This window comes from Pseudopipra pipra, chromosome W (assembly GCF_036250125.1).
Source record: "Pseudopipra pipra isolate bDixPip1 chromosome W, bDixPip1.hap1, whole genome shotgun sequence".
Taxonomy (NCBI): domain Eukaryota; kingdom Metazoa; phylum Chordata; class Aves; order Passeriformes; family Pipridae; genus Pseudopipra; species Pseudopipra pipra.
In genome coordinates this window covers 58,140,051-58,212,139 of record NC_087580.1, presented here as the reverse complement: position 1 = coordinate 58,212,139, position 72,089 = coordinate 58,140,051, and the positions used below count along the sequence as shown (strand labels likewise).

Here is a 72,089-nt window from a genome sequence, read left to right as displayed (position 1 = left end):
AATTACTTCCCTTCCCCCTTTTCCACTCAAACTCTGTCTTTCCTACAGTGGGGGGCAGGGGAAAGAAAAAATTCTCCTGAATTTCTAACCTATAACAGGCATCCACAACTTCTCTGGGCAACCTGTTCCAGTGCCTCCCCACCCTCACAGTGGAGAATTTCTTCCTAATATCCAATCTAAATCTACCCTCCTTCAGTTTAAAACCATTGCCCCCTGTCCTATCACTACATGCTCTTGTAAAAAGTCCCTCTCCAGCTCTCTTGTAGGTTCCCTTTAGGTACTGGAAGACTGCTATAAGGTCTTCCTGGAGCCTTCTTTTCTTCAGGTTGAACAACCCTGACTCAGCTTGTTTTCATAGGAGAGGTGCTCCAGCCCTCTGATCATCTTTTTGGCTCTCCTCTGGACTCACTCCAACAGGTCCATGTCATTCTTATGTTGAGGGCACCAGAGATGAATATAGTACTCCAGGTGGGGTAATAACTAATATAGTGGTAGCAGTTCTCTGAGTTTTTCTTGATGTCGCTTCCAAGTGTCAATCCCAGCTGAGCTTTGACTTTCCTGACAATGTTTCTAATTTCCTCCTCTGTAGCCTGTTCCTGCTTCCAGCTCCTGCATGCTGCCTTTGTTTATTGGAGCTCTGTCATGAATTCCCTGTTTAGGCAAGCTGGTCTCCTGATACATCTACTTCTTTTCCTGAGTATTGAGATGGACCATTCTTGTTCTTGGAGGATGTTGTCCTTAAAGATCTCTTAGCTCTCTGGAGCTCTGCCCTTCAGAATTGTCTTTCATGGGATCCCACCTACCAGTCCTCTAAATAACAAAAATCAGCTGTCCCAAAGCATAGGGTCTGCTACTCTGCTGCTACTCTCCAAACTACATGACAGTCACTCACTCCCTTCCCCCCCTCGCCTTCGGAAGGCTGGAGAGGAGAATTGGAGATGCAAAAGGTAAAGATCACAGGCTAAGATAAGAACAATTTACTGGAAACAGCAGTGAGATAAGAAAAAGAACAGTAACAGCAACAACAGTAATGACAGAGAGTACAAGAAAGAGGTGAATGATTTGACAATAGACAATACCCAGCCACTCCCTCCACCAGGCTAGAACCTCTTCTGCCCAGAAGACACTCCCCCCCCTCCATCCCCACCCCATGCAATGATGTGAGGTGGTATAGAATAGCCTCTGGGTCCTAGCCATGCCTGCTCCTGGCTACTGCAAAAATTAACCCTGTCCTGGCCAGAACCAGGACAAGTGGTCAGACAGGAAGAGAAGTGACAGGATCCTCAAACAAGCATCCTCCCTGCGGTATTCTCTACAGAGCAGCAGGTGACTATGATGATGAAGGTCATGAAGATGATGATGACAAGTTTTTGCCATGCTTTTCTCCTACTACAATATACTTTTCATCAGGACCTGCTCAAACTCCCAATTGGTTTTTCCCATTTATGTCGCTATTAGCACTGATTGGAACTTGCTTAATTAGGCACAAGTGTTGCATACTCATTGGTTGATAAGCTTTGTGCATGCATAGTAATAAACAGTACTTATATTTAAATGACTGCTATCTACACTTGATTATTCCCTGTCTTTTCCCCTAATGTAAACTAAAAGCTACAAAACAAAAGCTTCTGTAACAAAAATGATATCTATCCATTGTAACTGTGGGGCTGAGGCTGAAACCCACAGAGGCCACTAACGGTGGAGGGGGACAGACAGCAACAAATTATCTCCATTGTGTGAACCTTATTTCTCCTCCTGAATACTATATTTTGGCAGAAGGTCTTTACAGGGGTAAGATGTAACTAAAAACAAGGCAATTCACTAAAGCTTTTATATAAAGATTCATTCTCTGGGAAACTCTTAAAATTTCTTGCATGCTAGCTTTTAGTAAAACACAATCTTTTAGTTTTAAGTTATCTACAAGTGAGTAGAAGGACTAAAGAGAGAGATTCTGCTTTCTGTTCTCAATTACTGACGTGCCTGGTTTCTGTGGGGCAACTCCCCCGCAAGCCAGTCACCACCGAGCTGCTGTTCCCTGCAGAAGTCTGGCTGGCTCTGCAGAAGTAGCTCTCGGCATTGCCGCCTGTCCCGCCGCAGCCTGTCACTGAGGTCCCTCTGCCGCCTTTTGCCGTGCCTGCCAGCGCCACCTTCCCCACGGCCGAGCTTGGCGCAACGGCAGCCCCAGCGCGCGACCCCAGCGCCGGCATGCCGGACTCTGGCAGCTGTTTGAGTAATCCTAAAGGGAATTTTTATGCTATTATGTTCACCTGAGACACTCTAATACTTTCTTTCATATGTACCATACCTGGAAACGTTTTTGTTTTTTTTTTGAAAACAGCGTCTGTTGCCATGGCAGCGATTCTCATTGGCTCTCTTCCGGGTTTCATGGTGGCTTCAGGCGCCAGCGATGCAGCGCCATCTAGCGACGCGGAGGCTCCTAGCAGCGTTGTTCCAGGCGACACATGCGCAGTAGGAACCGCTGACTCAGAGCCCAGAGCAGGCCCAGTGAGGAGTGACACCGCTGACTGCGCAGCCTCAGTAGAGGGCGGTGCCATTGGCACGGCTCCAGCTTTAATCTCCGCTGCTACTGATTTTCCTGCAGCCTCTACACTGTCTGCTGCGACATGCACGGTGCTAAAAGGAGGTGATCCCACTGTTTTTAAGGTTTCTAGCGTTCACAACTTTGCAGCCGCAGGCACGGGGATCTCCCCTACAGCTGACCGATCGGGGCGGGGACTTGCCGTAGTCCCGCCATCTCCCGACAGAGCTGTTTGAACATTTATGAGTTCCCGTCGCTCAGAACTTAACTCTTGTAGCGACTCAACTGCCAGACACCAAATTATAGTACACTTTCTAGAGTCTTCTGATCCCGTAGAGATCCCATCCCAAAACAATTCCTTTACAGCGTCCCTTGTGGACACCTGAAAGGCAGTTTGAGCAGTGGGAAGTAGATTATTCGCTCTCACCCATTCTATTAACCCTTTAGGGGCTTCTTCATCATAAATAGGCTCTCTTAGAGAGATCATAAATTGGAGGAGCGTTTCCACCGCTTCGTCCTCTGTGGATAGCGTGGGTCCCATGCTCTCTCCCCCAGTCGACTCACCTAGTCAAGGTGAGGGTCCTCTGTACCATGCACATGGTTTTGTTCTGTGACGCCGGGGACAGCGTCACCTCTCACGACCGCTTCCCTCAGCTCCTTCTGTTTGCCTTACATCCCTGCAGAACTCGACAAAGTAGGGGTCCCTGTTCAATGGGCGCCAGATAACGATGGAGGGGGACAGACAGAAATGCTCACAGATCAATATGATCGGCAAAAATGTCCGCTTTATTAGAGGAAAGACAGCTTATATGCTGCCTGTGACACACAGACATGTGATTCTTCCCCAGGTTACATTGGATACATAAGGGAAACATACTGTGGTGTACAGTACTAACTGGATAACAGCAGGTATCCATAAAACTTGTTTACCTGCCAAAAGAACAACTCCTTCACCTTGGCACAAGGCCTGCAGCCATATTAGTGGCATAGTATTTTTTACTGTCTGCACCCAGCCATGCCAAGGCAAAGGTCTCAGAAATGCAATAGAAATTGTTCACACAATTTCTGTCCTCCGACAGGCCACAGCCTCCTTGGCGACACCCAAACACCTACACCCAAGCATGCACCCAAATAGATATCCTGAAGACCAAAAGAGCTACCCAGACCCTCAGCATGAGGGAACTTCAGAATCTGGAAGTCCCCCTGGGGATTGAAGGCAGAGGTGGGTGTCATGGGCACAAGTGTGCTCAGCTTGATAAGCTTTTTCAGCAGGTTGCTGTGTTGCAGGAAGAGCTCACCAGGTTCTGTCCAGGAATCTGAGCTGGAGATTGATGCACTGACACAGGCACAGTGACAGTCCTGCCTTAAGTCCTTTGAAGAGGAAGGTAAGTTAGCATCCAACCCTGAGCTGATGGGCTTGGCTGATTTGCAAGATAAGGGAGACTGGAGTCTTGACTCTGCTTGGAGCAGAAGGAAGAGTCTCCTCCTTGCTACCAAAGTGCCCCTACACAACAGATATGACACTGGGGCTGAAAGGAGAAGACTCCATGATAAGTAGTCAAGACCAAGAAAAGGACAACAGTTCAAAGTTGGTTCAATCAACCATCCATATTAGAAGCAGTGCCACCAAAAAAGCAGGAATGGTGTTAGTTATTGGAGACTCATGAGAGGCACAGAAGCAGCCATTTGTCGTCCGGACAATCTCCCTAGAGAGGTTTGCTGCCTACCAGAGGCCCACATTCCTGATGTCACAAAGAGGCTACCAAGTCTGGTATAATCACAGAACTATCATCCACTCCTTTTCATGTAGAGTCCAACGAGGTTGCAATGAGGAGATTGCAAAATATCAAAAGAGACTTCACATCCCTTGGAAAGATGTTGAAGGGATCAGGAGCACAGGCAGTGTTCTCCTCTGTCCTCCCCCAGTTGGAGACTGGGACCCAGGAAGAAGGAGATGAAAGGATCAGGTGAATAACTGGCTGCATGGCTGGTGCCATGCTCAGAGTTTTGGGTTCTATGATCTCAGACATGCCTTCGAGAGACTGGACATGTTGACACTGGATGGGGCACACACAACCAAGTGGGGTAAGAGTGTTCTGGAAAGCAAGCTGCCTGGACATATTAGCAGAGCTTTAACCTAGATTTAGCAGGGGGAGGGGATGTACTTCTGAGTGCCAGGGAGGAACCAGGAAACACCAACTCTTTAGGAAGCATCAGGTTAATACCTGTAAATCATCCCAAAGGCATTAGGGAGGGCTTGTCCCAAAAAGTGAAGAGTCCGATAACCCAGCTGAAGTGCCTCTACACCAATGTCCTAGTTAGAACAGCTGGGACCAGTTCATCACTGTGTGGGTGTAACTCAAACTGTGTATTCTACATCCTCCATGCCATTTCCCAGAAACTGTTAGCAATAGACCATTTACAGCAGCTGCCCAGAGCACACTTGACCCCTCAGGCTATAAGCTGGGTGTTAAGAGGCCTGTGAGATAGGAGGATGCTCCTGTCCTCACACCCACGACTTACAATCACCCATTGTGGAACTCCCTGCCCTGACGGAGGTACTGGGCATTCCTGCCTGAACCTGAGGGTATATAATCTTGGGGTCTTGGGACTTCTGATACCATTCATTGGATTCAGAGGAGGACCAGAACCTCGACCGGACTGCAACCACCACTCTCGACTGGACTGCGACCAGCACTCTCACCAACAGGTTTTCCCTCTCCTTTTACTCTGGACTCAGGGGGACCATGTGGGGCTTAGCACAGGGCCCAAGGAACACCACTCTTTTCGTGCCCCATCTGGGTTTTGTGGGTTAAACCAATTGTCTATATAATTGCATTTATGGTATTATTTTTATTAAATTGTAACTCTGACTTATAATCTCTTTTGAGTTGGGTTCACTTCTCCTGCCGGTTTAGCTTTAAACCAGTACATTTCTTGGTGCCCAACGTGGTAGAATCACAATTTCATTTTAAGTGTTTGTGTATTTGGATACAGAAACTCCCTGATCACCATGTTGCCTGATGTATTCACATGGATGTTGTATCTGAGACTGTTCATATTTCCACATATGGGGAACTATTTGCCTATTTTGATGCTCTCTTTAAGACCAGGGAGAGCGATCAAAACTGCTTTATTAATATACTATGTTTATGTCATCATAACATCAGAAGCAGTGAGGTTCATTGTGAATGTGTATTCAGTCTTGTTTGCCTGTCCTGGTTTGGGTTGCTACCTCTCGGACCTCATTGAAAATCACACCCAACCTTTTGGGGGAACAGGAGGGAATGGTTGTTTCCAGTCTTTCACCTCCTTCTTCCCCTTCAGACCTGCTACAACAGTCTTTGAAAATATTGAGTTTCCTTTTGATGTTAAAGACAGCGTAATGTTGTTGTTAGTGTTGCTTTGTCTGCTCTGTACTGTCTACACCATGCTTAGGGTCAGAACAGGGCCTTCTAGGGAGGTTGTCTGGAGGCCTGCCCTGGGAGTGGATAATGTTGAGTGGCACGGGAAGTGGTAGGACATCAGCCAGTATTTGGAGAAGTTTTCTCCTCCAATGATCTGGAAATTCACCCCTGAACAACTGCAGGATCCTGTTAGTGGGATAAGATTCGTGAAGGAAAAATACTCTGGCAGCTCCAGAGATGGCCAGCTCACAGCAACCTGCTGGGCCCTGGCCACTGCCTACCAGACACTACTTGACATGGTACAGCACCATCAGGGGGAGGAGAGAAGGAGCAAATCCGCAGGCACCACGTCCACCCAAATCACAGCTGAGTCAGAGGGAAAAAGAAATAAATCAACTGGTACCATGTCCACACAAACCGTCGAGGAGCCAGAAGGACAATCGAAACCAATAGCAGTCGCCCCAGTCCAGAAAAGGAAATCAAAGACTAAATCAGTTCGTATAGTGAATGATGATGAACAGGCAGGACCTTCACATCCACCGGAGGAGACAGAGCCAGAAATAATCACTCGGTCCCTATCCCTGGGTGAGCTACATGAGCTCCGGAGAAAGTTCACGCGACAGGCGAATGAGTCCATTCTGACCTGGCTGCTCTGAATCTGAGACGTCGCAGCTAACAATACAATTCTAGATGGGAGTGAAGCAAGACAACTGGGATCCCTGTCTTGAGATGTAGTCATTGATCAGGGGCTTGGAAAGAGGCAGGAAACTCTCAGCCTCTGGCGACGACTGCTGTCCAGAGTGAGGGAGAGATATCTTCGTAAGGAGGACCTCCACGTACAGCAAGGACAGTGGAATGCAATGGAACAAGGTATCTGGTGCTTAAGGGAATCAGCCATACTGGAGATAATCTTTTCAGAGGACAAAAGATTCCCTAAAAGTCCAGATGGTGTACAGTGCACCTCCCAAATGTGGTTAAAGTTTGCACGACTCAGGTCAGAAATGTATTCCCGCTACTTAGCAATGTTGCAATGGAGGGAGGGAGAGGACAAGGTGGGTGCGTTGGTTAGTAAACTCAGGATTTATGAAGACACTGTCACTGCCCCATTACGAGCCCACGTCTCATCTGTGGAAACCAAACTGGCTGAACATTTCTGAAACCTGGAAGAGAAGACTGAAGAGGGCCACCAGAAACTAAGAGAGGAAATTAAGGAAGGGATCTTCCATATCTCGCCAGGACAAACAAGAGTCTCTGCTATTGGGAGCAGGTGTTCCCCAGCTAAGGAGAGAGGGTACACTCCACGTGGCAATCTGTGGTTTTACCTCCATGAACACGGAGAAGGTATGAGGAAGTGGGATGGAAAACCCACCTCTTCCTTAGCAGCCCGGGTACGTGAATTGAAAAGAGGAACAAGTACCACAAGGAACTCTTCAAGGATAAATGCTGCTCCGGTCTCTCATGGGCAAGACTCCAGATGGTACAGGAATGATGATATGTCTGATCCTCTTGAAGGGACCTCCAGGTCATATTTACAAGAAGAGCACAGTGAGTACCATGACCAGGACTAGGGGTGCTCTGCCTCTAGCCAGGTAGAGGAGAGGGACAATCGGGTCTATTGGATGGTGTGGATTTGGTGGCCTGGAAAATCAGAGCCACAAAGATATAAGGCCTTAGTTGACACTGGCGCACAATATACTTTGATGCCATCAAGATACGTAGGGGCAGAATCCATCTCTATTTCTGGGGTGACAGAGGGATCCCAACAACTGACTGTACTGGAAGCTGAAGTGAGCTTGACTGGGAAGGAATGGCACAGACACCCCATCGTGACTGGCCCAGAGGCCCCATGTATCCTTGGCATAGATTACCTGAGGAGTGGGTATTTCAAAGACCCAAAAGGACTTTGCTGGGCTTTTGGCATAGCTACTGTGGAGACAGAGGAAATTAGACAGTTGAACACTGTAATAGGGAGAGTTCGAAAGGATGCTGAGATTGAAACCATACACTGTTGAAAGCTCAAAGAAACCCCCAATATTTATTACAAAGAAGTGGCCAAGTAAACAGGAACCTGAGAGAAAGAGAAACCATGAGGGAATACAACACCCTACTCACTCAGGTGTCACTTACGAGGTTATCTTACCAACTCCGAATGCTAAAAATTCTCTGTAACAGCTGCATTCTCGGAGCAGGCTCACATGTAACGGGCATCCCCACAAAAGGCAACGTGGTCCTTCGTGTGAAGCGAGCCTCCCCAAAATGAGCTATCTGCTTTTTATACAATTAATTGGTGACGTCTACCTGGGCAGGTGTGGCCAGCACTGCCCAGCTAGAGGCCTTCAGTCCCACCCCTCGTTATGCAAGTGGTATCGCTTCTGCGCATGCGTGGGTACCTTGGAATTTCCCTCACACTTGCGCGTTATACCTTAGGGGTCTTTTCTAATTGAGTCTGGGGGTTTACTTCATCCTCCTCCTCTTCAATTTTTCAAATGCCCTTGAAAGGCGATAAGCCAATCATAAGACAGCAATTAATTTCAGTTTATACAAGATGAAGTTCTCGTTTATCAGTGCTTGTTTTCTCATAACTTGTCAGTAAAAGAACAAACTTTCACAAGTGACTGGGCCAAATACAGACCAAAGTATCAACATCTAATTAAGCCCTGATGCAAACATCTTGCCTGGACTCTCAGAGGACCCTTCTGCTGTAGGACTGCTGAAGGTTGAAGAACAATTGGTACCGATGGCCACAGCAACAGTACACCATCGGCAATATCGCACCAACCGAGACTCCGTGACTCCTATACATAAGATGATCCGTGAACTGGAGACCCAGGGGGTGGTCTGCAAGACTCGCTCACCCTTTAATAGCCCTTTATGGCCAGTGCTTAAGTCCAGCAGAGAGTGGAGTCTGACGGTGGATTACCGTGGACTCAATGAAGTCACACCACCCCTGAGTGCTGCTGTGCCGGACATGCTGGAGCTTCAGTATGAGCTGGAGTCCAAGGCAGCCAAGTGGCATGCCACCATTGACATTACCAACTCCTTTTTCTCTATTCCTTTGGCAGCAGAGTGCAGGCCACAATTTGCTTTCACTTGGAAGGGTGTGCAGTACACCTGGAATCGACTGCCTCAGGGGTGGAAACACAGTCCCACCATTTGCCATGCACTGATCCAGACTGCACTAGAAAAGGGTGAGGCTCCAGAACATCTACAGTACATTGATGACATCATTGTATGGGGGAATACAGCAGGGGAAGTTTTCGAGAAAGGAGAGAAAATAATCCAGATTCTCCTAAGAGCTGGTTTTGCCATTAAACGAAGTAAGGTCAAGGGACCTGCTCAGGAAATTCAGTTCTTAGGAGTGAAGTGGCAAGATGGATGTCGCCAGATTCCAATGGAGGCTTTCCTAGGTGCCATGGGCTTTTGGAGGATGCATATCCCTGAGTATAGTCAGATTGTAAGTCCTCTCTACCTTGTGACACTGAAGAAAAATGATTTCCAGTGGGGCCCCGAACAACAACAAGCCTTTGAACAAATTAAACAGGAGATTGCCCATGCGGTAGCCCTTGGGCCAGTCAGGACAGGACAGGACATGAAGAACGTGCTCTACACTGCAGCCAGGGAAAGTGGCCCTTCCTGGAGCCTCTGGCAGAAAGTGCCTGGGGAGACCCGAGGACAACTGCTGGGATTCTGGAATCAGGGATACAAAGGATCTTAAGCCAACTATACTCCAACTGAGAAAGAGATCCTGGCTGCTTATGAAGGAGTTCGAACTGTCTCAGAAGTGATCGACATTGAAGCACAGCTCCTCCTGGCACCCCGACTACCAGTGCTGGGCTGGATGTTCAAGGGAAAAGCTCCTTCTACACATCACGCCACTGATGCCACATGGAGTAAGTGGATTGCTCTGATCACACAGCGAACCCAGATAAGGAATCCTAATTGCCCTGGGATTCTGGAAATTATCACCAACTGGCCCAAAGGTGAGAATTTCGGACTATCCTCTGAAGAAGAGGAGCAGGTGACATGGGCTGAGGAGGCGTCACCATATAACCAGCTACCAGAAGATGAAAAGCGATATGCTCTCTTCACGTATGGCTCCTGTCGCATTGTAGGGACAAATCAAAAATGGAAAGCAGCCATATGGAGTCCCATACGGCAAGTTGCAGAAACGACCAAAGGACAAGGTGGGTCAAGTCAGGTTGCAGAGCTTAAAACCATTCAACTGGCTTTGGATATAGCTGAACGAGGGAAGTGTCCAAGACTCTATCTCTACACTGACTCATGGATGGTGGCCAATGCTCTGTGGGGATGGCTAGAGCAGTGGAGAAAGGCCAACTGGCAGCGCCAAGGGAAACCCATCTGGGCGGCTGAGATGTGGCAGGACATCGCTGGCCAGGTCAAGAAGCTGAGTGTGAAGGTCCGTCACGTAGATGCTCATGTACCCAAGAGTCAGGCTAATGAAGAGCATCGTAACAACGAGCAGGTGGACTGAGCTGCCAGGATTAAAGGTAGATCTGGATTGGCAGCACAAGGGAGAATTATTTCTGGCTCGATGGGCCCATGATGCCTCGGGTCATCAGGGGATAGATGCAACATACAGATGGGCTCGTGACCGATGGGTGGATCTAACCATGGGCAGTGTCTCACAGGTTATCCATGACTGTGAGACATGTGCTGCCATCAAGCAGACCAAGCGGGTGAAGCCTCTATGGTATGGTGGACGGTGGTCGAAATACAGGTATGGGGAAGCCTGGCAGGTTGACTACATCACGCTTCCCCAAACCCGCCAAGGCAAGCACTACGTGCTGACCATGGTAGAAGCAACCACTGGATGGCTGGAGACATACCCTGTGCCTCACGCCACTGCCCGGAATACCATCCTGGGCCTTGAAAAACAAGTCCTGTGGCGACACAGCACTCCGGAGATAATTGAGTCTGACAATGGGATCCATTTCAAGAACGGCCTCATAGACACCTGGGCCAGAGAGCACGGCATTGAGTGGGTGTATCATATCCCCTACCATGCACCAACTGCCGTAAGAGTTGAGCTGTGCAACGGACTGCTGAAAAACACCTTGAAGGCACTGGGTGGGGGGACTTTCAAACATTGGGAGCTGCATTTAACAAAGGCCACCTGGTTGGTCAACACCCAAGGCTCCATCAATCGAACTGTCCCTGCCCAATCAGAACTCATGAGCGGTATGTTAGGAAAGACTGTTTGGATTAGTCCCACCTCAAGCAAAGACAAACCCATCTGAGGGATTGTTTTTGCTCAAGGACCTGGTTTGACTTGGTGGGTAATGCAAAAAGATGGGGTGACGTGTTGTGTACCACAAGGGGACCTAATTTTGAGTGAGAATGGTCTGTAATGTTTCATTGTATATATATATATATGTATATAGTTTTAAAAGACGTTAATTTAGGCATGACATAGATGGTATAGAATAAGGGGTGGATAATGTCCTAGTTAGAGCAGCCGCGAGCAGTTCACCACTGTGTGGGTGTAACCCAAACTGTGTATTCTATACCCTCTATGTAATTTCCCAGGAACTGTTACCAATAGACCATTTGCAGCAGCTGCCCAGAGCACACCTGACCCCTCAGGCTATAGCTATGGGTGATGTTAACTCCCCTCTATGGAGTCATTAGCACCTCCACACCCAGCCTGAGGTGTCATGTCTGCTAACGGGCCACTAAAGATTCCAAAAATATCTCACAACTCACAACCACCCATTGTGGAACTCACTGCCCTTGGGGAGGTACTGGGCATTCCCATTCGAACCTGAGTGTATATAATCTTAGGGTCTTGGGACTTCTGGTACCACTCGTTGGATCCAGAGGAGGACCAGAACCTCGACTGGACTGCAATCACCACTCTCGACCAGACTACAATCACCACTCTTGACCAGACTGTGATCACCACCCTCGACCAGACTGCGGTCAGCACTCTCACAAACAGGTTTTCCCCCCCTTTTACTTTGGACTCAGGGGGACCATGTGGGGCTCAGCACGGGGTCCAACGAACACCATTCTTTTCGTACCCCAGGGTGCTGGGTTATACGTCTGGGTTTTGTGGGTTAAAACCAATTGATTGTCCATATAATTGTATTATTGTTTTATTTTTTATTAAATTGTAACTGATTTGTAGTCTCTTTTGAGTTGGGTTCATTTCTCCTACTGGTTTACCTTTAAACCAGCACACTGGTGTGTAAGAAATCAGGCAAGGTAGGCCAGAAACCAGCATGGCTGATCAAGGACCTGCTCCTCAAACTGAGGAGTAAGAAGGAAATGCATAGAGAGTGGAAACAGGGACATTTGTCCTGGGAAGAGCACAGGGAAACAGTAGGGATGTGTAGGGATGGGATCAGGAAAGCTAAGGCGCAGATGGAACAGGACGTGGCAAGGGATGTGAACAATAACAAGGGATTCTATAAGTACATAGGTCAGAAAAGAAAGGTCAGGGAGAGCGTACCCTCCTCCCTCCCTCCAATAAACAAGAAGGGAGAAGAGGTGACAACAGATATGGAGAAGGCTGAGGTACTCAATGAGTTCTTTGCTTCAGTCTTCACTGACAGTCAGGCTTCCACATTTTTCATATCCCTAAAGCTCTAGGTGGGGGGTGGGGGGAAAGAAAACCCTCCCACTGTAAGCGAAGAACAGGTTTGATACCACCTGATGAAGCTGAATATGCACAAGTCTATGGGACCCAATGAGATGCATCCCAGGGTCCTGAGGGAACTTGCTGATGTTGTTGCCAAGCCACTCTCCATCATATTTGAAAAGTCATAGCACTAAGGCAAAGTCATAGAATATCCTGAGTTGGAAGGAACCCACAAGGGCCATCAAAATCCAACTCTTGGCCCTGCAAAGAACAGCCCTAAGAATCTCACCATGTGCCTGAGAGTGTTGTCCAAATAGTTCTTCAACTCTGGCAGGTTTGGTGCTGTTGAGCACTTCCCTGGGGAGCCTGTTCCAGTGCCCAACCACTCTCTGGGTGAAACACCTTTTCCTAGCATATAACCTAAACCTCCCCTGACTCAGCTTCATGCCTTTTCCTTGGGTCCTGTCAATGGTCACCAGAGAGAAGAGGTCAGCACCTGCCCCCCACTTCCTCTCATGAGGAAGTTGTAGACTGCTATAAGATCTCTTCCCAGTGTCCTCTTCTCCAGGCTGAACAAATCAGGTGACCTCAGCTGCTCCTCATATGGCTTCCCCTCCAGGCCCTTCACCATCTTCACTGCCCTCCTTTGGATGCTCTCTAATAGCTTAATATCTTTCTTATATTGTGATGACCAAAACTGCCAAAATATTCAAGGTGAGGCCGCACAAACGCAGAGCAGAGACGGACAATCACCTTCTACATCAGGCTAGTGATGCTGTGCTTGATGCACCCCAGGACACAGTTGGCACTCCTGGCTACCAGGGCACACTGCTGACTCATATTGAACTTTCCATTGATACCTTTGAACTTCTTGGATTTTTAGCTTTTTGTAGATTTTAGAAATAGTTGTGCAGTAAATGTATATTTTAATGTAGCTGTATAATACGCCACCCTTTAGCACAGTAGTTTGCACATACTCAACCCTATTACCCCATTTCATATCAAACTTTCTAAATTCCTTTAGCCTGTTTAGACTTCTTTTCAAGGTAGAATTGTAGAAAACACCTCTGTTTAAGCACATTGTACCCTAGACCTGAACAACAAGATACCTCTGATAGACAAAGCAACTTCAAACCCAGAACTTTGGAGGAGCAACAAGGACTATACATGCTGTGAAGAAGATGAAGATGAGAAGGATGGGGGGTCTTCAACCCCTGACTCAATTCCCGAAGAGGCGTGCCGAGGGCAGAACTGAGGGCGGATAGTTCTGGAATTGGATGGACCATACTATAAAATTGTAGAACCACTGTCTGGGTACACACGCTTGTCTGTGTATTCCCCTAGGCCTGAGGGCCTAATTAATCTTATCTTGTATACTAAATTGGCCTGGAGTTTTTTCTCTGCGATCTTTTAAGGCGTCACATTGACCAGGACCCCCAGGTCCCTTTCTGCAGTGCTGCTCTCCAGCATCTCATTCCCCAGTCTGTATTTATATCTGGAGTTGCCTCATCCCAGGTGCGGAATCTGGCACTTTCCCTTGTTGAACTTCATATGGTTGATGATTGCCCATCTCTCTAGTTTGTTGAGGTCTCTCTGCAGGGCCTCCCAGTCGACCCTGAACTTGTGCAGGATCTGCTGCTCCAGCTGAATCCCTACAAATCTATAGGGCCTGATGAGATTCATCCCAGAATCCGCAAAGAACTGGCTGATGTCATCGCAAAACCTCTCTCAATGATTTTTGAGCAGTCTTGAGAATCTGGAGATGACTCAGCTGAGTGGAAGCTGACGAATGTTGTCCTGATTTTCAAGAAGGGCAAGAAGGAGGACCCTGGAAGCTGCAGGCCTGTCAGTCTCATTTCAGTGACTGGTAAATTTATGGAGATTATTCTGGGAAGTATTGAAAAACATCTGAAAGACAATGCAGTTATTGGTCACAGCCAGCACAGCTTCATGAAAGTCCTGCTTATCAAACCTCTTTTCCTTTTATGACAAGGTAACGCACCTAGTTGATCAAGGGAAGCCAGTTGATGTCATCTTTGGATTTCAGTAAAGCTTTTGATACTGTCTCTCACAGGATCATTCTGGACAAAATGTCCAGCACACAGCTGGACATATCATGCAGTGGGTGAGCACCTGGCTCAGGGGTTATGTGCAAAGGGTTATAGTAAATGTGGTTACATCAGGCTAGTGACCAGTCACTAGTGGGGTTCTGCAGGGGTCCATCATAGGGCCAGTTCTTTTCAACATCTTCATAAATGACTTGGATGCAGGACTAGAAGGGATACTAAGCAAGTCTGCAGATGACACAAAACTCAGAGGAGCCGTTGACTGCCTCAGAGGTAGGGAGGCTCTGCAGAGAGACCCGGACAAATTAGAGGACTGGGCAAGCACCAGCCATATGAAGTTCAACAAGGGAAAGTGCCGGATCCTGCACCTGGGATGGGGCAACCCAGGATGTATGTACAGACCGGGGAATGAGATGCTGGAAAGCAGTGCTGCGAAAAGGGACCTTGAGGTCCTGGTCGATGGCAAGTTGAATATGATTCAGCAGTGTGCCCTGGGAGCCCGGAGGGACAACTGTGTCCTGAGGTGCATCATGCACAGCATCGCCAGCCGGTCAAGGGAGGTGATTGTCCCGCTCTACTCTGCACTGGTGCTGCCTCAACTTGACTGTTGTGTGCAGTTTTGGTCATTGCAGTATAAGAGAGATATTAAGCTATTAGAGGCTGTCCAAAGGAGGGCAACAAAGATGGTGAAGGGCCTTGAGGGGAAGCCATATGAGGAGTGGCTGAGGTCACTCGGTCTGTTCAGCCTGGAGGAGACTGAGGGGAGACCTCATTGCAGTCTACAACTTCCTCGTGAGAGGAAGATGAGGGACAGGCACTGATCACTTCTCTGTGGTGACCAGTGACAGAACCCAAGGAAATGGCCTAAAGTTGTCTCAGGGGAGGTTTAAGTTTGATATTAGAAAGAGGTTCTTCACCCAGAGGGTGGCTGGGTGCTGGAACAGGCTCCCCAGGAAATTGGTCATAGCACCAAGTCTGGCAGAGTTCAAGAAGTGTTTGGACAATACTCTCAGGCACATGGTGTGACTCTTGAGGATGGTCCTGGGCAGGGCCAGGAGTTGGACTCAATGATCCTTGTGGTTCTCTTCCAACTCAGTATATTCTGTGATTCTTTGACTTTCCCCTCATGAAACCATGCAGGCTGTGACCAATGGTTGCACTGTCCTTCAGGTGTTGTGGTGGGGGAAAAAAAAAGTTTTCCCCCTAGAGTTAAAAAAGTGGTAACCCCTGAGGGGGTGGTGACCCTTGGAATTGACCCAATCAGCGCTCCTGCAAAATATAAACATATCACAAGCAGACCGGAAAAGAAGGTGATGTGGTTGTAGTTGTTGGAGAGGTGGCCATGTTCTGAGGCCACGAGGAGAAGGGGCCCGGAATCATACTGGGGACTGCCCCCCTCCCCCAGCCCCAGGCTGGGAGTCTACAGGGACTTGGAACAGTGTTAGACTGGGCTAAGTATCTGTAGCTGAGAAGCTGGGAGTTTTTCTCCCTCCACCGTGAGCAGCAGCAAGAGATACTGAAAAGCAGCAGCAGAAACAGCAGTGAACGGAGGCTATGGCTGAAAGTCAAGAGATAAAAACTGAAGAAGCAGCAAAGTCGGTATGCAGCCAAGGAGGAGAGACACAGAAAGATGTCTGATGGAGACAGAGCAGGACTAAACTCTACAGAAACAGAGGTTTGGGGTAAGAACTGAAACAAACTCCCCAAACTCCTTGGAGACCTCTCCTAGAGACGAGGGGTGGTGGACTCCCACTTGAGAGGAGTCCTAAAATGCAGCACCAGAGAGACAGAGAAGAGCTAAGAAGCTCAGGTGTCTGGAAAAGCTGGACCGGGACGGCCAAAAGGAATGCCAGCTACAGCTGCTGCATGGAGGAAGAGAGACTACTGCCCTAGAGAGACTGCTGCTCTGAGAGCGGAAAGGATCTTTCCTTTTCCCTTCTGGACTTTTATTGAAGGGAGAAGAGATTGATCCATTGTAAATACTGATTTATTATAGGAGAGATAGTTAAGATTGCATATGATGTATTATAATATTTATTTGTACAGTGTTTGTAATATAATTCCCTTTCCCCGCATATTGAGTCTCGTGTTTGTGTCTGGAAAACACATCTCACACTGGGCTGAGATGTGGGAGGGGGGCTTGGACTCGAGAATTGGATTTTGGGGCTCTCAAAACTAGGACAGGTGTTTTTCAGTTACTCCCAGAATAATCTTGTGCATAAGTTTAGCAGGCACTGAAGTGAGACAGACAGGCCTGCAGCTTCCAGGATCATCCTTCTTGACCTTCTCGAAAATCGGGACAATGTTTGCCAGTTTCCAGTCAGCTGAGATATCTCCAGATTCCCAAGATCGTTCGAAAAACACCAAGAGGGGTTTTGTGATGACATCAGCCAGCTCTTTGAGGTTTTTGTGATGATTCCCATCAGACCCTATAGATTTGTAGGGATGCAGCTGGAACAGCAGATCCTGCACAAGTTCAGACTCAATTGGGATTTTATCATTCTTACAGTCATGGTCCTCCAGCTCAGGGCTCTGAGACCCCCTTAGCCCATTATTGGTGTTGCAGAGGGAAAGAAAGCATTAAACACGTCTGTCTTGCCTCTGTCCCTGTTCGTCAGGTGACCATCCTCATCCTGTAATGGGCCAATGATATTTCTATACTGCCTATTGACATTATTATATTTAAAAAAACTCTTTTTATTGTCCCCCACATTTCTGGCCAGCTTCAACTCCAGCTGAGCTTTGGCTGCACAAATGTTCTCCCTACAGTGACAAGCAGCATCTCTGAATTCTTCCCATGTCACTTTACCTTGCTTCCAGTGGGCATACACATTCCTTTTTTGCCTTATTTCCAAGAAAAGATCCCTGTCCAGCCAAGCTGGCCTTCTGCCTTGCCTGCTTGACTTGCAACATTTGGGAATTGCCCATACCTACTTCCTGTCCCCCCAACAGAAGACATGTTATTTAACTGATAGGCAATTTTGGCCACACATTTGGCACAGACATTTCACCGTCATGTCATAAAGCACTCCTTTGGGCCATGCCAACATCTCAACTCAGTAAGATAGGAATAAAGATTTATTTTAAAATCATGTATGTCATTCTTGTTCCAGTCACACTGTGTTTGCTTAAGAACATAAAGGACTAGTTCACATGATATAGTACCAGGGCGGGGGCAGGAAGAAGGGGGAATGGAATGGAACAACTATCATCAGTTTGGCAAGATTTAACTAGCTTTTTTACTTTTATTAACAAGCATATAATATTTGGCAAAACACTGGATACAAGCATCACCATCGTAAAATCAAAACATAAGGCAATAATCCCAAAAGGCTTCTCCAGACCAAAACTAGCCACCAATAGTACAAAAATCACACAGGAAACAGTATAAAATGTAATGTCTCAAGTGAAACCAAAAAAAAAATGGTCTTATACTCTGATAGTTTCAGTATCTTTATTATGCCATGTATTGAGGATAAAGGTTTAGTGATTGTACTGGTTTATTGCCCTTTAACCTTAATTTAATGTTGTTGCAGAAAATGAACAAACTCTTTTTATCCAAAAAATTACTTGGATAAAAGAATTTTATTAAACCGATGTTTTTTAATTTAAAATATACAGAAACATCAGTCTGTTCTTCAAAACTTGGGACTCCATTTTGCAGACACACATTTGTACAATTTTGTCCCCATGAATCAGTCCACTGCTTTTTACTAACCCCGGGGTGTGGTGTTCCTGATGTGCCAGGGCCAATCAGAAGCTACATTTCACTACTGTAAAAAAAATCAACATATGGCACAGGCCAGAAGAGAAGGAAGTTCAAAAAGTTGCAGCCATGTTGTGAAGCCACAAGGAGGGAGGGCCAGCAGGCCCTCCCCTCCAGCCCCTGGCTGGGGGGCCTGGAGCAGCGCAGTAGCTGAGTGGAGCCCCCCTGAAGCTGGTGATCTAAGGGGACTCCGAAAGAATCGGAGAGACCCCTGGATTGCATCTTCTTCCCCTCCTCTGTGTGGAGGGGGAAGGAGACGGCTGCTTGCAGAGCTGAACAGAGACAGTGGTGGCTGAAAGCCAGAAAGATAGACAGCAGCAGCAAGATGGCATGGAGCCAGGCTCGAAGACGCAGAGAGATGTTCCTGCAAGGAGAGAGAGCTGGCAACAGAATAAAGAAACTCAATGAAGACGGTTTTTGGGGGTAAGACTGAATTAAATCTCCCCAAAACCCCTTTTAGAGACCCTCTTTTGGAAAGAGAGGTGGGCTCCCATTTAAAGGGAGTTCCGAAATGCAGAAGCACCGGAGAAAAAAAGCGGAAGTCTCCAAGGAAATCCCCTGAAGGCTCGGGCTTGAGGGATTTTCACAAAGTAAGAACAGAAAAATTCTGACTACAATACTCAAATCTGCTGCCTTGAAATGAAGCACACCAACTAATACCACAGAAACTAATTTGAAGGAATTGTGACCTGAGGAGTGACAGAAGGACTTTTCTCTTTTTCTTCTTGGACTCTTGTTGAAGAAAAAAGAGAAATTTAATCTAATGTAAATATATTATTTCATCGTAGAAGTGATAGCTAAGTTGTTACCTATATATATATGTATGTAAATAAACCTTGTATTTTCCCCTTCCCCCAATGCTGAGTAGTTGTGTTTTGTCTGAAAACTCTCTCACACTGGGGCAAATTGTGGGAGGGGGGCTTGAACTTGGAAATTGGATTTCTGAGGGTCTCAAACCACCACAGTTAGTAATAAAGTTACCACTGTAAGAGTTTGCAGAATTGGCTTTTTAGCCCCTACCTTGCAATCTGATCTCAGCAGATCATGTGGCTTCAAAAGGTTTCCAAGAAGCCTTGAGGATCCACTCAAGTAGCTCAAGCAACAAGAAAAGAGTTTTAAATTTGTGAATAAGTGTGGTGGTTTGGAAAAACCTTTCCCCCCTGGGGCTGGTGATAGTCTGCTCCAGGGGGTAGTGTTTTTGGTACTGGACCAATTAAAATTTGGTGCGCCCTGAGGAAATTACATATTCATAAAACCAGAAGCGAAGAGGTTAATTTTAATTGCGTAGCTAGAAGAAGAAGCATCCATGCCCTGAAAACACCACGTGTTAGTGGGACCAGAAGCAGCACAGCCACTGAGTGAAGCCCCCCTGAAGCTGGTGACTGAGGGGGACCCTGAAAGATCGGGAAGACCCCCTGGGTTGCATCTTCTTCCCCCCCCCCTCGCAGTGGGGGGGGGGGGGAGAAAAGCAGCGGCAAAAGCAGTACAACAGAGAGCTGTGGCCGTGAGCCAGAGATGGGCTCCTGGCCAAAAGATTGTGCAAAGGAATTCCAGGAGCAAGAGAAAATAGCATAGGAGTAGTAAATATGGCATGGACCAGACAGAGAGACGCAAGGACGTCCAACGGAAAGAGAGTTGGTTGAAATCAGGTCTAGGGTAAGGACTAAACTAAAAGTCCTTAGAACTCTTTGACCCCAGGGAGGAGGGGTAGAAATCCCCAAAGAAGTCTCCAGAGAACTCGTCCCCAGGGGCCAGAACCTTCATGGAGCAAGAGCAGGGGATAAAGACTTTAACCCCTTGCACTTCATGCTGCAGACATAGTGACATGGGTGTTCCCCCGTAACCCACGGTAATACCCTCGGACGAGGTGGCCGAGGAGCGAGAAGTGGGGGCAGATTCCCCACACCCCTTAGAAGAAAGAAGAATTCTAGCTACGACAAATCACAACTGCTGCTTTAAAGATAAGAGACACTTCCAAGTGCCGCAGAAATTAATTTGGAAGAGCTGTGGCCTGAAAGTGAAAAGAAGACTTCTTCTTCTTTCTTTCTGGACTTTTTCTTTGAAGGAAAGGAGAGACAGTCTATGTATATATTGTTTCACCATAGAAGAGATAGTTAAAATTGTTATATATATGTATATATATGTATTATAGTATTTATTGTGTAAGTAATAAATTGTAATATAATTCCCTTCCCCCATACTGAGTTGTGCCTGTCTGTTGACGGAGGGGGTCCGAGACAGATTGCAAACGACCAATTTGATCCACAAAATGTCTGCTTTATTTACATAAGATGCCCTTTAAGTACTTTTTCTACACTCCGATGCGTGATCACTTTTACATTATTGGTTACATGATAGTGTCCACAGTCTAAACATGCCCTACTAACACACTTCTAATTGGATTATTTCAGGTGTCCACGCGATGTGAAGACATTGTTTACCTCTTGGGACTTCTTAATTTTGGCACAGATTTCTCTTTGTTTCAACCTCAGAACCTGAAGCCATGATGACTGTGCACTGTTACACTGTCTGTGCCCGGCCATGTCAAGGCAAGGCCTACAGAAATGCAGGATAAGTTGCTCACACAATCCTGCTCTCTCCACACCTGTCTGAAAACTTCTCTACACACATTCAAACAAATTGTAGAAAACTTCCGAAGTTAACTTTTTGGGAATTTTTTCCAAACCACCACAATAAGCATATCAAACTCCATTGTAAAAATATGACTGTTGGCTTCCCACAAAAGGCAGGTACCTAGAGAGTGTCTGTATATAATTACAAATTTTGATGAAAGCAGACATTAAAGTATTTTTCCATGCTGATGTTAGGCCCCTTAATGCTTTCTCAGAACCTTTAAGAGACAGAAGTCAATAACTCTTAATTACAGTTAAGTGAATCTTATGCAAAGAATCTAGTACGTATGACATTTTTTCTTGTTATTAACTTCAGGAAGAAAAACTGAATCAATTACCTGAGGAAATACAGAAACTAGATTTTTCTGCAAAATCCAGCCTTATGTGCTAAATACATTTGTTAAGTAATGCTGAGAAAATGCATTTATTAAGATTAATGTGTTATTGTACAGACTAGTTGTCTTTTTCCAATTCTACTTAACTCAATGGTAAGATTTATATAATGGAAAAATAGGTTAGCTGTATAGTTCCATTCACCATCCAGGGGGAAAAAAGTGAATGTCCTAAGACTTATTATGCCATTATAACAACAATGGAGCCAGACAAGCTTTTAAAGACTCATAGTCTATTAAAAAAAAATACTACCATCATAAACGGAGTCTCATTTTTGCAGTCCCACGTTCCCAGAGGTGACAGTGTTGTGTATATTATTGCACAACCAATAAAAATAAATATTCTCAGCTTAGATGACACACAAAGATACCAAACATAACAATGGCACAAACCAATTTTGGATAGGCTACATCTTTTGCATATTATTTCCACAATTCATATTGATGTTGCTTGCATGATCATCCATTTTAAAATATTGCTGATGGGTAGTTCTTGCACTTAAAGATTTTACAAGCTCATAAAATTCCAAACTTCATTCTTTAAAAAACCCCAACAAACCACAAATGAAAACCCCAAGCAAAACCCCACTGAATGTATATATGAAAATCCCCATCTACATTGCTTTTAAATTTATAAGTAGATGCTACATTTACAGTTAAAACATATGCCTTACAAACACATGTTTCTGACCCACTGCATAAAAGAATAAGCAAAACTCTTTAGCCACACATAGCAAAGACATACAAATGAAAGCTATTCAAATCTAACAGGAAGAAACCATAATTTTTTTTTTTACTATTTTATATGCCTGCACATAAAGCTGGACCTTTGAAACAAAAAATACTCTAATGATGAAACAGAATGCTTAATGTAATAAATAACTTTTATAAAGTTATTTTTTCCAAGCTCCCAAATCTTATTTAATTTCATTATATATTTTCTGTGAATTACCAATTTTTAATGAAAACTATATCTAGTGAGAGACTGAGCCTGGGATAATTGTCTCATTGCTGCCAAGGATAATGCTACAGGATACCTTTTTATTCCAATTAATTACCAATGTAAGTGGCTGTAAAAATTACTTCATGGTAATGCTATTTCTTTAAGATCAAAAGAAATTAATCATGAACTCATCAAGATTCAAGATCTATATCTATACTGAGCTGAACTTTCATATTTAAAAGTGTCATGGTTTGAGAGCCCCAAAATCCAATTCCCTAGTCCAAACCCCCTCCCACATCTTAACCCAGTGTGAGATGGGTTTTCCAGACACCACACGAGACTCGAAATGGGGAAGGGAATATATTACAATGACTGTACAAATAAATACTACAATACATTATATACAATCTTAGCTATCTCTACCATGACATAAAAGTATTTACAATGGATCAAATCTCTCCTCCCCTCCAAATAAAAGTCCAGGAGGGAAGAAGGAAAAGATCCTTTCCGCTCTCAGAGCAGCAGTGTCTCTAAGGCAGCAGGCATCTCTTCTTCTCATGCAGCAGCTGTAGCTGGATCTCTGCCAGTACACATGAGGGGGGTATCCAAGCCCTCGTGGCCCTTCGTCTCCAAGTGAGGGTCTTCTCTTCCATGGGCTACGTTCACCACAGTCATATCAACGAAGTGCAGAAGCCTTCGTGATGGTCCGTATCTTCAGGGGATTCAAGTCCCCTTTGCAGAGCTCTGTGCTCTGTTCCAAGGCAGCAGGGGGGGGCCAAGGTCACCCCCTCCGCATTCTTTCTCTGAGCTTTTCAGCTCCTTTCTGCAGTACTGTAGCACTCCGAGATTAAAAGTTCATCATCCTCCTCCTAGGAGGGGTCTCCAAGGAGTTTGGGGTCTTTGGTTCAGTTCTTACCCAAAACTGTCTCTGTAGAGCTTAGTTCTGCTCTCTCTGCTGCTGGCTCTCTTTTTCTCTTGAACAACTCTGTGTCTTCCTTGGCTGCATGCTGTTTGCTGCTCCTTATCTCTTCTGGCTCTCTGGACACTGCTCCTGCTCCTTCTTACAGTGGAGAAAACTTTAGCTTTCTAGCTACAGGTACTTAGCCCAGTTTAACACTGTTCCAAGTCCCTGCAGTCCCCAACCGGGGCTGGACGGTCAGAGCCCCCCAGGGGGGCTCCTGCCCTTTCTCCTCGTGGCTCTACAACATGGCTACTTCTTCTACAACCACTACAACTACTTTCTCTTCCGGTCTGCTTGCGATATGTTTATATTTTGCAGAAGCGTTCATTGGGTAAAACCTCAAGGGCCACCACCCCCTGGGGTTTTACCATTTTATAAGTTCAGGGGGAAAACTGTTTCCCCCCACCACAAAAAGTTAAAAAAAAAGAGAGAGAGGTCAGTATTGTTTCAGTCAATATAAAAATCAGCTGCTTGTTAAGCTTCAAAGAAGTAAAACAGAACTTTGGCCCCAAGGCTTGCCTCTGACTTGAATTCATTTGTAGTCTGGTCTTTCTATAAAGCTAGAAAGCAAACAAATGACACAGACACCATCCCATCCCTCCCCATGGAAAACAGTTTTTGTAATGAAGATATCTATTGTGACATGATGTGAACAGTAGGGTTGTGGTTGGGTTTTTTGTTTGCTTTGTTTTTAAAAGCACTGTTGAAGTTTTATCAGGTTAAACACGTTACACAAGCAGTTACAATTATGAGCAATCACCAGCTATATGTGTTAACACTGGCTACAGGTGCCATACCTATCTATATAGCACTGTAACAAATTCAGGTGATTCCAAAGGTAGTTACAAACTTGCAGGCATAAATTCTATACTATAGACTGTTAGAGCAAAATTTAGAACTGAATGGCAGAGAGCTTTCTGAATTCACGTTTGTAACTGATAACTTTCAGTTGTAGAGCTACACAGGGAAACACTAAAATCCCAATAAACTTCAACAGCATTCCATCAACATCTGATCTTGCCATAAGGTTCCACAGTGTACATATACTGAGGTAGACCAATCAAAAACATATTTATGAAACCCTTAGACTGTAGATGAACAATGAATTAGGCATTTACATGGTTTATGGGTTTGAGTCAGGTACATTAGGGGTGCATGGAGGATGGGTGTTTATAACCATATTTGCACTATCTGGAGGCCTTGCCCACCCCTGATTTACACTGGGAAGTATACGATAGCCACATGAAGAGCTCCAGAAAGGCTTATTATGTTAACTTACATATACATCCATATCACCTGCATTTGCTATTCATATAAAACTACAAAAAATAGACTAATTAGATCTTACCTGTCCTCTTCTGTCACTTCTATTAATGCTAAAACCAGATAAAAGCTAAATTGTAGGTGAGTCCAGAAACAGTACAGCAAAACCAGAGTAAACTTTTAATTCCATCACATGCACGTTTCTCTAAGCCTAGAAATAAAGAAGTCCTGTCTAACTCAGATATTCAAATGTAGTAGTTTCACAGAATCATTTGCAGAGATGGCAGTACTCCACTGGTCTTACTGTGGCTGTCTTGACTGCCCCCCATAGTTCAGTAGACTTTTTCTTTCTCTTTGCATTTCTTTCAATTTCTTCACCATTCACCATCTATGGCCATAAATGAAGACAAGGGCCCCATTTCCCAAGACAAACAAGTGAACTTAGAGATTGCCTCTGGCAAGAGCAGAACCAGGAAAAGAAGAACTGAAAAGTTCAGTTAAGAAGTGTCAGAGACAACAACAAGTCTGTCAGAAGGAAGTAAGAAGATGGAAGACAGGAAGTACAAAAATGGACTTCCTGGACTTTCTGCAAATCATCATGACTCGACAAAAGCTGTATCAGCATGAGTTTACTATTTTGCAGCCAATCCTGATGTATTTATACATGAAGACACCAATAGTAGATTGACATGAATATGGCCTGATGTGTGTGTACATGAAAATACCAATAGTGAGTTGACATGTGTATGGCCTGATATAGGTGTACCAATAGTGAGTTGACATGTGTATGGCCTGATGTATGTTTACATAAAAGTACCAATAGTAAGTTGACATGTGTGTTGTATGAAAAGTATAAATGTCTGCAGCCTGTTGCAATAAAGATCTCTTCCAGCCTTCTGCTATCCTGTCCCTACTTTGAAAGAAGATTCTATGTCGCTTGGGCCGTCTCAACTTAATAGCGACATTTGGTGACCGCTGATGTGATTGCTGCAGCCGAAGAAGATTTATCTCTGAGAGAGAGTTCGAAGAAGATTTATCTCCGAGAGAGTTCAAAGATTTTTCTCCAAGAGAGAAAGAATTTTTGCAGTGACTTCTCTCCTAGAGAGAGAAAGAGCAAGTGATTCCTCTCCTACAGAGAGGGGGACTTGTGGGCTGACGCACGAGGGCGACGGCAGCCTGGTGAAGCTTGAGAGCAGTGGGATTCTGCTAAAAAAATCCGGATCTGAGAACTTTATTGACCCCTCGTTAGGTAAGCTACTGGGGGGTGCTGCCGGGAACAAAAACTTTTAACAATGGGACAACATTGAACTAAAGATGAAAATGTAGTTTTATCTACATGGAAAACCCTCCTTAATTGTAAAAGTGTCAAGATTAATGATTTTGAATTATGACCTGTGCCATTATGGTGCTGGAAAAATAATACTTTGAAACTACTACGTTAAGTTGCATTTAATGTGTCTGCCTGGTGCTTGTGAGACTTTGAAGGATTTAGAAGCATGCAGAGGGCAGCAATCTATGCAATAATTCACATAAGAACCAAACTCTGAAATGCAACTACCCAGAAAGATAAGCAGGCTGCCAGTGTACTGAAAACATAAATCTCCAAGCTAGAAAAACATAGAAAAGACCTAATAATTCACTCCTGAAGGCAGAAAAAACAGTTTTTCCTCCGGATGACTCCGCTGAAAAAATAACTAAGGAAAGGAATTCAAATCAAGATGTATAGGTGAATGGAGAGGGACAGAAAACTAGAGAACCATCAGCATCCTTCTTCTCTTGAATTACCTGTTCTTTGTTCATGTGCTAATTGACTGTTTCAGTCTATCAATGTGTGTAGGGCAAAACACATAAGATATGCAACAGATTTTTTAATGTAATAAAAGCCCAAAAAAACCAATCCCTGCCACATACAGCACACGAGCGGCGAGGGGAAGAGAAGGGGTAGCAGACTAAAAAAGAAAAGCTGCCTTCTCACATTTCTGTTAATTCTCATGTTAACTCTAGTGTTTGTCAAATGTGTTTTTGTGAGCTCACAATGTTTACCAATGTCACTGCGTGTGTGTGTGCGTGAAAAAACGAACAAAGTTTCTGCTGAGAAAAAAAGGAAAAAGAATAGTTGGAAGCTCTCCCTTGCAAAATTCAGTTTTACCAGGGAGAGAGAGAGAAAATGTATTACCCAATAGAGACAGTCTGTTACTTAGCAACTAAACAGGAGCCCAAATATCCCCCCCAGCCGAATCCACAAAAAAGTTTACAATAACAATTTCTCAGGGAGCTAGGGAAGAAATAAAACTCTCCTGCTTTATAGAAACTATAATTTTGCAACCTTCTGATTGGAGAGAGAAATTATCTTACAAATTCATAACATAGTCTTTCTAACTGTTTTTTGAAGTTGTTCATTTAAATAACCAAGATTGTTTTAAGATACATGCATAAATGAAATAGAAAAGTAAAGTTTTTAAAGTTCTTCCTCAGTGACTACTGATAAGACATTCCACAGTGTGTAGGAAGAGCAACTTTCCACCAGAGCAAAACAGAAATAATGCTAAATATAGCTGTGCTGCCTTCCCCCTGCGCAGACAGCTGTGTAAACACTCTTTCATTACTTCTGCATTTTATAGACAGGTTTTTGGAAATTACTGAAGAAGTTTTAAAGTAGACTTATTTAGTAGAATGCCTAATTCCAAAATATCTTATTTGACAAAAGCAGTTTTTGCCAGAGAAAAAAGAAAAAAAAAAAAAACCATTTCTAGCTTGAAGTTTCCGCCTTTGTGAGGAGAGAGACAAGATCTAAAGAGATAACACAGAGAACTGCCTAACAAAAACACGGCTTTTTAAATCTAAACTGTTGCTTAGTAAGTGAATAGAGAAAATCAAAACCTTTTTTACCTTTTATAGCAATAAGCAAGAAACGAAACTATGTAAGCTTCTTTGATAATCTTAATTTTTCTATTCTCTTCTCGATAAAGCATATGTCAGAAAGACTGAGAGGTAGAAATTGTTTTATAGTCAAATTATTTTAATGCAAATTGTTGCTAAAAACCAATTCAGATGCTTTCAGAACTGTGAAGCTTTCTAAGAAAGAGAAACAAAGAGTATAAATACTCTTTCACCCAAAAGTATTTTGCTAAAAAAGGTAACAGTACCAATAACAAACTCAAAAATAGAACACAACTAATTATTAATTATAGCCCTGCATTAATTTGTTTTGGTTTATTATATTTAAAAATTCAAAAAACAAATTTTACCTTGCTCAGATTCTATAAATTTCAAATATGCATAATTTTAAAAGTATCTAAAATTGTCTTGAATTGCATCTGTTCTGGTCTCTGTGCTAAGCAATGGAAGTGAGTAGCAACCTTAGACCAAAGCTGCTGCTACTTTCCCAAGAAGCATCCCTAATCCCCTAACATACTCTTATAAGCAAGTTCCTGGTTTAAAGCAACCTAAATGCTTAATAACACTGCTTATATCTGAAGGAACGTGATTGTTCTCCAGTTTCATTCTTTTACATCCAGAGAGACAGAATTTTGCCCTATAAATTACTGTGAATCCTTACACTAAAATTGACAAATACATTGCCTGTGTTTGACGATTTAATTAACCTTCATGGCAACCAAAGCGTGCCTCCTCCAGAACTAAACATCAGCAACTCATTTCCAACTAATCTTCCTAATGTAAAAAGGTAACTCACAGACTCAGAAGCAAGAGCGTTAGTTAAAAAGAGACAAAAGAAAGACAACCACAACTTCAATGAACAAAGAAGATTTAATATTAATAATCATTTAAAAGAACTGCACACTTTGATACCCAATGACCCAAATATACGCTGTGATAAGACAATGATCCTAAAAGCCTCAATGGATTACATTCGTAAACTGCAAAGAGACCTGCAGTGCACAAAAGAGCTAGAAAACAACCTGAAGAAACTAGAACATGCCAATGACCACTTGCTGCTCAGAATACAAAAACTTGAGATGCTAGCTCAAGCATATAGACTATCCCTTACTCCATCTACAAACCTTTACTCCCCTGATATGATCAACACAGCCATCAAACAAGAGCCTGTGCTGGACAACTACACCCAAAACATGATGCCACATCACGCAAACCTGTCCTGCACCATCACCACCCTCGACCTCACTGACAGCACTGTCACCTTCAGTGACAACCTTGGGAATATAACTGAACCAACTGGCACTTACAGTGTTCCTGTGAAAATGAGATCCAGACTGGAAGATATCCTAATGAATGATCAATATTAGAAATACTGTTCAAATCCCAAGCTGTGTGTGACTTGATAATAGAAAAATAAAAGAGATAAAAAAATATATTTTATCCAATCATACAAATGGACTCTTATCCATGGAGCTGACACAAAATGAAAATAACCCTAACCAAAGAGAAAAAGAAGACTCCTTAAACATTTTTAGTTCAATATTACTAGATCACCCTTACTGTAAAAATCCTCTCGAAAAGCCTTCACCAGAAAGCACAGGACTGAAATCAGGAACTCACAAAAGAGGCAAAAAAGACAGTCAAAAAACTTCTCAGGTAACTGATGAGCAATTGACAACGTGACTTTGTGAATTTCTAGATGAATTTATAAAGAAATATGGCAGTTTAATACCACTTTGTGAAAAAGATGTCCTGAAGAGATTAAAAGAAGTCTTTAATGAAGATTTCTCCCATAGAAAATCTTTTATCACCAGAGAAATCATGAAATATCAAGGAAAACATCCAAACCGCTCCACTTGCTATTTCCAGATCTCCTATAATAAACACATGCTAGATATGGATGATTTAACTACACTGGAAGGCCAAAACTGATGGACTAAAAAGGTAGACTTATTAAAAAAAGACTGTCTTATTAATTCCTATTCACCTAGAAGTCCATTAGTCCCTCATTGTTGTGAACATCCCCAGTCGAATTATTTCATTTTATGATTCCCAAGGCATTAATTTCCAGTTTTGTGTGGAAAACATTCAACAGTATTTGCTGACTGAAGCAAAGGAGAAGTCACCCTGAGTTTCTTCAAGGTTGGCAGACTGCTGTGACACAGTGCATTCCACAACAGAAAAATGACTGATTGTGGAGTTTTTGTGCTCCAGTACTGCAAGTGCCTTGCCTTAGTCTAGCCTTTTCAGTTCTCCCAAGAAGATATACCACGAGTGAGAAAAAGAATTTACAGAGAGCTGTGTGAACACCAGCTAATAGACTAATAAAATGCAGCCAACCTAATTTATCTAGTATTTCTGTTAAGTTGCAGCTAGTGTTTGTATACTTGAATTTCTGAAAACTTCCAAGAATTTTGAGTAATTCTCAACTGAGTGGTATGACCACTGTTGTTACCTCAATTTTTTGATAAGTTCTTTAATTGGCAGAACACTGCAGAGCTGCCATAGAATATTCCTAAACGTGCCTGTAAACAAAGCATACAATTGAAGCCATAAAACTAAATTTAGTGCACCTTTGAGATATAGCTAGAAATGACAAATACGAGTGAATTTATCTGAAAATATAAAGATGCATGGTGTGTTTTCTGATGCAATAATACTTTGATTGGTAACTGATAATAGTCATAGCAGTAGAATTTAAATTATAAAACAACCTAAGTACATTTCAATTAAAAATTAGAAGTGTAACGGACATTACTTTTTTATGTTCTTTTAACTCAAATATGTAGAAGTTTCTACCTCATTCATAGAACAAGTTATTATCAGAAAAACATTTTACACTTTTAAATACAAAATAAGGGGGAAAGAGACTATATATGCGCATAAACAAAGGTTAACTCAGAATAGATCTCATTTAAGTTTGTTAAACCTTATATTCCTTCAGAATAGATCTCATTTAAGTTTGTTAGGCCTTATATTTCTTATATTCCTTCCTCTCCAAACCAGGTACAGTTGATAAATGTGACTGCCAAAAAAATGACAAACTGGAAAGCACATAGCCAATAACTACCTGAAATGTAGTGTGGAAGTGTAATGACAATTCCGATTGTGTGTGAGTGAAGAATGACTGAGGTGGCCACCAATGAATGATTGAAGAAAGATTGTATGAGAGAGAGAGACTGTATAGATATATATATGTGTCCAAACTTAAAAATGTTTTATATTAGAGTGTTAAGATTTTAAGGGAATGTGTCACAAAATATATGTGTGCAAACTTAAAAATACTTTTATATTAGAGTATTAAGACTTTAAGGGAATGTATTACATAAATCTGTCGGACTATAGTGAATCCTTATTCTAAATGATAGATGAACTCTCTAAATTTTTTCTTGGTGAAGTGTTGTTATCCATCCTTATTATAAGATACTGTATTTCTTCTTAGCTTTGAATCAGGATTGTCAATACTGATACCTTGCTTGATCAGTCTGTTGCAAAAAGCCCTGCAACAGACTGTCAAAACAAAAAAAAAGGGGAAATTGTCGGAGACAACAAGTCTGTCAGAAGGAAGTAAGAAGATGGAAGACAGGAAGTACAAAAATGGACTTCCTGGACTTTCTGCAAATCATCATGACTCGACAAAAGCTGTGTCAGCATGAGTTTACTATTTTGCAGCCAATCCTGATGTATTTATACATGAAGACACCAATAGTAGATTGACATGAATATGGCCTGATGTGTGTGTACATGAAAATACCAATAGTGAGTTGACATGTGTATGGCCTGATATAGGTGTACCAATAGTGAGTTGACACACGTATGGCCTGATGTATGTTTACATAAAAGTACCAATAGTAAGTTGACATGTGTGTTGTATGAAAAGTATAAATGTCTGCAGCCTGTTGCAATAAAGATCTCTTCTAGCCTTCTGCTATCCTGTCCCTACTTTGAAAGAAGATTCTGTCACTTGGGCCATCTCGACAGCGACAAAGAAGAGCATGGGAGATGCGCAGAGCAATGTGGTGCATGGAAAACTCAAGAAGAGTCAGTAGGATATTTGAATAAACCTCTTATGAGATCAACCCCCTATTATCAAGTAACATTAAGCAATGCTTTCTTGCAAAATAGGGGAGCACAGCTGGAAGAAGCAGGATAGTGCTAACAGGCATACTGATTTTCCTAGTCATTGACATTTTATGAAAGAATAAAGTGTTTGGTATAACTGCCATTTTCAGCTGTCAGGAAAACCCAAAGTTAAAAATTATTGGCAGCTGGAGGCTGCCAATAATACTGCTTATCTTCTTTTCAGTTACCTAAGACCCCATATCAGACACACTCCCGTCCATGCTATATATAATCATCATGGCTAGGCTTCGCGAACGAAGATTTAGGAAGGCTCTATCCACGTTTGACCCTGCTATATATAATGCTATGCAGTATACAGCTTGCAGAAGTCACTTTCAACTACTACAACATTTTAATGAAGCTGATTGTTTAAAGAAGCCTTTAAATCAGTGTAGTCAACACTGCTAAGCACTACTGAAGGTCAATTCTTTAAGGTGCTTGCGTGTCTGTACACAGGCACACATACACATATGATAGTTTGCATCTCTCAGGGTTTGACACAAGCAAAATTATCAGTTAAGGCCAGACGGTGCTCCTGTAATCTAATCTGACCTCAATGATAAATAGTAATTGAGCTTTAAACAGCTACAGTTTCATACAGAATTGGTTTGCTGTTAACTGAAGAATTTTTAGCTAGTGAATGGAAACTTGTGCAATATCAATAAAAGGTGCTCAACAGCCATAGTTTTAAAAGCTAATGAAATAGCAAATATTTCCTGAAGTAAAATTTAAATTTTGTAAGCCACAATTCTATGACATATTTGCTTTAAAACAATTTCACAAGTTCACCACTTATGAGTATTTGTTATGATCGGATGTAATTTATGCCATGGCAAAATATTAAGGCATATTTAAAAAAATCAAATGAACTCATTTCAAATCAACATGCAAAGTGGGGATATTAAAACATAATAAAGAACAAGCATTATGCAAAACTAATGAAGTGATTGGATCTCTAGGCTTTTATGAAGTTTTTAATGCAGCATAATAAATATCACCAGTCACTGTATCATTAGATATATTCAATGCTCTATAGAATTACTTGATTAAAGCTGACATAATCAGGCATACTACAGAAAACAAGAACACCTCAGAAAATCATACTGAAACAAGTTGTAAAGTTTAAAGACAAAAAAATGTAGTAATTTGGTGTTAAAAGCAAACATTTTAAATCTCCCACATCATTTTAAGTTATTTTTTTGTAACTACAAATAGATGACTCAGGCTGAGCTCCACAGAAGTGTTTTCACTATCTCTAAACTCAGTGCTTGTAGAATCCTGTTGAACTGTGATTTATTTCATTTGTACAAAAAACAAAAAGAAAAAAATTATTTTTTTTTCCAAAAAATCCATGCAGCACATCCCTAGAAATATTCAGGACAGTCTGCTATAGAAGCACTACAATGTTCCAAAATGATTCTGCTGGTTTGTGTCACATGAGAGTTAAGTGCTTCGCTAAGGTGCTAGATGATAGTCTCTGCAAAAAAAACCCCAAACTGTCTAGAAGGACAATAAAGTTCTCGTACAGCAAGTCCATTTTGGGTCTGTAATCTAGCAGTAGAGGTGTTTTCTGCAAGACAGAATCATCAGACAGGTTAAGGGGCAAAACCAAAATGAATTAATATACTTTATAAATAAAACTTATCTGTTTCCAAAATTAAAGCTTAGAGAAACTATCAAAGTAGCTGTATTTCAAAATTTCACCAAAATACCCTACCTACAGAGCTCCCCCAAAAAGAATCAATCTACTTTTGTCTCAATAATTAATCATCCTAAGACTAGCTACCAAACACTAGGTCTGGCCATCTAGAATAGAACTTGTTCCCAGCAGGAGCCAATTGCAGACCCTTGGGGAAGGGCATAAGAACAGGGCAAGTAAATAGGAATAGTCTCCAGAATGTTCCCCAATCTCAAACAATTCAGGAATTTCCTAAGCCAGATGTAGAGCTTTGTATTAATAGCCCTGACCCAGTAATTCTTCTGTGAATTTACCCATTGCTTTTTTAAAGCTATGTAAACTTTTAACATCTACAACATCCTGCAGTACACAGTTCTACATTTCAGGTTTACAGAACATAAAGAATGATCATAAAAGCCTCTTCTGCATGAGTTTGTGTGAATTGGCTCTTTAGGTACTTATGTGTGTGGATGGAGCAATAGTTACCTGAAAAGAGCAGGCCAAAGACAGGAAAAGTTTATGCTGAGAATCACTCAATGATTGAGGTTGGAAGGGACTTCTGCAGGTCATCTGGTCCAACCCCCCTGCTCAAGCATGGTCACCTTGAGTCAGTTGCCCAGGACTATGCGCAGTTGGCTTTTGAATATCTCCAAGGAGGGACAACCCCTTCCAGTGTTCAGTCACCCTCCCAGGAAAAGAAACTCTCAGCAGAGTTTCTAGACAATTTCTGCATACTCTACCATAATAAATGTTATGCCTGCTCACTACCGCTATTAGTGCTAGGTTCAGCAGTTATATAGGCTTCTCCCTAGCACCTACTGAAAGTGTTATTGACTGTTCCTAATCAGGAGTCAGCTGGAACAAAAGCTCAAACAACTCTTTGATCAAGAATGATTGACAGAACTCATCTGCTGCTAGATCTTGCTAGAATCAGTCTCCTTTCTCAGCAACATCAAGCACCTTGAGGTTCCTCAAGGGGTTCCTAGGAGTCCCCTGATGATCTCAGAAGTTGTTCCCAGAAAATCTAGATGATCTAAAACCAGAGCCCAGAAACCACTGTGCAAACTGCTGCATCTGTTGGATTGCTTCTGTTAGCTGCACTAATCCAGAAGATGGAAAATGTTTTATGAACAAATGTGAGATTTCTCAAACATTGGCAGAGTATGATATCTATCATGTTCTGACCACCCTTTCCTGATGGAATACAAGTAGTTCCAGTTTCCCTGGCAGAAATAAGGATCAATAATGTTTCTTGAACAGTGGATGAATTATGAGAATTAGCTGTCCAAATGCATCCCTGCTATTCACAACAACTGTCCATGCAGCAAAATTCAGGGGAACCTACCTGGAATCAATGGATAGAGATAACATAGTGTGTTATGAAGTAACAGGGACTAGGTTCAGGAAAAAAAGGGAAAAAATTCTTATGTGGATCAAGAAAAAAACAGGGACTTAGAGTAACTGTGAAGATGGACAGAGAAGAGGTTGCAAAGAAATAAGGATAAGAGAAACAAGTGCAGGAAATGGTGACAGTAAGATTGGTAAGTCAGAAGAAAGAGACCAAATCTGTATAAGGCTGTGGAAAGTGTTAAAGGATTCAGGAAAAAATATGGCAAAATGGATTAGGAAAAAAACATGGGATAAGCTAAAAAGAGTGATACAACAGCTGAAAAGAAGAGCAATAGCAGCAGTACACCTCAGTGTTCAAGCTCTACTGCCCTACCCCCAATTGATGAAAACCAACAATGGGGAAGTCTGCTTTGGGCCCAGGATTACCCATACAAATGGGTACCTGTGTGCCAAATACAGTGGGATCCTGGGGGAGGGGGGGGAACAACCCCAATATTTTGTATGAAGTAGAGAAAAAAAATACAGAGTTTTCCTGGACACAGGAGCACGAATCACTTTGTCTAAAACTTTTCTTAAAGAATTTATTTAACAAGAAAATATGAAGGCAGACTCTTTCAAGAGAAAGGAAGGTAAAGGCCCTAAATATTATATTATGAAACTAATAATAGGGCAGTGAGCTGTTGATATCAAGTATGAGGTTGTAAATAATAGCAAAGAATCTCTTATTTTAGGAATTGACTGGATAATGGGACGTGGAATCTTAATTTTTATAGTGATATTTTGTAGAAATATAAAGGAATACAGGAAGCAGGGAAAGGCTGGTATAAAGATTCAAGAGAAGATGTACAAAATTAAACTGAAATAGATACAGAATCCTGGAAACAATAAGTCCCAGGATAATGGCAGAAAAAAGTCCTATGGTGTAGAAAAAAAATTACCAAGTTGAAACAGTGGGACCCTCAGTTTGTCCCCCTTATACAATATCCACATCATAAAACAGCTAGGCCTGCTCTGGGAGAAATCATTATGGAGTGTTTAGAACAAGGTGTTTTGTGAGAAATTATAAACCCACATATGTCAGGGTGCAGTGAGGGACATCTACTCCCTAAGGGACAAGAAACCAAATGTGACAAGGCCAGCAGAGCAGTAGCCTTGCTGGACAGACACCTCACAGTACCTGAGCAAGGTGAGCAGGGTAGACCCAGGGATGGTAAACAGGTTTAACTAAGAGTCCAGAAAGTTTATGGTGATGACGCAAGTCCAAGATCAAGTCAGGAAGTCCATCTGCATGTCTGATGAGAGTAACCAGAGTCAGACAGTGATCACCAAGTAGGTTCATAGTGATGAGGCAAGACCAAGGTCAGACTAGGAAATCAAGTTGCAGGTCAGTAACGGCGGAGGGGTTCAGACAGAAATACACACAAATCAATATGATTGGCAAAAATGTCCGCTTTATTAGAGGAAAAGCAGCTTATATGCTGCTTGTGATGCAGAGACGTGATTCTTTTTCAGGTTACATTGGATACATAAGGTAAACACACTGAGCTGTACATTACTAATTGGACCACACCAGGTGTCCATAAAACTTGTTTTCCTGCCAGCATAACTCCTCCTTCACCCTGGCACAGGACCTGCAGTCATATTAGTGGCGCAGTATTTTTTTTACTGTCTGCACCCAGCCATGCCAAGGTGAAGGTCGCAGAAATGCAATGGAAACTGTTCACACAGTTTCTGTCCTCCGACAAATCCCCTGTTGAAGTTTGAACAGTTTAAATTGCATTTCTGTAACATTCCTTATTGTATCCATAACATCTCAATAAGCGCAAACATACAACAACACCACCATCACCAATAAACTCAACAACCTATTGACCCTAAGATGTGTGCTCTCAAAGTGTGCCTAAAAGTACTTCTTTAAATGTAGGGTTTATTCTTAAAACTTCCACTCTGTTCAGAACATCCTTGGAAATGGAACTCCATTAAACTCTGGGCCATATGTCTTCTGTTATTCTTTTTCACCCCTTGGCCCTTGAATAACACAATGACATGATCGTATATTAACACTGGATCTTCCGTTTCTATTGCACTCTTTGCATACCATTCTATTGCAGCCCGGAGAGTTTGTTCAGGATTTCTTGCCATTTTATGGAAAGGTATCGGTGTATTTGTTTATCCAAAAGTGTTTGTGTAAGTGAATATTCACACATATACATGCATACATTTTCATTCATTCACTTTCACATGGTGGCCACCATCATTCAAACACACTTCACACACACATACTTTTGAATCTCATTTTACTGTCTCATGAGTTACGAAACCATACTAATTCTCTAGTACCTTATGGTGTTAAAGCTTCTCCACCAAACAGGTGAACTTTCCTCCACCAATGCCCAGTGAATAATCTAAGATCTTAACCTTCTATAATTATATGCTTAAACATACTAAAAAATTGTGCTCCAACAAAACTAAAAATACTGTGCCTTAACAACACTAAAATGTGCTCATAATGCTGACAAATTGTGCTCCTGTAATACTTACTTTAAAGTTCGTACACTCTCTTAAATCCTTAATTTCATGTGCTTAAAAAAAAATATACTAAAATGGTGTATATGACTAAGAAAAACTATGCTTATAATACCAAAAAGAATTGTGCTCCAAAAACTGTGTTCTAACAATATTGAGGAAACTGTTAGCCACAACAGCTCCTGATGTTACCATTGTTACCTGCAGAAAACAGCATCAACCTTGTTCTTTCTTTCCAAGGTTTCATTCATCATGCAGGCAGCTACCAACACCTGTGTACAAAAAAAAACTTAACATATGAAACAACTTTTGCAAATGAACTGAGGGGGTTGCCACCTGTTCTCTCCCCGTTTCTGTCTTGCAAAAGTGTTTTACAAATTCTTAAATCACTGACCCCTATACCAAATACATAGCATTGTCTGGCAACTTGGTAGTAGTTTTCAAACTGGACAAGCAATTCACCCTTTTAAAGTTTTTCTAGTTTGGATATGATATAGAATTTTACCCCCAAAATTGTTATTGCACAATCACATATAATCTTGGGAAGACTCGTAAGCCAAAAGGTTTCTGTCATATGCTGATTCCAAATAAATCTTGCTACCCACTGTAACACTACTGAGATGAAACACAAATACAAGCACTGCAAAATAGTTAATGTCTGATGTAGAGTTCCCAAACCACACCAGTCTGCCTGATCTTCACAAACATCACTGATGTGACATGAGCAGCACAGAAACAGAGCGTTGTATACAGCGACAAGCCTTAGGCCTCAGGATGTTAAAAGTTCTATAGTTTTCCATTGTCTTCCTTTCCCCTTAGTGACACGTCTGCCCTATCTCAGTCAAGAAATCATCTTCTAAATCCGCATCTAAACAGACATTCCTCTGCTCCACAGTTTGCACAGGCAACACGGAGACAAAAGGTGTTTTTCGCAGAGTGTGATCTTTTGGCAGCTCTGGATGAGTTGTGGGGAGAGAATCCTCCTCTGTCCTAGATACCAGTGACAAGCGGTCTGCAGTGGAGCTGCTTTCCAAACAGCTGAATGTTTGTGTACATTCAGTGGTAGACCTATTTCTGTTTTCTCACTTTTTCCTCTTTGGCAAAGGCTGTTTGGTTCAAGTCGGCTGCCAGAATGCAGGAGTGCTTTTGATTCCTGAGTATGTTCTACCTCAGTGCTGGCTTCCTGCAGTTCATCTTTGTCCACTTCTTCATGCATCAGGCACAGATTTGTATTAAACTCACATTGAACTTCACAAGCTACAATATTAGTAGGTTTCTTTGGATTCTGAGATACACTAATGTCTTTAAAATCCTTTCCACTGCTGTCTTCAGTTACACTTTGGCTTCTGGATTGTCAGGTAAACTTTCAATCTGTCTGGGTGTAATTTCCAATATATTCAATATATTTTTTTTTCTAAGTTGATTGCACTACTGGTTAATTGGTTAATTATTTCTGCATCACTGTATGTTTGAATTCATAATGATTCAGTGAAGACAAGTCTTCATCCTTGGATTCATATTCTTTGTGAGATATGAATGAAAGCACCTCTGGCATAACCTCTGCCAAACTATCTGTGTTTGTTTCCATACAGATTATCTCTTTTTCAGACATCTCTACTGGTGCTGCAGATTGGCTGTAACTTGCACTGGCAGCAACAGCTGAAGGGTGACATCAATATGGTGTCTCCTGTGAGGAAAAAATCTGTCTCTGTTGTTATGTCTTCTGCAGATATTTGTCCATAATCCGTTTCTTGCATTGTTTCCAAATTACTCTCCCCAGACCTGAGGAGACAGTCTGTAACAGTTGATTCTGCTCCATGTCCAGCCAGTGTCTGAAACTCATAGCTGCTTACTAGAGAGCAGTTCTTATTTGCTAAGTCACTGAGAAAGAAATCTTCATCACAACGTGTTGGTATTTTTTGTATTGGCAAAAGCTGCCCATGGTTTCCAAATTGGATGTGTTTTACTGCAGATATCTGTGTTGAGGTCATATTAAGAGCAAGTCCCATAGAAGATTCAGCAGTAGATGCACTGACAGATGCACTTCCCCTGCCTGAATCTGTCACACTTAATTGTGCCATCAAGTTATTATAGTCATTGTCAAGCTCATCTTTTGAAAAAGTTCGCATTTAAGTCTATGACAGTGAAAAAATACTGTTTGATCATTCTGTTTAATACTCAGCCTTAAGCTACATGTGCAGTTCAGAAGGATATAGAAGGCCAGATTCCAGATTGCAGCTGGTTCCTTAGATGTGATCTACATCATCTGCTCGTATTTTTAGTTCTTTTACCTATGAAATTTCAGGAAGAGAACAAAATTCACAACATAAGCAGCACAAAGGAAAACAAATAACTAGTTGTAAGAACATGTAACTCCATAATTGTGGAACAACAGCACAGAACAGGTAAAAACTACACCTGTTATATTAAAATCCTAAATCACTCACAGGTTTTAATTAATTTCCCGAATGTAAAGCTAACTAAATCTAGCTTTGAGATCGTTATATTGGGAGGTAAACTAGAAAAATTTTACTAAATTCAACCTGACTCTAGTAACTCAGCTTTATTGCAATCTCTACTGATTTCCTGACAGATTATCATGTGGTCTCCAGACATTTCTGCTTTATAAATCAAATGGGCATAAAAAGTTCTAATTCACGCATCAATACTTTTGGAAAAGTGTAATTTAGCAATCTGCTCTTTTATCGGTATAAACACACGCATTTTGCATCTTGTTAGGTTATTTTAAAAATAATCTGAAATTCATGTAGTATAACTGTTGACATAACATCAGTGCCAAGAGAGATAAGTCAAACTTCACAGCATAGTGTGTGCCTGAGTAGTGTTTTTAGAAAAGCAATTAGGCTGTATGCTATATCAGCAGTTATAAAACATTTAAAAACATATAATACGTTTCGTTTGACCAAACTGCTCTGTACATACTGTACGAATCCACGACAGAAGATATATATTAAAATCTGAAAAAAAAAAAATGTACTTGCTGCTATGTTATAAATAGAATATTAACAATTGCTTAAACAGCACATGAAATGCAACTCAAAGTTGCAACTCTGTCATAAACACAGAAGAAAAAAAGAAAGGAAAAAATAATGAATTCACTAAGCTTGACCAAGGAAAAGAAATAATATCAGACAGGAATGTAAACTAAACATCTAAATGTTAAAATCAGCTGAGTAAACCTTTTTAAATACAATTCTAAAGATGTGATTTCCACTGTCACAATAACTTCTCAGTTTATAACAGGAAGATAGAGAGATGTTTTACCTAAGAATTAAGGAAATCCTCAGCCTGCTAGCTTTCCATTTATCTTATTTGCAGATTTGTAGTTTTTGGTGTATAAGTTCTACTCTCTCCCTAGTCCTGAGAAACTGCTGGAGGTGGTTTGAGTCCCACCCAGTTGCTAAGCAACAAATGATCTCTATTGTGTGAACCTTATGTCTCCTGCTAAGACTGAACACGAAATTTGGGCAGAAGGTCTTTACAGGGGTAAAATGTAACTAAAAACAAGGCAATTCACTAAAGCTTTTATATAAAGATTCATTCTCTGGGAAACTCTTAAAATTTCTTGCATGCTAACTTTTAGTAAAACACAATCTTTTAGTTTTAAGTTATCTACAAGTGAGTAGAAGGACTAAAGAGAGAGATTCTGCTTTCTGTTCTCAATTACTGACATGCCTGGATTCTGCGGGGCAACTCCCCCGCAAGCCAGTCACCGCCGAGCTGCTGTTCCCCGGGCTGCTCCGTGCGCCGTGCAGCTCCCGGGGATCCCCGTAGAAGTCTGGCTGGCTCTGCAGAAGTAGCTGTCGGCGTTGCCTCTGTCGCTGAGGTGCCTTTGCCGCCGAGGTGCCCCTGCTGCCTTTTGCCGTGGCTGCCAGCGCCGCCTCCCCCACGGCCGAGCTCGGCGCAGCGGCAGCCCCAGTGCGCAGCTCCCAGCCCTGGCGCGCGGCCCCCGCGCCCGCACGCCGGACTCTGGCAGCTGTTTGAGTAATCCTAAAGGGAATTTTTATGCTGTTATGTGTACCCGAGACACTCTAACGGGAGGAAATTCTCCCGGACTCTCACCTCTGGCTTTTAACAGTTACTAACAAACGTATGGTCGCTTCTCCACACACACACAAGCACGGTACCGTTAACAATACAGTGAGCTCACAACAACGTTGGACACACAACACAATTAACACGAGAGTTAACAAAAAATACGGAAAGGCAGTTCTCTAGCCTGCCTCTCCTGTCAACGAGAAGTGGCACTTTTTCGGTGTTGCTCGTTGTGCTAATATAGCATCTTCCAATGCAAGGCCCAATAGCTGCTACTTTCTTTCATATGTACCACACCTGGAAACGGCATGGTTTGTCTTTTTTTTTTTTTTTTTTTTTTTTCGAAAACAGCATCTGTTACCATGGCAGCGATCCACAGTGGCTTTCTTCCGGGTTGCATGGTGGCTTCAGGCGCCAGCGATGCAGCGCCATCTAGGGACGCGGAGGCTCCCAGCAGTGTCGGTCCAGTTGACACATGCGCAGCAGCAGGCACAGTGAGGAGCGACACTGCCGACTGCGCAGCCGCAAGAGAGAGCGGTGCTGCTGGCACGGCTCCAGCTTCATTCGCCGCCGCTAGTGATGTTCCTGCAGCCCCTACACGTCCTGCTGCTACATGCACGGTGCTAAACGGAGGTGATCTCGCTGCTTCTAAGGGTCCTAGCATTCGCAACATCGCAGCCGCAGGTACGGGGATCCCCCCTACAGCAGACCGAACGGGGGGGGGACCCACCGTAGTCCCGCCATCTCCCGACAGAGCCGTCCGAACCTTCATGAGTTCCCGTCGCTCAGAACTTAACTCTCGTAGCGACTGAACTGCCAGACGCCAAAGCAGAGTACACGTTCTAGGGGCTCCTGACCCCGTAGAGATCTCGTCCCAAAAGAATTCCTTTATAGCGTCCCTTGTGGACACCTGAAAGGCGGTTCGAGCAGCGGGAAGTAGAGTCCTCGCTCTCACCCATGCCATCAACCCCTTAGGGGCGGTTCCATCAGAAACAGGCTCTCCTAGAGAGAATATATATCGGAGGAGCGTTTCCGCGGCCTCATCCCCTTCGGATGCCGCGGGCCCCATGCTCTCTCCCTCGGTCGACTCACCGGGCCAGGGTGAGATTCCTCTGTACCATGCGCATGGCTTTGTTCCGTGATGCCGGGGACAGCATCACCTCCCACGACCGCTTCCCTCAGCTCCTTCCGTTCGCCTTGCGTCCCTGCAGAACTCGACGAAGTAGAACTCCCTGCTAAACGGGCGCCAGATAACGGCGGAGGGGTTCAGACAGAAATGCACACAAATCAATATGATTGGCAAAAATGTCCGCTTTATTAGAGGAAAAGCAGCTTATATGCTGCTTGTGATGCAGAGACGTGATTCTTTTTCAGGTTACATTGGATACATAAGGTAAACACACTGAGCTGTACATTACTAATTGGACCACACCAGGTGTCCATAAAACTTGTTTTCCTGCCAGCATAACTCCTCCTTCACCCTGGCACAGGACCTGCAGTCATATTAGTGGCGCAGTATTTTTTTTACTGTCTGCACCCAGCCATGCCAAGGTGAAGGTCGCAGAAATGCAATGGAAACTGTTCACACAGTTTCTGTCCTCCGACAGGTCAGGGTCCAGGTCTATGGCCAAGTGCAGCTGTGACTGAGGTGGAGTCCAGTACTCCTATGACATAACTCAGGCAGGGACTGAAGGCCCAGGTCTGAGTTGAATTGGAGCTCTGGAGCAGAGGATGTGGAGGCCCCAAGTATGGCTGGTCAAGGCCATTAAGACCTATTAGTGCCCTCAGGGGCCTGTTAAAAAGGCTGATAAAAATCCTGAAGAATGATGGTAGGTTACTGCCAGATAAATAAGTTCATCCTGAGAATGGCTGCTATTGTGGCATGCATATCTGATATTATTGCTCATCATCATCATGGCTAGGTTTCGTGAATGAAGATTTGGGAAGGGCTCTACCCACACTTGTTACAAGCACGCTGGTGGCTAAAAAGGCCAATACAAGATAGACAAGTCCGGTTGCAAAAGGCACAGCAGAAAGACTCCTTAGGTGGTATATTCTGCAAGACACGATTCTTTCTGCGTTGTCTTTTCTCCTCGAGAGTGATCCTGCGTGCTTTCTCAAAGGAAGCAGCAGTGTTAAAGATAGTGTGTCTCCAGGCCTCCCGATTGGAGGCCAGAGTAGACCAGTTATGATGATCAATATGGCCAAGACTGAGATGTTGTTTCAGGGAGTCCTTGAATCTTCTCTTCGGGGCTCCTCTCGTGGCAGCCACTGGCAAGTTCACCATAAAGCATGATCTTAGGGAGGCGATAGTCCTTCATCCTTGAGACGTGTCCTGCCCAGCGCAGCTGTGTTCTCAGCAGCATGGCCTCAATACTTGTGACTGCTGCTTGCTAATTTTCAAGAAAATAACAAGTGATTTTCAGTTATAGATATGTTTCATTGTCATCTGACACTGAAGAATTGGTTTAGAGATTTGATTTCACATTTAGAGACAAATGATATACCTTTATTTAGGTACTGCAGGGGTTTTACAAAGAATAAACATGCAGATAATATTCTAGTGACTGGAGCTGCAGAAGTATAAGAGACAAGTATCTGAGTTTTAAGATTAACAGACCAAACAGGATTTAAAGTAAATTTGAATAAGGTCCAATTAGGGCAACACAAGGTAAACTACTCTGGTATTGTAATTGGGGAAAAAGAAAGCTTTGCTGGTATCAGGAGACCATTATGGAAATTACTGAGAAAGAATCAGGAATGGAACTGGATCAAGGAACATGATGTTTTAACTAAGCTGAAAGAAGTTGCTTTAAAAAGCTCTGACTGATTCCATGAGAGCAGCATCATTACAAAAATTCAAAGTGCATCCTCTTCAGAGGGCAGAACAAAAATTATATGGCTGTAAGAAAGATTGTTTAGCAGCAGTCTGGGTTATAACAAACTTAAAGGCTTTCACCCTTGACAGTCCAAATGTAATCCAATTGTGTTTTCTGTGACAAGGTTTTGGTAGTGGGGAGGCTGCAGGTGTGGCCTCTGCAAGAAAAGACTAGGAGCTGCCCTGTGCTTGACACAGCCAATTTAATTCATCTCAACAATGGATCCACTGCTGATCAAAGCTGAGAAAATTAGCAAAGCTGGTAGTGCCTCTGTGAAAACATATTTGAGAAAGGACAAAAATTCCAGACAGGCAGAAGAGAGGGGGAAAAAAGTGAGAAACAGCAGTGCAAGCACCAAGGTCAGAGAAGAAAAAGTAAGGGGAAGAAGTGCTCCAGGAGCTGAAGCAGAGATTCCCCTCCAGCCTGTGAAAGAAACCATACTGGAGCAAGTATTCCCCAGAGCAGATATTCATACTGCAGCCTATGGAGAACCCCACACTGGAGCAGCTGGATATCTCCTGATGCGATTGTGGCCTGTGGAAAAACCATGGTGGAGCAGATTTTTCTGACAGGACTGTAGTCTGTGGAAGAGTCCATGCTGGAGATTTTCTCCTGATGGACTGTAGCCTGTGGAGAGGAACTGATCTGGAGCAGGGAAAAAGTGTGAGGAGGACAGACTGGCAGAGAAAAACTGTCATATACTGACTGTAACCCCTCCATACCTCTTGTGCTGCTCAGGGAGGAGGGGGATAGAAGAGTTGGGAATGAAGGAGTGAAATTAAGCCTGGGGGAAGGTGGGAGGGGGGAGAAAGTGTTGTTTTAAATTTGTTTTGTTTTGTTTCTCACTATCCAAATCTATTTTAATTGGTAATAAATAAAATGATATTAAATTTATTTTCCCCAAGTTGAGCCTGCTTTGCCCATTATGGTAATTGGTGAGTGAAATCCCTGCCTTTATCTTGACTTTTTCCTGTTTTCTCCCCCTGTCCTGTTGAGGAAGGGGGTTGAGTGAGTGGCTGGGTGGGCATCTGACTGCTGGCCAAGGTTAACCCACCACATCAATTTATCAAGTTAATATAAATGAACTGGGGGTGGTGGTGGGGATGGAGTACTGTATGACTGTTATGATGCCTTAAGATTCTTTTAGTTGTTTGGTTTTTCTAATTTTTATAAGCTTTATTAGTAGTTATATAAGTAGAAGTAGATTTTAGAAGCAGCAGCCCTTATTCCTTCACCCTTTAGCACAGTAGTTTATACATTCCCCTACCCCATCACCCCATTCTATGTTCCCCATATCAATCCTACCCCTGAATTCCAGTAGAAAATGTTTAGTCTCTTGTCAAGGCAGGCCTCTTCTGTTTGAGGACATCTAATCCTGGCCTGAACCACAAGAGTACAGTCAAGAACTGGGTGACCATGTACCCTCTGTGCTCTGAAGAAGATGATGATGAAGAAGAGGTGGTCCCGAAAAGCACCCCAGACCCACTTCCCAGGGGTGGGCCGGGGGTGGACCAGGGCAAAAGTTCCAGGGTGGAAACACTTGGGATTGGACAGACACTATTATAAATTGTAACACCTGTACACGGCCGGCGCGCGTCTGGTTATTTCATTAAAACCTTTTCTTATCTCATCTCCAATTAAATTGCTTTGGAGTTTTTTTCCTCAGCTCCTGCAGGCAACAGCTGTTGGCCCGAACGGGGAAAATCGGACCTGGACTTCTCCAGATCGGACATTTCATCGTGCAGGAATTCTTCATCAAGCTGGCATTTTATTGAGACAATTCCAGCTCTGGTCTGAGAAAGCCAGCTCCACAGAACCCGCAGAACCAAGCATGGAGCACAGAGGTGAGATAAGAAAAGACAGAATAAGGGGAAAAAGTACCTTTTTTTGTTAGCAGTTGCGGAAGAGTTTTTGTGTTTCCCGGGAAATAGGGAACACAGTAGGACTGGAAAGGCTTGGACTTGGGCCCAGAAGTCTTGAGAGTCAGTTTCCAGTAGGCGAAAGGGTTCGCCAAGGAGCAGGGCAGAGCAGATTCGTGTCAGCCTAGGGTTGTCAAGCTTTAAAGCTTTGGGTTTCATTTCAGTCTGGGACCGATTGGAAAAGTGCTCTGTTCCTGCAAGGAGCCAGGGGGGCTCTGTAGCTAAATGGGGCAACACAGCAGGGCACAGGCAATCCAGGAGATTCCTGTAATGCATTGATGATGACTTCCTTCTCCAAGTGATAGAAACGTGTGCTGGTTTTTCTGGGGTAGAGTTAATTTTCTTCACAGTGGCTAGTACAGGGCTATGTTTTGGATTTGTGCTGAACACAGTGTTGATAATATAGAGATGGTTTTTTTATTGCTGAGCAGGGCTTACACAGAGCCAAGACCTTTTCTGCTTTTCATACTGCCAGGCTGGCAATGAAGTTGGTGGTGCATGGGAGATTGGAAGGAGACACAGCTGGGACAGGTGACCCAAACTGAATCAAATGGATATTCCAGACCACATGACATCATGCTCAGTATATAAGGGGGGGGGAGAAGGAAGAAGGGTGAACGTTTGGAGCAATGGCATTTGTCTTCCCAAGTAACCATTATGCATGACAGGGCCCTGCTCTCTTGGAGATGGCAGAACATCTGCCTGCCAATGGGAAGCAGTGAATTAATTCCTTGTTTTGCTTTGCTTGCATGCATGGCTTTTGCTTTCCCTATTAAACTGTCTTTATCTCAACACGTGAGTTTTGTAGCTTTTACCCTTTTGATCCTATCCCTGATCCTGCTGATGGGGGAGTGAGAGAGCAGCTGCATAGGGCTTGGTTGATGGCTAGGGTTAAACCATGACAAGGAACCAATGAAGAGAGGCACTATCATGGACCTTATTCTCACCATCAAGGAGGTGCTGGTAGGGAATATGAAGCTCAAGGGCAGCCTTGGTTGCAGTGACCATGAAATGGTGGAGTTTGAGATCTTTAGGTCAGCAAGGAGGGCACACAGCAAGGTCGCTACCTTGGACTTCAGGAGAGCAGACTTCAGCCTTTCCAGGGATCTGCTTGGTAGAATACCATGGCATAAAGACCTAGAGGGAAGAGGAGTCAAAGAAAACTGGTTGATATTCAAGGATCACATCTTTCAAACTCGGGGATGATGTATCCCAACAAAGAGGAAGTCAGACAAAAATGCCAGGAGGCCTGCATGGACAAACAAGGAGCTCCTGGACAAACTCAAACATGAAAAAGAAGCCTAGAGGGTGGAAGCAAGGATGGGTAGCCTGGGAGGAATACAGAGGGATTGTCTGTGCAGCTACGGATCAGGTTAGGAAAGCTAAAGCCCTTATAGAATTAAATCTGTCCAGGGACATGAAGGGCAACAAGAAAAGCTTCTATAGGTACATCGGTGATAAAAGGAACAGTAGGAAAAATGCGGACCCTCTCTGGAAGAGAACAGGAGCCCAGGTTACCCAGGATATGGAGAAGGCTGAGGTACTCAATGACGTTTTTGCCTCAGTCTTCACAGGCAAGTGCTTCAGCCATACTGTCCAAATTGCAGAAGGCATAGGAAGGGAGAGGGAGAATGAAGAAGCACCCAATGCAGGAGAAGATCAGGTTTGAGACCATTTAAGGAACCTGAAGGTGCACAAGTTCATGGCACCTTATAAGATGCATTTTGAGTCCTGAGGGAACTGGTGGAGTAAGTGGCTAAGCCACTATCCATCATATTTGAGAAGTTGTGGTAGTCCAGTGAAGTTCCCACCAACTGGCAAAGGAGAAGCATTACCCCCATTTTTAAAAAGGAAAAAAAAAAGACATGGTGAACTATAGACCAGTCAGTCTTACCTTGGTGCCCAGAAAGAACATGGAGCAGATTCTCCTGGAAACTACACTAAGGCACTTGGAAAATAAGGAATTGACTGGTGACAGCCAACATGGCTTCACTAAGGGCAAATCATGTCTGACAAATATGGCATTCTTCTATGATGGGGTTACAGTGTTGTTGGATAACAGAAAAGCAACTGATGTCATCTATTTGGACTTGTGCACAACATCCTTCTCTCTAAAATTGAAAAGGATGGATTTGATGTGTGGACCACTCAGTGGATAAGGAATTGGCTGGATGGTCACATTTAAAGAGTTGTGGTCGACAGCTCAATATCCAGTGACGAGTGGTGTTCCTCAGGGGTCAGTATTGGGGCCAGTGCTGTTCAACATCTTTGTTGGTGACATGGACAGTGGGATCAAGTGCACCCTCAGCAAGTTTGCCAATGACACCAAGCTGTGTGGTGCAGTTGACACGCTGGAGGTCAGAGATGCCATCCAGAGGGACCTTGACAAGCTAGAGAAATGGGCACATGCAAACCTCATGAAGTTCAACGGGACCAGGTGCAAGGTCCTGCATGCAGGTTGGAGCAATCCCAAGCATCAGTACAGGATGGGGGATGAATGGATTAAGAGCAGCCTTGTAGAGAAGGACTTCAGGGTGTTGGTGTATGAGAAGCTCGACATGACCTAGCAATGCACACGTGTAGCTCAGAAAGCCAATTGTATCCTGGGCTGCATCAAAAGAAGAATGGCCAGCAGATTGAGGGAGGTGATTTTCTCCCTCTACTCCACTCTCGTGAGACCCCACCTGGAGTACTGTGTTCAGCTCTGGGGCTTCCAACACAAGAAAGACACTGACCTGTCAGAGTGTTGCCGTGGTATTTTGGTGCTGAAAAAAATCTCCAGAGCAGTTAATTAGGGATAAGAAAGGGTTTATTTGCCAAGGTTAAGATGTTACAGGACGCGCGTGCGCCGTGCCTGAGAGGTTACATTTTATAATACCATCCATCCAATCCCAGATGTGTCCACCCTGTGGCCTTTACTCTGGTCCGCCCCGGGTCCACCCCCTTAAAATGGGTCTGGGGTGTATTTCGGGACCCCCCATTCATCCCATCTTCACCATCATCAGAGCACAAAGGGTACATAGTAACCCAGTTTTTGACCGTGTTCTGTGGTTTAGGTCCTGATATGCTGTTCTGCCAACAATCTAGGCCTTGCCTTGACAAAAGACTAAACATTTCTATTGGATTTGGGGCTATGAGTGATATAGGGAGCATAGAATGGGGTAAGAGGGTTAAGGAATGTATAAACAAGGGTGCTAGAGAAATGGAAAGGGACAAGGGACAAAAGGGGGGGAGGAAGGTTGCTGCTTTTAAAATCTACTTCCACTACTTATAAAACTTACAAGTCTTACAAATATTAGAAAAATAAAAAAACATTAGGGGCTTAAGGCATCAAGAGCAAGTCCAGAGGAGAGCCAGGAATATGATCTGAGGGCTGAAGCACCTCTCCTATGAAGACTGAGAGAGCTGGGATTGTTCAGCCTGGAGAAAAAAAGGGTCTGGGGACACCTTACATCAGCCTTACAATACCTAAAGGGAGCCTGCAAGAAAGCTGGAGAGGGACTTCTTACAAGGGCATGTAGTGATAGGACAGGGGGTAATGGCTTTAAACTGACAGAGAGTAGGTCTAGATTAGATATTAGGAAGAAAATTTTTACTGTGAGGGTGATGAGACATTGGAACAGGTTGCCCAGAGAAGTCGTGGATGCCCCGTCCCTGGAAGTGGTCAAGGCCAGGTTGGATGGGATGCTGAGCAACCTGGTCTAGTGGAAGGTGTCTCTGCCCATGGCAGGGGGGTTGAAACTAGATGAACTTTTAGGTCCCATCCAAACCAAGCCATTCTATGATTCTATAATTGTCTGTATTGAATGAAAAATCTCTTCTAGGTCAGTGTATCCCTTCATTTACGGCCACCAAACAAAACATATTGCAGGAGACAGTTTTAACACAGGTGGAAACCACATAACCAAGCTTTTTGGTAGGTTTTTCAATTGGTCATGGAACAACACACTGAGCTACACTGTCAATAAAGCCAAGAACCAATAAGAGTTCTATTTTCATTGTAGCTGAGGGAAAGAAAAAAAGGGATGATGAACAGCTTCCTTAAATTAAAAGATGAGGAGGGAAATTTGGAGAAAAATCTATTTTTTGCATTCAGTTCCTCAAATAACCATTTTCTGTTCCTTTATATTGAGAAATAGTGTGTTTCATTTTTTAGTCTGTTTGAAAGACACTGTTTTGAAAATAATCTATAAGATTTTCATTTGAAAAATAATTTTTAAACATTAAAACATTACCTCATTAAAAGAAGAAAGGTTAAGTTTTTGTAGTGGTTTGGATTTTGTTTTCCCCCAGAGGCTAAGAAAAGTTGTAGACCCCAAGGGGTGGAAACCCCTGGAAGTTTTGAAGTTCTGCCCAATGGGCGCTCCTGCAAAAATGTCAACATCCCACAAACTCACCGGAAGAGATGAGTTGTAGTTTTGGTCGTTGAGGAGAGGTGACCATGTTGTAGAGCCACGAGGAAGGGGCTCTGAGCCCCTCGGGCCCTCTGGGGCCTCCCAGCCCCTGGCTGGGGGGACTGCAGAGACTTGGAACAGTGTTAGACTGGACTAAGTGTCTGTAGTTAAGCCGGGGGATGTTTTCTCCATGGGCGCAGAGCAGTAGCCGGCAAGCACCAGAGAAACGGCGGCAGAGAGCCAGGACAGATAAGGACTGAACCAAACAGCAACAAAGACATGCAGCACCAGAGAAAGGACTCCTGGAAGGAGAGCCGGGAAAAAGAGAGCCAGCAGCTGAGAGACAGAGTTCTGGGGGTAAGACTGTACCAGCCCCCCAAAACTCCTTTTAGATCCCTCTGAGAAAAGAGGGAGATGGACTCCTATTAAGGAGAAGTTTTAGACATGCAGCACCGGAGAGAGAGAGGAGCTGAGAAGCTCAGAGTGTCCCGGAGCTGGACCGGGATGGCCAGATGGAATGCGGGGGGAGTTGACCTTGGCCCCCCCCCTCGCACTGCTGCCACGGTGGCAGCCTGAGAGACAGGGCACAGAGGCCCTGCAAGAGATACCAGACCGTCACGAAGACCCCCCTGTGTCTTCGTGATATGACGTGGTGAAACGACCTTGTCTGGGGTTATGAAGCCCACGGAAGACCCCTTTGCCTGTGTCAAGGGGGCCGAGGGAGTTTGGATACCTCCCTCGTGAGTGCTGGCAGAAAGCCAGCTATCAGCTGCTGCATGTGGAGAAGACAGACAGAACCTGCTGCCTTAGAAGATGCTGCTGCTTAAGGACTGGAAGGGATCTGTCCTTCTTTCCCTCCTGAACTTTTATTTGGAGGAGAGAAGAGATCTGATCCATTGTAAATACTATATGTCATGGTAGAGATAGTTGTGATCGTGTGTATAATGTGATATGGTATTTATTTGTACAGTCATTGTAATATATTCCCTTTCCCCCACTTTGAGTCTGGTGTGTTTTGTCTGGAAAAACCCATCTCACATTAGGTTGAGATGTGGGAGGGGGAATGGAGCTAGGGAATTGGATTTTGGGACTATTTCAAACTATGACAGATTTTTAGCAAGGAACTTCTTTAGATGTAAGACTGTTGCTTGTGCTGAGCAGCGGATCCATTTTCTTTCCAATCCACGTAATTTGTTGCTGTTGCATTCCAAGCAGATGCTTACCTTCAGGAAAAAGCAAACAGTGAGGGCAAGTTAACAGAATTTTCTGCAGTTCTCATTATGCATTTCACATGCAGTCTAAAAGGTGAAAATGTAGAATACCAGTATTTTTTAAAGTGAAATGCATGCAGTGCCATTAAAAAAAAGGCTGTCTAGTATTTTGTCACCTTACTGTTAAGCACCATTCAACCCAAAAGGGATCTGTACAAAAGTTCAATACAGAACTTTAGGGCTGCATTGTTCCAGAGCTTCATTCTAACTGAAGAGGTTCCAACTAGTTCAGAAGAAGCCTAGGTCAAGGTCATAGCTAATATGAAACCCTGTCAGGAACCTGAGCTTATTCCCCTCCCCCCTGTGGGGTTCGTTGCCTGGGCTCAGGGCCAATTTTCATAAGCAGCTGTACAACCACGAAACTGTTGTGAAGGAAGAGTTGTTTGAGAAAAAGCTTGAAGAATTTTCAGTATGAGCTCTCACTGCTCCACTTAGAAACATTATTTAAGCTGAAGCTCCCTTCCTTGGTTGGTCCCTCTGCATGAATCATAGAATCAATTAGGTTGGATAAGATCTGTGAGATCAAGTCCAACCTATGACTGAACACCACTATGTCAACTAGACCATGGCACTAAGTGCCACGTGCGGTCTTTCCTTTAACACCTCCAGGGATGGTGACTCCACCACCTCTCTGGGCAGCCCATTCCAATATCTGATCACCCTTTCTGTGAAGAAATTCCTCCTAATGTCCAACCTAAACCTCCCCTGGCACAGCTTAAGACTATGCCCTCTTGTCCTGTTGTTAGTTGCCTAGGAGAAGAGGCCAAGCCCCACCTGGCTACACCCTCCTGTTGGGTAGTTGTTAGAGAGTGATAAGGTCACCCCTGAGCCTCCTCTTCTGCAGGCTAAACAACCTCAGCTCTCTCAACCACTCCTCATAGCACATGAACTCCAGATCCTTCACCAGCTCTGTTGCCCTGCTCTGGACATGCTCCAGCACCTCAATGTCCTTCTTGAAGTGAGGGGCCAAGAACTGGACACGGTACTCGAGGTGTGGCCTCACCAGTGCTCAGTACAGGGGAAGAATCACTTCCCTAGTCCTGCTGGCCACACTGTTTCTGATACAGGCCAGGATGCCATTGGTCACCAGGGCATACTGCTGGCTCATGTTCAGTTGGCTGTCAACCAGCACCCCCAGGTCCTTTTCCGCTCAGCCGCTTCCAGCCACTCTGCCCCCATCCTTTAGAGCTGCAGAGGGTTATTGTGGACAAAGTGCAGGACCCAGCACTTGGTCTTGCTGAACCTCATGCCACTGGTCTTGGCCCATCTCTCTAGCCTGTCCAGGTCCCTCTGCAGAGCCTTCCTACCCTCCAGCAGATTGACACTCCCGCCCAACTTGGTGTCATCCACGAATTTGCTAATGGTAGACTCAATTCCCTCATCCAGATCATCAATAAAGATATTAAACAGGACTGGGCCCAATACTGAGTCCTGGGGAACACCACTAGTGACCAGCTGCCAACTGGATGCAGCACCATTCACCACCACTCTCTGGGCAGGGCCATCCAACCAGTTCTTAACTCAGCGAAGAGTGCACCTGTTCAAGCCGTGGGCTGCCAGCTTTTTCAGGAGTATGCTATGGGAGATGGTGTCAAAGGCTTTGCTGAAGTCCAGGTAGACTACATCCACAGCCTTCCCCTCATTCACTAGGCGAGTTGCCTGGTCATAAAAGGAGATCAGGTTGGTCAGGCAGGACCTGCCTTTCCTAAACCCATACTTACTGGGCCTGATCTCCCGGTTGTCCTGTATGTGCCACATGATGGCACTCAGGATGATCTGTTCCATAACCTTCCTGGGCACCGAGGTCAGGCTGACAGGCCTATACTTCCCCATATATTCCTTCCGGACCTTCTTGTGGATGGGCATCACATTGGCCAACCTCCAGTTGTCTGGGACCTCTCCAGTTAGCCAGGACTGATGATAAATGATGGAGAGTGGCTTAGCAAGTTCTTCCGCCAGCTCCCTCACTACCCTAGGATGAATCCCATCTGGTCCCATAGACTTGTGAGCATCTAAGTGGCCCAGGTCACTAACTACCTCGTCCTGGATTGCAGGGGGTCTATTCTGCTTCCCGTCCCTGTCTACCAGCTCAGGGGACCAGTTGTCCTGAGGATAACTGGTCTTACTGTTGAAGACTGAGGCAAAGAATGTAATTAAGTACCTCAGCCTTTTCCTTGTCTTTGGTGACTATATTCCCCCCACATCCAATAAAGCATGGAGGTTTTCCTTGGTCCTCCTTTTGTTATTAATGTATTTATAAAAGCACCTTTTATTATCCTTTACAAAGTGGCCAGATTAAGTTCTAACTGAGCTTTTGCCTGTCTAATTTTCTCTCTACATGACCTAACAACATCCTTAAACACTTCTTGAGTTGCTTGTCCCTTTTACCAAAGGTCATACACCCTCTTTTTTTTCCTGAGTTCCTGCAAAAGCTGTCTCCTGCAATGAGCTATGTTGCAGCCGTGTCTGTGCCTGGCCTAGACCCTGACCCTCAGATTAGACTTCCTGGTTTGACCTTGGACCTGTTTCATCATTATGGACTTGGTTTGGTGATCACTGGACTGTGTATGACCTGTTACTGTCATCTCTAGACCTGATTTCAACTTGTTGATTTCACTATCTGGCTTAACCTTGAACCTGCCTCATCACTAAAGATTTACCTGATGATCACTGGACTGTGGTTGAATCTGTTCACTGTCCCCAGAGCGGCTACGCTATCCTTATTCATGTATTGTGGGACTGCACCCCTTGTTGGTGAGGTCAGTGGCCCTGTCTGCCTTGCCGTCACTCTTGGCTCCTGGCTTGCCTGTCCCTATGGAGCAGCAGCCTGCCCCTGCTGCTCACTGACAAAACCATTATCACTTTTTAACGACTGTTTCTAATCTAACCTCTGAATCCTGTAACATAGTTTAATATTTAGTGCATGTTTTAAAAGAATATTTTGAAATTTAAAACTTACTGATGCAAATGATGAAACAAATGTTTGAAGTTCAAAAGATTATATGGGAAAAAATGGCCTTTTGATCTCCATGCTTCAATTCCTTCTTATTTTCTTAATCTATTTTCTTTATTTAGTCTAAGGTCTTTAGAATAAGTTTTATTCTGTGCACTTAAATGATCTGATACAAATCACAATCCATCTGAATACAACCATTGCACTATCATTAAATGGAAAATTAATCCAAATTTAATTTACTTTGGACACAGCAGGGAAAAATTAAGGCAGTGACTTGTGTATTCTAATAGCAAATTTCACACTCAAACAGGTCTTGTGTTTGAAACTTGACACTAAATACTAAGTAAAAAAAGACTTTTCATTCTAATTATTAAAACACATTTAGTCCTGTGGGAACAAGCTGAGTCACTCTGCACCTGCATTTAGTTAATTGGAAGCAAAAGGGAGGACTGACCTTGGCTAAGTGTTTTGACAATGTTGTGTTTCTCAAAGTGGAAAACCACTTACATGGTCTGCATGATAGCGTGTGCTTTTCTCTCGTGGCTGAACACAGCCACCATATGATACGAGTGCGTGGGATCAAAACACTGGTTTAGGACGATCCTGGGAATTCCAGTTAACTAAAAGACAACACTGAGTGCTGTTTATGAGAGAATATGAATAAAAGGGTAATGCTGAAAATGGTCAGTGGAGAAATCCCAAAATCAACTTCTGTGTGGTGTGCAGCCCCATTTCTTTCAATGTCCATAAGTCCTGAAGCATCAGAATTATATGGGAGTAGACTCTCAGATAAAGAGTCCAAATTACTTGAAATCCAATTGAGATGAAAGCCAACACAGAGCCAATATTCAGGAAACTCAGAATTAGTTATAACTATCAAACCTTAATGAAATTCTCAAAACCAAATTTGTCCACAGCTACTAAATAAAAAAGATGAAGCTCTGGTTTACACAAAAGCATGGGAGAACATTGTATCTTGTGTCTGTCAGAGGGAAAAAAATTATCTAAGAAAAATAATAATTTAAAGTGCAAATACAAAATAAAACTAAGAAATGCCCTATATCAGAAGTAAGCCCACCTGTTCATCACTTCAGTGATAGTCATTATCTTCTTCCTGTTTTTCTTCAGAAGTTTCTTTGTTTGAATTTTCATCTGGTTTATTTTCACCTTTCAGAAGAAAGCAGAGCATTACAATAATTAAACTATACATATCACATGACAGGTAATCTTGAAACAAAGTCAAGACTATAAGACCAACTGTGACTTTTTGTTTGAGTTTGTTTTTTTAAGTAATTAGGCTTGTCAGAGCATGATCAGCTTCTCTCCTAACCAGGAAATAGAAAGCAGCTGTAGTCTTGGTAGCAGAAATGTAGACAGTAATCCAAAGTTTCACAGAAAATCAGTTCAAGAAACCTTGGTATAAATTTGTCAGGATTTATACATTATTCTGTAAAACTGATATGCTCTTCCTACAGTCACAAATTTGAGAATTCTTTTGTCCTTGGATAAATACAGACACATACACATTTTAAGTATAACCAGCACAGCATTTCTATCACAAAATTACACTTAACATCAACAGTTTCTGAAATTTATGCAATTCAGGGCTGTGATAAAAAGTAGCCTTTTCTTATCGTGGAGTTCCCACATAGATACTACTGAAGATCTTTACCAGGAACATATTACAGCCAGCTAAAAGAACTGTTATAGGTTATAAATTCCATAGGGGAATTTTTCTTCTCCTGCTCCACTCTAAGAAAAAACAGAGTGAGTGGGGGAAGGGAGTCAATTAGCTTTACAAAAGATCTGGCCGAATTCCTGGCTAATGGCCCATCAGAGAGGTTGGGGGGAGAGGAGAGGAGTTTTGGGAGGGGGTGGCTGGGTCTGCTCGGAGGGGAGAGATCCAGACTGCTGGGTCCTCTTTCAAGGACGGAGACAGGATCTGTGTTCGGGGCATTTGGAGAGAAGGCCTGGAAGCCTGTTTGTCTGGCTTCCCATCCTGGTCAGCCCTGACTGCTGACCTCAACTTGCCTGCAAGCTGTCTTTTGTCTCCAGCCCGGACCTGCTGTGTTTTCATGGGAGAGTCTCTGTGCTTGCTGGGAGAAAAGGAGGAGCTTTTGGGGCACCATCAACTGAGAACCACAATGAGTCCTGTTGGAGGTGAACTGCTTTCCTTACCCCTTCCTTCCATTGGGGGTAGGGTCGCCCATCTTCTTTTTGGCTCCTCCTGCGACCCGAGACCAACCCCCCAGACCCCCCTCCCCGCGTGGTGACCTCCAGAGTCCAACAGCGCCCCCTGCAGGCCATGACAGAGAACTGCAGGCCCTGCACCTTCAGCAATCCAACAGCTCCCCCTGCAGGCCACAATTAGGACTGTGGTAAAGGACAGAGAAGTATTCATTCAGATTTTTTTTTCTAGGACTACTGTGTAGTTTTGGGTTTTTTTGTGTTCTGTTACTGTTTTTGCCAACATACATATATCTTTTAATACAGGGTTGTTATTTCTTCTGTTTTTCCACACTTCCTCTATTAAAGCCCCTTAATTTTGAATTTACAATTGCTGAGAGAGAGGAGTTTGGTCTATCTCATAACTCTTTCTCTTTAGCAAACATTCCAGTCTCCTCAGACTGAGACAAGAACACATTCTATAAACAAGTGTCATGTAAAACCATACTGGACTTAGATGGTGAGTTCAAAGTGGTGAATTCTTGTATATAGTCCAATATATAAGCACAAGCAAGCCTTATACAATATCATGCAACAATAATGAGTGCTAATAAGTATTAGTCAGACACCTACCTCTGACAGATCCTTTCAGCAGCTTAATGGCAGTCTGTGCCCTCACCCCAAGACAGAATAAACATAAGACCATTTACCATTGCGATGTGAATCTAGATGTTGTTTTGCAGAGCATGTCTCCCCTTTGATGTCCCCTGGTACTTTCATACCCAGTTTGTGATAGAATTCGCTCTGCTTTTTCATTTCCGCTGTTTAAAATTGTAAATATTAGTTAAGTAATAATGTTCTAGCACAATATTTATCAAGGTGTTCCAAAACCTTCCTCTGTTCTGTAAAATAAGCTTGTCAGGCAAGAAGTGGTATTAGTACTTTTTGCTACTTCTCTACTCTTGCTGCCATAATTGTGTTACCCCAGATCTTAATCTTGAGAGACAGGATACTACCAAGTCATTTGCAGAGCTATTATTATACCATTCTGTAATGGTTTTGACTCTAGGTCTTCCTTCCTGGCAACCAGGAAGGAAGTATTCCACCTTTTCCTTTACGCAAACAGACCTATAAATACTGATGCTCTCTTCTCTTCCGGCAAGCTTCGGAGACAGCAGGTCTCTGCGGTTGGTCTCGCTCATCTGGGAGTTGAGGCCTGGGCAGGTTTGTTGTTTGCCACGCGGGAGGTGGAGGGTGCCGGCAGTGTCTGGAGCGATCCTGCTTTTCTCAAGAGAAGTATTGAGATTTCATTTTGCTAGTTCTTTATTTTGCTAGTTCCTGGGTTTTGATTGTGCATATCTGTTTTGGTTTTGTCCCTTTTTGTCTCTTTTCCCTTTCCCCTTTGGGGTTGTTTGGCATTCCTTTGTTTAAATGTACATAGTATTCTCACTGTATATAACTGTGATATATGTAAAATATATATTTTTGCTACAGCTCTGATATTTTGGGGTTTTTTTTCTCTCTCTCTGGGAAGTAAAATTTTTTTTCACTGGGTCTTGGAGACTTGGCGAGAAGCCAGGTCCAAACTTACACATATTCTGTTATTACATACAAAATAAATTTTAAATACCATAGCATACTTTGTGTTTTTCCCCTTAATATTTCTGTCAAAATATATTGGGTTTGAATTTTTTTCCCATATTTCTGATTTTCAATATCCTAGAAACAATTTTAAAATAATATCTGTACCTAAAATTGCTTATAAATGTCTTATAATGTCTTCACTTGACAGATTATTTGGATTGAAATATTCTACTTAAATAAAAGTAGCAACACACTGTTGAAAAATAATACCGAACAATTACTATAAAACATTTATTTAGTTCTACAGATTCATTGTCAAAGTGGATTATAAGAACACAAATGTAAAGGTACCTGCCAGTAAAGGATTTAGGTACATCTTAGGAGAAGAAAAATTCACTGAAACTAAAAGTTATATGACATTAGTATTCTACCTCTGAGAACTGCAAAGCTGTCAAAAAAGACATGAATATGTACACAGTTTACTAAAGAAGAATGTATGCAAATTATAGAATGCCAACATGAAAAGGTTGTAATGCTACCTAAGTTTACATAATGTTACTTTTCCCTGAAATAACACCAGCATTTTCATTCCTGAAGTTTTCTCAGTACAAGTCTAAAATTTTAAAAAGGACTGAATAATATAGAGGAAAAGTAGTGTTAGAACTGGAGCAAGTGGAGATGGTATTTTTCATCCCTCCATGAACATTTTCCTTATTTCCTCCTTTCATTAATATAAAGGGACTATGTATAAATCTAATATTCAGTAAAAATAGGTCATAGCAGAAAACTTACCTTCTTGGAGGCCTGGCACAAGTTTGTAAACAATATCTTGCATTGTTCTGTCATGACTAGCAGGGAAAAAAAAGAAAAATTGAAGGTTTAAATTAGCCATCTTAATTCAAAACATTTCTCTTAAAGAGATTGAGTATTAAATTGACTCTACAAACCTCTAAAGTCTTGTAAGAAATAAAAATATCTATCTTGAATAACTGAAATATCAAACATGAGATAACAGTAACAAGGAAAGAATGCAGATAAGGTTCAGTCTAAGATAACTGACAAAAGTTTAACAGAAATTCTGGGAAGGTTGGTCTTTATGATGCAAAGGATGGCATCCTGTGAGAGATGCCACAAACCTGGATGTGTATAAGTAATATAACTCCTTTATAATTTTGAAAAAAGCATTTTTTATTTTCTGTTTCTAGACACTTTTCTGTTTCTAGAAACCAGACTGTTTCTTATCCCTTTTAATTAATCTCTCACGTTGCTAGGTTGTTTAGTTAACCGTACTGGGCTTTTGTAGCAGCCAATGTGAGAAAGGCCTGAGGAATGTCCAGACGACCTTGTATTGTTTTCTCTAAGCCATGATTTACTGCTCAGGGAGAACTGAGCTCTCCAGTTTTTGATTCACCACGCGGGAGTGTGATAAAGGGGTAACTTGAAACTCCAAGGTCTGTGTGTATGTATGTGGGATAGGCCAGCCTGAGAGAGTGATGGATGTGTGACTTGCAGCTGTGTTCTGTCTTGATTTGCTTAACCACTCCCAGCTGAAAGTGAATGAAATAAAACCCCTGAATCATGAGCAATAAAGTGATTTCTGTCCATCAAGCCAGGAGTCTGTAAATCATTCCGCCATAGGCTTTTTCAAAAACATGAGGAAAAAAGCCTATAGGGGAAAAAAAGAAGAGAACAAAGGAATGAAAATTTGCATTTGCTCTTATAATCCATTTGCTCTTATAATTTTTTGTTGTTGTTTTTTTTGCTGACGTGAGTGAGGATTGTGTGATAAATGTAGATCTTAATGATAATTCTTAAATATGTGATTCTCAGAGGCGAGGGGTAGAATGTATTTGGTTTGCGTGGCAAGGTTCTGGTAGTGAGGGGGATACAGGGGTGGCTTCTCTAAGAAGCTGCTGGAAGCTTCCCCCATGTCCAACAGAGCCAATGCCAGCCGGCTCCAATACGGATGTGCCGCTGGCCAAGGCTGAGCTAATCTGATGGTAGTAATGTCTCTGCGATAACATATTTAAGAAGGATAAAAAGTTATTGCACAGAGGATTGCAGACAGATAGGAGTGAGAATGCGTGAGAGAAACAACTCTGGAGACACCAAGGTCAATAAAAAAGGAGGGGGACAAGGTGCTCCAGGCGTCAGAGCGGAGATTCCCCTGCAGCCCATAGTGAAGCCCATGATGAAGCAGGCTGTCCCCCTGCAGCCCATGGAGGTCCACAAGGGAGCAGAGATCTGCCTGCAGCCCGTGGAAGAGCCCCATGCCAGAGTAGGTGGATGCCTGAAAGAGGACTGTGACCCCGTGAGAAGCCCATGCTGGAACAGGGTCCTGGTAGGCACCTGTGGACCCATGGAGTGAGGAGCCCACACTAGAGCAGGTTTCCTGGTAGGACTTGTGACCCCATGGGGGACCCATACTGGAGCAGACTGTTCTTGAAGGACTGCACCCCGTGGAAAGGGACACATGCTGGAGCAGTTTGTGAAGAACTGTAGCCTGTGGGAAGGATTCACACTGGAGAAGTTCATGGAGAACTGTCTCCCATGGGAGGGACCCCCATGCTGGAGCAGGGGAAGGACTCCTCTCCCTGAGAAGGCAGCAGTGGAAGTAAAAACATGATGAATTGACCATAATTCCCATTCCCTGTCTCCCTGTGCCGCTGGGGTGGATGAGGTAAAGAATCGGGAATAAAGTTGAACAAAGGAAGGAGGGAGGTGTGTGGGGAAGGTGTTTTTATGATTTGTTTTACTTCTCACTCTGATTTTGATTAGCAATAAGTTAAACTAATTTCCCTAAGTCATCTGTTTTGCCCATGACGGTAATCAGTGAGTGATCTCTCCCTGCCCTTATCTCAACTCATGAGCCTTTTGTTATATTTTCTCTCCACTGTCCAGTTGAGGAAGGAAATGATAGAGCACCTTTGGTAGGCACCTGGTATCCAGCCAGGGTCAAACCATCAGAGGGACAAAAAGATTGATCCAGCACCTAAGGAAGGAAATGGTGGTGAAGGAGAACTGGTTAAGATTCTAAACACTCATGTTTTCAATCAAAGTTTAACTAAAAGTTGCCATTTCCTGTATTACTCTAAAACAAGTTGTTGCCTAAAGGGACCAGAACATTACCTTGACTTCTAAACTATAAATAATATCCAATACAAGCTAAAATGTCAGCCTCAGCTTCTGCAAGGACATTACCCCAGAAGAATTTATAATACCAAACTCCAGCTTTGACTCTCAGGTTAGGATTTTTAAAGGTCATTTACAGATTGCAGGAACATCTCCAAAAACATTTAAATCTAAATTAATAATTTTAGCTGTCAGCATGGGAGCAGAGGTGAGAATTTAACAGCATTCTTAATGATAAAATATGGATGTGCTTGTTTTACCTATACCCCAGATAGATGGGGATGAATTAGATCCCAGATTCTTTTATCTAAGGCATAATACAAAGTTCCTCCCTATTAATTCTCTATTGAAGAAACCACAGACTTCCAAAATCAGGTTGGACAAAGACTATCTGTTTTGATCTTTAAGGGGCAGTATTTTGTAACTAGTTCAAGAAAATACTTCTCTAGGAGGGCATCTTCATTTTTCAAAGCAGTAAAGCAAAGAACTTAGACTGAAGAAAGGGATTAATTTTTAAAAAGACATAGTATTGTGCATTCCATGTCCACAAACAACTGTCATCCATTCGTAACTACTCAATTTGAGGATATGTTCCCAGGCCTCTCTTTGCCTTGAAAACAGGATTCTGAACCAATACACAGATATATTCCTGTAGTTTTTGATGCCTGCTCAGCTGGTGCTAAGAAAAAACTCGGGAGCAGTTAATTGAGGGTGAGATAAGTAAAGGGTTTAATTGTGCCAAGGCAATAAATGTTACACGACGCGCGCGCTGGCTGTGTCTGAGATGTTACATTTTATAACAATATCTGTCCAATCCCAAGTGTGTCCACCCTGTTACTTCTGCCCTGATCCACCCCCCACCCTGCCCCCTGGGAATTGGGGCTGGGGGCTTTTGAGACCCTCTCTTCATCAATCTTCATCTTCTTCGGGGCACAGAGTGCACACAGTCACCCAGTTTTTGACCGTGTTTTGTGGTTTAGGCCAAGATACAAGCATTCTCCAAACAGAACAGGCCTTGCCTTGACAAGAGATTAAACATTTCTACTGGATTCGGGGGTAGGAGTGATATAGGGTACATGGAATGGGATAAGAGGGTTAAGGGATGTGTAAACTAAGGGTGCTACAGGGTAGAGGGACAGGGCTGCTGCTTCTAAAATCTACTTCTACTACTTATAAATCTTATAATGTCGGGATTGACAGAGAACCTGTCAGCAGCCTGGCAATTAGTGATGAGGAATTTAAAAAACTTTTAGGAAATATTTACTGTCATGCCGGACGGAACAAACGTAATGCAGCCCAGACCAAAGGTCACCAATCAAAATGTGTATAGTGCCACCAATAGCATGTCACAGCATGCACAGTGTGTGCAAGTTTCTAGCTAGCTTCCTGCCAAGTCCCCGAAACTCGACAACAAGGACCTGCTTCCCAGAGAGGGAAGAGAAAAAAAAACGACTTAAGCAGCCAAAGCTATAGCAAAAATTATATATATATATATTACATATGAGACAGATATATACAATGAGAATACTATACACCACGACTCCCGAAATCCCAAACAGTTCCCCAAAAAAGGGAAGAGGGGGAGGGAGAAGGAAAAAAGGACAAAAAGGGACAAAGACCAAACAAGCCAACCAGCCAACTGAAGGTAAAGTAGCAAAATCTCACCACTTTCCTTTGAACAAGCAGGATGGCTAGACATGACCCAGCGCACTCCCCTCACGCGTGGTAGATAACAGCAGTCACTGTAGGTCTCAGTATCAGATAAGCCAGACCGAGACAGGGACCCACCGTTCTCGAACCTCGCCAGAAAGGAAGAGAGCGAGGTCCCTCCTGCTAGCTTTATTTATACCTCAAGTTACGTAAAGGAATAGCATGGAATACTTCCGTGATCGCCTTCCTAGTTCCTTCCTGGTTACAAGCTGGTCTCCAGGAAGGCCTGAGTGAAACCATCACACAGTGTCTTCAGTGTCACCAATAAGAGTGTGTGCAGTGTCTTCTGTATTACCAATTAAAGTATATACAGTGTTTTATGCTTGAGACTTTTGACCAATTGTGTTGTGGCACGATAGTGTACAAAGAGTATAAAAGAAACACTTGAGAGCAATAAACAGCTTCCTGATCACCTTACACCTGGACTACGTCTGATATCTGTGTCGCTTTGGCCGTTCCGACTTTAACAACGACATTATAAGGCTTACAAATATTAGAAAAATAAAAAACCATTAGGGGCTTAAGGCATCACTTTACAGAGGACAACCATGTTGTCTGAAGTGTCATTTGTTTCTTCTTGCCTACTGGCATGGATTTGTCATTACTGTTTTATCATCTTTCGAAATACACTCTATTACAGTCTCTACAACATTCTCAGACGGTATAAGAAAAAACTATCTTATTGCTGACTCCTGAAGGGGACTCAGTTTTGAGCAATTCAGTAAGCTTTTGTAGGACATGCACAATTCTCAGTGAAAGTGGAGAAAGAAAAGCTGAAACTTCAAAAGTTGAACTAGAACTGAAATATACACATTTGAAGCAGTGCCACAAACAAAAAGAAACTTTGGATGGAGATAGACAAGTCTACACAAGACTCTTAGTCTTGTGTGTTCTTAGTGCAGCTATTGTGACCATACTGTCTCAATACATTTCTATCAGTGTAAGCGTAATTCACGTTGATGTTCCATATATGCAACTTCTATGATCCAGGTGTACAAATCAGGAAGGGACTAAATCTCATTATACTTCACTCAGGAGTCAAACAATAAAGTCTATAGTGTTTATCTGATCCAAGAGAGAAGGATTTGTTTCGAAAGAATTGCAAATTCACAACAGAATTCAATATTTTATATAAATCTTCTATTTTCTAATCAAACTTCTTTATATATATTTAAAATATTAATAAGCAAATTAAAAAATGTAGAGAGAAACTGTGCTGAATTTGAGAAGCTTGTACAGCCCAGTGAGTAACTAGTTGTGCTTTTCCTTTCATACTCCACACTTACCCGATATAATGTAATGGATGGTTCTGGTGTATAACAATTCGACATGTTGGACAGGTGTTGTTTTCCTCCAAATACTTTACCAAGCAGCTTCTACAGACTAATAACAAGAACATTAGTAATTAAAAAGAGGTCACAGGTGCTATCTGAGTGGGTTTCTGAACCCCTTTCACTGTGCCTATGGAGAGACCAGCCAGCAGGTGACAGATCTTGCAAGAGGGACAGGCAAGATGGTGCTCATGGTCCCCATGGCCAGTTCAAACCCCAGGAAGCTGCATATAACTGGCTCCTAGGGGGCACTATCGACCAAGAATGTGGCATCACTGGACCATTTTTTTTCTGAGAACTACAAGGAGACAGTAGCCTGCAGAAAGAAAATGGTGTCCACCTGCCACAACTGCAAGGCTGAGGCTGAAACACAGACTTCCCAAGGACTGAAATAGCTGTCCAGAGCTGAGGTTGCATGGAGCTGCAGCACCTAGAAGTCCCCCTAGCACCCAAAGGCAGCGGTGGATGTCATAGCTGCAAGTGTGCCCAGCTAGAACTCCTCAAACAAGTAACTATGTTACAAGAGGAGCTTGACAGGCAGCACAGTATCTGGGAATGCAAGTGGGAGATCAATATATGGTATTGTGTGCTGTTCCAGGCTGAGTGACAGCCCGGCCTTAAAGATGTGCAAGGGGAAGGCAAGCCTGAATTCAGCCTTGAGCTGACTGACACAAGTAACTCACAAGATGAAGGAGACTGGACCCTTGTCTCTGCTTGGGGCAGAAGGAAGAACCTTCCCCTAAATTGCCCCTGCATAACAGAGGCAACACTCTAGGGTTAGAGAACGAAGAGCACATAAGTAATGGACAGGATCCAGGACAAGCCAACCATGCAAAGCTGACCCAACCACCCACCTGTATTAGAACCAGTGCCACCGGAAAAGCAGATAAAGGTATTAGTAATTGAAGACTCCTTACTGAGAGGTACTGAAGCATCCATTTGCCATCCATACAATTTCTCTAAAGAAGTCTGCTGCCTACCAGGAGCTCACATTTGCAATGTCACTGAGAGGCTGCCAAGTCTGATGAACCCTACACATTATCATCTGCTCCTATTACTCCACATAGGCTCCAATGATACTGCAACGAGGCAACTTAGAACCATTAAAACATTGGAGCAATGTTAAAAGGATCTGGAGCACAGGTGATGGTCACCTCTATTCTCTCAGAGTAAGGGGTTCAGGAAGGAGGAGTCGAAATGAACAGGTGAATGCCTGGCTTTGTGGCTAGGGCCATACTCAAAGTTTTAGCTTCTATGAACATGGAACTAACTTTGAGAAGCCAGGTCTTTTGGGAGCTCATGGAATTCACCTGACCAACTGGGGCAAGAGGGTCTTCACCAACAAGCTGGCCAAACTTATAAGGAGGGCTGTAAACTAGATTTAGCAGAGGAAAGGGATAGAGTTCTGAGCACCAGACAAGAGGCAGGGGCTGCTGAGGTATTCAGGAACCAACAGGGAAAAAACTATGGAAAGCCTGAAAGGATTAGGGTGTGTTCCTCTAAAAAGGTAACAAAGTAGGTAGCCTAGCTGAAGTGCCTCTATACCAATGCACACAGCATGGGTAACAAAGAGCAGGAACTGGAAGCCACTGTGCAGCTAGAAAGCTATGATCAAATCACTATCACCAAAACGTGATGAATTGCATGACCAGAGCACTGTAATTGATGGCTATAAACTGTTCAGAAGGGACAGGCAAGGAAGGAGGGGTAGGGAGGATGCCCTCTATTTAAAAAAAAATGGACTGACTGCAGAGAGATGTATTTGAAAAATAGTGAAGAACAGGTTGAGAGCTTAAGGGTAAAAATTAGGGGTCAAGCCAACAAAGGAAACTGTGGTTGGTGTTTACTACAGGCCACCCATCCAAGGGGAGCTTGTGGATGAAGCATTCTTACTTCAACTGCAGGAAGCATCATACTCACAGGCCCTGATCCTGCTGGGGGAGTTCAATCACTCTGACATCTGCTGAAAAAGTAGCACAGCAAGCTGTAAGTAGTGATGCCGTGGAATGTTGATGCTAAAAAATACTCCGGAGCAGTTAATTAGGGGTGAGATAAGGAAAGGGTTTAATGTGCCAAGGCAATAGATGTTACGCGACGCGCACAGCTGTGCCCGAGATGTTACATTTTATAATACCATCTATCCAATCCCAAACGTGTCCACCCTGTGGCCTTTGCTCCGATTCGCCCCGGGTCCACCCCCTGAGAATTGAGTCAGGGGGCTTTTTGGGACCACCTCTTCATCAATCTTCATCTTCTTCGGGGCACAGAGGGTACATATTTACCTAATTCTTGACTTCATTTTGTTATTCAGGCCCTGATATGCTGTTCTCTAAACAGTTTAGGCCTTGCCTTGACAAAAGACTAAACATTGCCACTGAATTCAGGGGTAGGTTTGATACGGGGAGCATAGAATGGGGTAAGAGGGTTAAGGAATGTGTAAACTAAGGGTGCTACAGGGTAGAGGGACAAGGGAGTGAGGGTTGCTGATTTCAGAATCTACTTGTACTACTTATAAAACTTATAAGGCTTACAAAATTAGAAAAATAAAAACTAATAGGGGCTTAAGGCATCAGTAGTAAAGGAGACTCTTGGTCTGTCAAGGACAGCCCATGTGGGTAGACAGAGGAAAAGGGTTACTGGACCTGTTGCTCACCAACAGAGATGAACTAATTAGGTCAAGATTGGTGGCAGCCTGGACTGCAGTGATCATGCCCTGGGTGCAATTCACAATCTTGAGGGATATAGGCCAGGTGAAGAATAGAGTCAGGACCCTGAATTTTAGGAGAGCAAACTTTCAGTTCTTTAAGGCACTGGTGGATGTGACCTCCTGGGAAGATGCCCTCAGGGACAAAGCTGGCAGCTCTTTAAGGACATTTTTCTTAGAGCACAAGAGCTCTCAATTCCCACATGTAAGAAATCAGGCAAAGAAGGCAGGACACCAGCATGGCTGATTAAGGACCTTCTGGTCAAACCAAAGTGTAAGAAGGAAATCCATAGGTAGTTGTATTTGTGCTTAATTAGATGCTGCCATCTTTGGTCTGTGTTTGGCCCAGCTACCTGTGAGAGTCTGTTCTTTTCCTGCCAAGTTATGTGAAAATAAGCACTGATAAACGAGAACTTCGTCCTTGAAGGAAGCATCTTGTATAAACTGAAATTAATTGGGGTCTGGATATTGGCTGACATCCCTCCAAGGACATTTGAAGGAGAAAGTGAAGACGAGGAGGATGAAGTAAGCCCCCAGACTCATTACGAAAGACCCTCGAGGTGTAGGACGCATGCGCAGAAGGGGTACCACTTACATAATGGGGGGAGGGACTGAAGGCCTCTAGCTGGGCAGTTCTGGCCACACCTGCCCAGGTAGATGTCATAGGTTAATTGTATAAATAGTAGATAGCTCTTGCTGGGAGCGGACTCAAGCTTCACATGGAGGACAACGTTGCCTTTGCAGGGACGCCTGCCATTTTGTGAGCCTGCTGACGGTCTGGAGATGCAGCTTCTGCTATGGGGAATTCTAAGCATTCTGGAGTCGCTAAGACAACCTCGTAAGTAATGCCTGAGTGAGTGGGGGGTTGTCTTGGAGGCTTGTTTCCCTTCTCTTTCTTGTCTTTCGGCTTCTCGTTTTGTTGGCTACTTCTTTGTAATAAGTATTCTTTTGTTGAGCTTTCAACGGTGTACTGGTTTTAGTTTTGGCAATCTCCCTGCTACAGTAGTGGAACCAGGGACATGTATCCTGGGAAGAGTATAGGGACGCTGCCCAGATGTGTAGGCATGGGACCAGAAAAGCTAAGGTGCAATTGGACCTGAATTTGGCAAGGGATGCAAAGTATAATTAAAAGGGCATCAACAGGTATGTTGGCCAGAACAGGAAGATTAAAAATAATGTACACACCCTTATAGGAATTAGTGACAATCAAAATGGAGAAGGCTGAGGTACACAATTCTTTTGCCTCAGTTTTCAATGGTAACCTCTCTTCCTACATCTCTCAAATCCCTAAACTTCAAGGCAGGGACTGGGAAAATGAAGTCTCTCCCTTTGTAGGAGAAGTTCAGGTTCAAGACCACCAAGTCCATGGAACCTGACAAGATGCACCCCAGGGTCCTGAGGGAATTGGCTGATGTAATTGCCAAGCCACTCTCTATCATATTTGAAAAGTCATGGCAGTCAGGCAAAGTCCCCCATGACTGGAAAGAAGGAAATATCACTCCTATTTTTAAAAGAGTAGAAAGGAAACCCTGGGAACTATGGACCAGTCAGCCTCACCTCTGTGCCTGGTAAGATCATGAAACAGATCCTCCTGGAAGACATGTCCTTCTACGATGAAGGGTCTGCATCAGTGGATGAGGTAAGAGCTATAGATATCATCTAACTGGACTTGTGTAAGGCCTTTGACATGGTCCCACACAGCATTCTTGCCTCTAATCTAGAGAGATATGGGTTTGATGGATGGACTGCTAGATGGATAAGGAATTGGTTGGATGGCTGCATCCAAAGAGTTACAGTCATCAGTTCAATGTCCAAGTGGAAACAGTAATGAGTGGTGTCCCTCAAAGGGTCCATACTGGGACCAATACTATTTAACATCATCAACAATGACATAGTGGGATTGAGTGCACTCTCAGCAAGTTTGCAGATGACACCAAGCTCAGTGGTGCAGTTGATTTGCTCTAGGGAAGGGATACCATCCAGAGGGACCTTGACAGGCTTGGGGAATGGGTCCAAGTGAAGTTCAACAGGGACAAGTACAGGGTCCCGCATCTGGATTGGGGCAACCCCCAACATCAATACAGACTGGAGGATGGATGGATTGAGATCAGCCCTGCCAAGAAGGACTTGGTGATACTGGTGGATGAAAAATTGGACATGAGCCGTCAATGTGTGCTTGCAGCCCAGAAAGCCAATTGTATCCTGGGCTGCATCAAGAGAAATGTGGCCAGCAGGTCAAGGGAGGTCATTCTGCCCCTCTACTCCACTCTTGTGAGAGCCCACCTGGAGTACTGCATCCAACTCTGGGGTCCCCAGTACAAGAAAGACATGGACCTGTTAGAGCGGGTCCAGAGGAGGGCCATGAAAATAGCCAGAGGACTGAAACACCTCTCCTGTGAAGAAAGGCTTAGAGAGTTAAAGTTGTTCACCCTGGAGAACATTTTTAATGAACATTTTTCATTACTGTTCTCAAGTCTGAAAAGTGATGCATTGTAACTATGTTAAGAAAATTATATCTAGTTAGAGTATTCCTAACAAATCGTGCTTAAATTTGGAACACAGTCTCATTCCCAAAGTTACTAGAACAGTATTTCAAATAGGTCAGTAGCATATTTACTTTTTCTGTTCAGCTTTCTCAGTTACAAACTCTGCATGCCATTAAAATACATAGCCAATTTGATTTTTATCATGGATGCAGATAGAAGAAAAATGTGTTATGATAATAAACCTTTGGCAAAAGAATAATTTCTTTTTTCTCAAGTCCAATGCTTTGAATCATATTATTCAAATGCAATTTATCTTTTTTGCTTTCACAAAATACACTACAAATATACTTCAGCCAGAAAAAAAATGAGTAAAGGTTTTTAGTATACAGATAAAAACTGTTAAAATGAATACTGCAGAGCACATGCTTTTGGAACTGTTTCTAATTCTGTACACAACCCCACAATATTTGATTCAAAGAAAAACAATTCCCTGATTTTAACAAGTACTACTGTTTTTTTCATTAATAATTCATTACAGTATTAAGTGTTTTCCTGACCTGAAGTTCTAAATGAACTCTAGCTCAAATTTCAGAAATTAAAAAAGTTCAAGTTACCAAAATTATATATATTCTTTTTATTATTAAAAAAGGTTGAACATCTTTACCTTAAACAGTGATTCCTTTAATCTTAGGTAATCTTACAACAGTCCTTATTGTATAAGGCAAGAGAACTGTAGCTGTAGTGCCATCTATCTCTCAGACATGATGGTATGTTTGAATAAACACCAGTTAAAGCCAAAAAAGTAATTATGTTTGCTTTGCTTATATACTGTATTTACATATTTAAGATGAAATTACTGTTGCTGATAGAGGTTATTATTGGACCAATCCTACTAATTTTGCCCACTAAGCCCAGATCTTGCATTATAGTCTGCTCCAGTAGTATATACTAGCAGATCCAGTTGCAAGGGTGAGGCCATAACCTGTTTGAAACAAGTAAATCTTCTAAAATCACTAACTTCTCACTTGCCATCATTAGATCCTCCAGTTTTGAATACCAACATACCAACCCCTCCTAAACTCAGCTCAGCACAGGTCAGCTCAGTTTGTCAAACTAAAAAGGTACAAATGAAGAAACACTACAGCTGTTCTTTAAAAAGTTGCTCCCCACCCTTCCATCCATAATATGAAGCTATGTGTCCCTTCAGAATTAATACCATAAGTCCAAGGATGAAACCAAAAGCAAGAAAACTTTCAGAAAACAGATTTCTAATAAGGAACATTCCACAAGACACCCCATAGATTTACTCTAAAAATGCATTGCTGAGAAATGGCATGGTCTTTGTTAACTGGGAACATCTGCTTGCAGTGCATGTTTCAGGGTTGCAAATTAAATAAATAAATTTTAGAAAAATGAAAAAGTGACCCTTTAGCAAGTCTAATTTTAATAGTTTATGGCAGCATTACAGAACTTGGGACGAAACTAAATAAAAGCTTAGATTAGGGTTCTAAATGCTTTATTCCAAACAGAACAACAAGGAACTTCGGATTTGGAGCACATGGAGAAAGGATGCAAGCATTAACTAAAAAAAGGAATGAGAATAAAAACAAAAAAGCAAATATATTAAAGCTGATGAACAGCATCTAGAAATTGTATACAGTGGAAAAAATTATCTCTGGCAAATTTGAAACATCGTACCATCTCTGTAAAGCATGTCACATTTCTTCTAATATTCAGCAGAAAAACTACATTCCTAAGCATATACATTACCATTTACTATATATGGTTTCAAGTTTGTTATTATTTTTCTCACAAAACAGTATAATTTTCTTGAAAAATTATAAGTGCATAGCAAAGCTTGCTTTATTCTGGCTGATACACAGTAAAAATTTAAACTTCAAGTAAAAATTAAAACATCTAGCACATCAAGTAAAAAAATTCTAGCTTAATCACAGCATTATATTCCTACTTACAAGTATGTAAACATTCTGTTACAGTGGTAGCATCAATCAGGTATCTGTTGCATAAATGACAGGTTATATGGACATTAATGTCCCAAAGGTTAATCTTTCTAGTCATCATCTTTGGTATCTGTTAAAAAAAAAAAAAAGTCACCCATACATCACATAGCAACTCAGATGTACTGATAAGGTAAAAGCAGTTTTGAAACGAGTAACTATAATTCACGTTAAAGACATGATTATGTAGATAGCTTCAAGCTCTTGTATACTTCTGCATATATTTTGAGTGAGCACTAAAATTTTAATATATTATAAAAGTATATACTGAAATAACTGAAATCTACACTATTTTATGTGTCAAGGTTTCAGAGTGGAAAAGTCCTATAACATTATTA

At 42.9% G+C, this 72,089-nt stretch overlaps 3 pseudogenes; 2 read left to right on the top strand and 1 right to left on the bottom strand.

Annotated features, from left to right (window-relative positions):
* The first annotated feature begins 27,912 nt into the window (after positions 1 to 27,912).
* On the top strand, positions 27,913 to 29,166 carry LOC135404752 (microphthalmia-associated transcription factor-like; annotated as a pseudogene).
* On the top strand, positions 28,937 to 29,794 carry LOC135404751 (sentrin-specific protease 5-like; annotated as a pseudogene).
* A 20,428-nt stretch (positions 29,795 to 50,222) lies between these two features.
* LOC135405069 (polycomb group RING finger protein 3-like) lies at positions 50,223 to 71,815 on the bottom strand (annotated as a pseudogene).
* Positions 71,816 to 72,089: the final 274 nt, after the last annotated feature.